The sequence below is a fragment of the Ochotona curzoniae genome, unplaced genomic scaffold (genome assembly GCF_017591425.1).
Source record: "Ochotona curzoniae isolate NIBS_2020 unplaced genomic scaffold, NIBS_Ocur_1.0 scaffold_2453, whole genome shotgun sequence".
NCBI lineage: Eukaryota > Metazoa > Chordata > Mammalia > Lagomorpha > Ochotonidae > Ochotona > Ochotona curzoniae.
In genome coordinates this window covers 7,807,060-7,864,109 of record NW_024467094.1, presented here as the reverse complement: position 1 = coordinate 7,864,109, position 57,050 = coordinate 7,807,060, and the positions used below count along the sequence as shown (strand labels likewise).

General features: G+C 57.1%; 7 protein-coding genes across 11 annotated transcripts; 5 read left to right on the top strand and 2 right to left on the bottom strand.

The window, feature by feature from the left end:
• The first annotated feature begins 2,195 nt into the window (after positions 1–2,195).
• EIF5A (eukaryotic translation initiation factor 5A) lies at positions 2,196–14,939 on the top strand. 3 transcript variants are annotated; one of them, XM_041000729.1, is made up of 6 exons: positions 2,196–2,324; positions 12,581–12,766; positions 13,679–13,783; positions 13,924–14,055; positions 14,147–14,219; positions 14,321–14,939. In XM_041000729.1, exons 1-5 carry the CDS (start codon positions 2,274–2,276, stop codon positions 14,207–14,209), a joined length of 537 nt encoding a protein of 178 aa, XP_040856663.1. In that variant the 5' UTR covers positions 2,196–2,273; the 3' UTR covers positions 14,210–14,219; positions 14,321–14,939. The 3 variants fall into 3 exon arrangements, with proteins under 3 accessions (XP_040856663.1, XP_040856665.1, XP_040856666.1); XM_041000731.1 differs by lacking the exon at positions 2,196–2,324 and adding an exon at positions 10,738–10,893; XM_041000732.1 differs by lacking the exon at positions 2,196–2,324 and adding an exon at positions 11,176–11,261.
• A 211-nt stretch (positions 14,940–15,150) lies between these two features.
• GPS2 (G protein pathway suppressor 2) lies at positions 15,151–17,353 on the bottom strand. Its single transcript, XM_041000728.1, has 10 exons — positions 17,128–17,353; positions 16,784–16,893; positions 16,586–16,698; positions 16,419–16,498; positions 16,258–16,340; positions 15,961–16,114; positions 15,777–15,866; positions 15,613–15,692; positions 15,439–15,534; positions 15,151–15,316 (listed from the first exon to the last, which is right to left on the bottom strand). Exons 1-10 carry the CDS (start codon positions 17,219–17,221, stop codon positions 15,233–15,235), a joined length of 984 nt encoding a protein of 327 aa, XP_040856662.1. The 5' UTR covers positions 17,222–17,353; the 3' UTR covers positions 15,151–15,232.
• Positions 17,354–17,683: 330 nt separating this feature from the next.
• Positions 17,684–29,143, bottom strand: NEURL4 (neuralized E3 ubiquitin protein ligase 4). 3 transcript variants are annotated; one of them, XM_041000817.1, is made up of 29 exons: positions 28,266–29,143; positions 27,220–27,640; positions 26,952–27,017; positions 26,531–26,829; positions 26,294–26,405; positions 26,116–26,204; positions 25,643–25,715; positions 25,258–25,522; positions 24,865–25,046; positions 24,530–24,615; positions 24,247–24,409; positions 23,963–24,161; positions 23,807–23,883; positions 23,623–23,701; positions 23,174–23,349; positions 22,947–23,078; positions 22,450–22,595; positions 22,147–22,371; positions 21,966–22,064; positions 21,710–21,871; positions 21,361–21,525; positions 20,738–20,896; positions 20,297–20,476; positions 20,124–20,211; positions 19,924–20,031; positions 19,658–19,802; positions 19,375–19,487; positions 19,139–19,304; positions 17,684–18,332 (listed from the first exon to the last, which is right to left on the bottom strand). In XM_041000817.1, the coding sequence occupies exons 1-29, from the start codon at positions 28,548–28,550 to the stop codon at positions 18,128–18,130; spliced, it is 4,665 nt and encodes a 1,554-aa protein (XP_040856751.1). In that variant the 5' UTR covers positions 28,551–29,143; the 3' UTR covers positions 17,684–18,127. The 3 variants fall into 3 exon arrangements, with proteins under 3 accessions (XP_040856751.1, XP_040856752.1, XP_040856753.1); XM_041000818.1 differs by having other exon boundaries at positions 23,180–23,349; XM_041000819.1 differs by lacking the exon at positions 26,952–27,017 and having other exon boundaries at positions 23,180–23,349; positions 28,266–28,550.
• A 248-nt stretch (positions 29,144–29,391) lies between these two features.
• LOC121169730 lies at positions 29,392–32,438 on the top strand. Its single transcript, XM_041000386.1, has 9 exons — positions 29,392–29,777; positions 29,974–30,078; positions 30,199–30,267; positions 30,468–30,556; positions 30,651–30,860; positions 31,424–31,579; positions 31,673–31,807; positions 32,039–32,188; positions 32,315–32,438. The coding sequence occupies exons 1-9, from the start codon at positions 29,755–29,757 to the stop codon at positions 32,356–32,358; spliced, it is 981 nt and encodes a 326-aa protein (XP_040856320.1). The 5' UTR covers positions 29,392–29,754; the 3' UTR covers positions 32,359–32,438.
• A 202-nt stretch (positions 32,439–32,640) lies between these two features.
• Positions 32,641–47,597, top strand: ACAP1 (ArfGAP with coiled-coil, ankyrin repeat and PH domains 1). Its single transcript, XM_041000385.1, has 22 exons — positions 32,641–33,086; positions 33,638–33,695; positions 40,635–40,754; positions 40,911–40,964; positions 41,055–41,113; positions 41,351–41,534; positions 41,621–41,665; positions 41,762–41,857; positions 41,938–42,012; positions 42,094–42,203; positions 43,414–43,465; positions 43,560–43,660; positions 44,188–44,311; positions 44,414–44,625; positions 45,091–45,160; positions 45,254–45,348; positions 45,438–45,607; positions 45,998–46,170; positions 46,507–46,616; positions 46,700–46,810; positions 47,118–47,167; positions 47,408–47,597. Exons 1-22 carry the CDS (start codon positions 33,034–33,036, stop codon positions 47,506–47,508), a joined length of 2,223 nt encoding a protein of 740 aa, XP_040856319.1. The 5' UTR covers positions 32,641–33,033; the 3' UTR covers positions 47,509–47,597.
• An 892-nt stretch (positions 47,598–48,489) lies between these two features.
• KCTD11 (potassium channel tetramerization domain containing 11) lies at positions 48,490–50,525 on the top strand. The gene has a single exon (XM_041000786.1). It carries the CDS (start codon positions 48,826–48,828, stop codon positions 49,525–49,527), a length of 702 nt encoding a protein of 233 aa, XP_040856720.1. The 5' UTR covers positions 48,490–48,825; the 3' UTR covers positions 49,528–50,525.
• Positions 50,526–50,906: 381 nt separating this feature from the next.
• Positions 50,907–52,083, top strand: TMEM95 (transmembrane protein 95). The gene is made up of 6 exons (XM_041001733.1): positions 50,907–51,072; positions 51,276–51,332; positions 51,476–51,556; positions 51,668–51,688; positions 51,825–51,905; positions 51,992–52,083. Exons 1-6 carry the CDS (start codon positions 50,907–50,909, stop codon positions 52,081–52,083), a joined length of 498 nt encoding a protein of 165 aa, XP_040857667.1.
• The last annotated feature ends 4,967 nt before the right edge of the window (positions 52,084–57,050 follow it).

The window sequence follows — 57,050 nt, the reverse complement described above, 5'->3', positions numbered from 1 at the left end:
TGGGCTCCGGTTCTAATCCGGACGCCCTGCTTCCCATCCAGCTCCCTGCCTGTGACCTGGGAAAGCAGTGGAGGATGGCCCATAGCCTTGGGACCCTGCACCCATGTGAGAGATCAAAAGAGGCTCCTGGCTTGGGATCGGCTCAGCTTTGGTTTTCAGCCACTGTGGGAGTGAATCAATAGACGGATGATCTTCTTCTCTGTCTCTCCTCCTCCTTGTATATCTGCCTTTCCAATAAATTAAAATAAATCTTTAAAAGGGCAGTGGGGCTGGCATTGTGGCAAATCACATAAGGCTACCGCTGGGTTCCAGGCAGTGTTGTCTGTGGGGTCTCTTAGATACACTCTGAGATGCTCAGCTCTGCCTGGGAGCCAGGGGAGCTGGAAGAAGGGCTGCTGGGACAACTGACCCACAAGTCCTGCCGGTTCTGAGCCATCCATCCCCGCTTCCCTCCACAGGGCAGGCGTGTGAGGCCGGCAGCGCCACCCTAGGCGGGCCCCCCTGTGGAGGTGGGGAGGTGAATTTGGAAGGGTGGGGCACAGGCTTCCCTCCCACGCCAGTCAGCACAAAGTGACACTAGATATGTATGCATTGGGACTTGGAGCTCACCTACAAGGCCTCCCAGCACCGTGGGGGGACCCATTCATTCTACAAGTATTTAGAGCAGGACCCCAGTTTTTTTTAAGATTTACTTTATTTCTTTTAAAGATTTATCTATTTTTATTGGAAAGATAGATGTACAGAGAGGAGGAGAGACAGAGAGGAAGATCTTCCATCTGGTGATTCACTCCCCAAGTGAGTGCAACGGCCGGTGCTGTGCTGATCCGAAGCCAGGAGCCAGGAACTTCTTCTGGGTCTCCCATACAGGTGCAGGGTCCCAAGGCTTTGGGCCGTTCTCGATTGCTTTCCCAGGTCACAGGCAGGGAGCTGGATGGGAAGTGGAGCTGCTGGGATTAGAACTGGTGCCCATATGGGATCCTGGCGCATTCAAGGCGAGGACTTTAGCTGCTAGGCCACGACACTGAGCCCAAGGACCCCCATTCTTTTTTTTTTTTAAAGATTTATTTTTATTATTTTTTCATTGGAAAGGCGGATATACAGAGAGGAGAGACAGAGAGGAAGATCTTCCATCCGATGATTCACTCCCCAAGTGAGCGCAACGGGCCGATACTATGCCGATCCGAAGCCAGGAGCCTCTTCTGGGTCTCCCACGCGGGTGCAGGTTCCCAAAGCTTTGGGCCGTCCTCGACTGCTTTCCCAGGCCACAAGCAGGGAGCTGGAAGGGAAGCGGGGCTGCCGGGATTAGAACCGGCGCCCATATGGGATCCCGGGCGTGCAAGGCGAGGACTTAACCACTTGCGCCACCGCGCCGGGCCCAAGGACCCCCATTCTTAAAAGTGAGCCAGACAGAAGGTATAGCAAGAATGGGACTGTGAGTGAGCAAGTACGTGAAGGGCCCAATGTGTGACCCCCGGGGCTCCCCTGGGTTTGAGGTCGAGTGGGGTCAAATCCTGGTTTGGCCATCCATCTAAGGCCTGGCCTGCCTTTTGCTTCTTTACACAATGCAAATGTCATGTCTCGTAATTTTTTTTTAAAGGTTCATTTATTTGAAAGGCAGAGTTACAGCAAGAAGGGGAGAGACATCATCTTCCATGGATTGGTTCCCTTCCCCAATGGGCACAACAACTGAGGCTGAGCTAGACCGGCCTGCAGCTTCTTCTGGGTCTTCCGCACAGGTTCAGGGGCCCAAGCTTCTAGGCTATTCTCCGTTGCTTCCCCAGGGTCTTTATCTGGGAGCTGGATTGGAAGTGCAACAGCAGGGACTCAAACCTACACCCATTTGGCTTGTCAGTGCTGCAGGCAGTGGCTTTACCTGCTAGGTCACAATGCCGGTCCTCACCTCTATTAAAGCTTCCTCTCTTTCTGTGGTTCTGGACCAGCCAATAGTGGTTGATACTCTCAGCTCATGCTTCTTTATTCCTGTTCCTATATCATCCCCAGGCCCTCCCTTGCCCTGTGGGGGGCTGGTCCTTTCAATTCTGAGTCTCCCTGCTGGGAGATCTGCCAGGCTTTCTGGGCTGGGTGTGGTGCCCTGGGTACTAACAGCCACTCCTCTATAGTTGCCTAGTTGCCTCTTAATCTTCCCTGCGGGGCTGCAGGGTTTGGCAGGGTGCAAACCCCAGTTAAGACCTGAACTTGAATGAATGAGCCAATGAGTAATGGCTTGAGCCCACCGCAGGCCTGTGACAATTGGAGCACAGAGCCTGCTTCTCATGAGACCAGCTTGCTCTCGCCTGTTCCCGACCCTGGGCCTACCTACCTGGGTGAGTATCTAAGGAGCTTTTGTCAGCCTTTCCAGGTTCAACATGGCCTCTGGGAGTGCGGGAGGAACTTTCTGGAAAGGTTTTCTCAGCTGAACTCATTGTTTCACCACCTCCACACAAGGTCAAAATCACAAAAGACTCCCCAGGCGTTGCCTCAGGGTGCCCCTCCTCTTCTCCTAGCAGCCACCCTGCTGGAGCCTGTCGCTCCCTAGCAATGGGCTCCTGGTACCAGGCTGAACACAAACAACAAAATTACATATTTGTTTCATGTTTGACTATTCTCCTTTCTTCCCTGTAGGGCAGATATGAAACTTGCTAAACTCCCCACATTGATGTTACACAGCTGAAGCTTAATAGACTCATTCAGTAGCCCTTGAATGAATGAGCAAGTGAGAAAATTCAACCAAGATGTCTGCTATGGGCCTGGTACGATAGCTCAGTGGCTAAATACTTGCCCTGAATGTACAAGGATCCCATATGGGTGCCGGTTTGTGTCCTGGCTGTTCTACTTCCCATCTAGCTCCCTGCTTGTAGCCTGTGAAAAGCAGGAAAGGCAGATTTCCAGAGAAAGATGTTCCATCTGCCGATTCACTCCCCAGATGACCACATGGCTGGAGCTGAGCCAATCCAAAGCCAAAAGCCAGGAACCAGAAGCTTCCTCCAGGTCTCCCATGCAGGCACCGCGTACCAAGGACTTGGGTTATCCGCCATTGCATTCCTAGGCCATAAGCAGGGAGTTGATGGGAAGTGGAGCAGCCAGGACATGAACCGGCGCCATAAGAATAAAGTCCAACTGGAATACTGGTAGCACAGAGGAGCCTACCCTCCTCTGTAGAAGAGGTATTTGGAAGACAGTATTTGGAAGATTCTTTTATCAACTAGCCTTTTCACAAGTTGTAAATGTATTTTATTTTTTATGAGGTTTACATAGTTGAGAAGGATGTACTCCCATGTGAATCACTGCTTGGGGGGGCTGCTGAGGCATGGGGAAAGTGAGTGAGGAAATTGCTTCCGATTTTTTTCTTCCTGTACTGGGGGTACTGAAGAAAGAGGGGGAGATGGCCAGTCCCTCAACCTAACCACATCAGTACCTGAGGATGTGGAACAGCCACTTAGTGTCATCTGAGGGTCCCCAATGCGGAACATGTTCTGAAGGTACTGCCAAAGTGTTTTTGATGGTGCTGGGATGCTGTTGCTTGCTTCTCCAAGGTTGAGGAAATCCTTCCGCGGTCCATTGGCTGACACAGTCCACCTGAATATCCACTTGCCCAGACACTCACTGTGAAAGCTTGACCAGCAGAGCTGTCCTTGTTCTGCCACCCAAGGTATTCTATGTCTTCCTCAGGCCTCAATGATCTGTCATGTCCCCCTTGTGCACCTGGGCATGCTGTCCACTGCACAGGTTTCAGCAACTGAGGAGGCCCAGTTGTGACAAATGCACTCCATACAGACCACAGATCCTGTGACTTTCCCCCTATGGTTCGAGTTTTTATGTCCAGTAGTCCAGTTTAGGGAGTTCCTAAAGAAACCTCACCAGAAGTGACCCCAGAGCTGACTGCTGAGTGTGCCAGCCAGTGCGGGGTCTAGTTCAGTCTCTCACCCACATCAGATTACACACCAACTGGTGGTTGCAGTTGTCTGGTCAGTTTTATCCCGAGCCTCATCTCTTACGCAAGCTGACAGATTCAGCAGCTAAGTTAATGAACCTCCTTCTCTCTTCTTTCTTTCTTCTTTTCAGATTTTTATTTGAAAGACATGGCTACAGAGAGAAGGAAACAGGGACAGAGGTCTACTGGTTCACTCCCCAAATGGCTGCCTTGGCCAGAGCCAGAGCAATCTGAAGCCAGGAGCCAGGAGCTTCTTCTGGGTCGCCAACGTGGCTGCAGGGGTCCAAGCACTTGGGCCATCCTCTGATGCTTTCCCAGGCACATTAACAGGGAAATGGGTCAGAAGTGGAGCAGCTGGGACTCGAACAAGCATCCATAAGGATGCCAGAGCCTCTGGTGAATGTTTAGCCTGCTATGTTGTGGCACCAGCTCCTTATGTAACCTTTCTATGCAGCACAGAATATACATTCACTCTAGTTTCACATGTATTTTTAATTTGTATGTATTCATTTTTATTTGAAAGTCAGAGAGGGAGAGACAGAGAAAGGAGATATCTTCCATTTTGTGGTTCACTTCCTCAAATGCCTGCAATAGCCAGAGCTATGCTAAACTGAAACCAGGGTCCTGGTGCAGTAGCCTAGCAGCTAAAGTCCTCACCTTGCATGTGCTGGGATCCCTTATGAGCACTGGTTCTAATCCTGGCAGCCCCGCTTCCTATCCAGCTCCCTGCTTGTGGCCTGAGAAAGCAGTGGAGGACGGCCTAAACCCTGCACCCATGTGGGAGACCTGGAAATTTTTATAACATAAGAATTTTGGACAGGATACTCTTAATAGTCTAATAATACTCTTTAAAATGATGATTTGGGGGCCCGGTGCGACGGCGCAAGTGGTTAATCCTCTACCTCCAAGCAAGCATCCCTCTGCGTAATAGTTCGTGTCCTGGCTGCTCTGCTTTTATTCAGCTCCCTGCTTATATACTGGGAAAACAGTAGAGGTTGGCCTAAGTCCTTGGGACCCTGCACCCACGTGCGAGACCCGGAAGAAATTTCTGGCTCCAGATTGATGCAGCACAGACCGTTGTGGTCACTTGGGGTGTGAATCAACAGATGAAAGATCTTCCTCTCTGTCACTCTTCCTCTCTGTATATCTGGTGTGGCAATAAAAATAAATAAATCTTGGACCTGGCGGCATAGCCTAGTGGCTAAAGTCCTAGCCTTGAACGTGCCAGGATCCTATGTGGGCACCAGTTCTAGTCCCGGCAGCTCCACTTCCCATGCAGCTCCCTGCTTGTGGCCTGGGAAAGCAGATAAGGATGGAATCCTGCACCCTGTGGGAGACCTGGAAGAGGTTCCTGGTTCCTGGCTCTAGATCGGCACAGCACCGGCCATTGTGCTCACTTGGGGAGTGAATCATTGGACAGAAGATCTTTCTCTCTGTCTCTCCTCTCTGTCTCCTCTCTGTATACCTGACTTTGTACTGTATATCTGACTTTGTAATGGAAATAAATAAATCTTTAAAAAAATAAATAAATAAAATAATTCTTGGGTCCCGGGGTGGTGGCCTAGTGGCTAAAGTGCTCGCCTTGAATGTGCCGGGATCCCATATGGGCACCAGTTCTAATCCCGGCAGCCCTGCTTCCCATCCAGCTCCCTGCTTGTGGCCTGGGAAAGCAGTCGAGGACAGCCCAAAGTCTTGGGACCCTGCACCCGTGTGGGAGACCCAGAAGAAGCTCCTGGCTCCTGGCTTCAGATCAGCACAGCACCGGCTGTTGCAGTCACTTGAGGAGTGACTTATTGGACGGAAGATCTTCCTTTCTGTCTCTCCTCCTCTTTCTATATCTTGACTTTGTAATAAAATAATTCAATCTTTAATAAATAAATCTTTTGTTAAAAAGCAAATCTTAAACAAAAAAAAAGGCCACCAAAGTAAAAGTAAACTGAACCAGGAAAATGCTTTCTCCGGTGAATCTGGCTGTCCTGTGAACGGTGCCCTGCAGGAGACATGAGGAAGTTGTGAGTGAAATCCATTAAACTTGCCCACACATGCACCTCCTGGAAAGCTGGTGAGAAGCTCCTGAAGGGTTGCTGGACTGAGTTCAAGAGTGTCTGAATTCTACACTCAACAAGTGCAAGTCACCACAGGAAGGCAGATGGACCGTGAACATCAATAGGACAAGTGAGGATCAAGTTAAGTTGTGTGTGAATCCGTTCCTGAGTGAGAAACTTCCACCTGAACAAGAAGAATGCTTAAAATACCTGTTGGAAAAGTAGGACAAGGGCCCAACTTTGTGACTTGACAGGCTAATCCTCCACCTTCAAGGCTAGCATCCCACATGGGCACCAGTTCATGTCCTGACTACTCCATTTTCCATCCAACTCTCTGCAAATGGCCTGGGAAAGCAGTAGAGGATGGCTCAAGTGTCTGGGTCCCTGAATGCAGGCTCCTGGCTCCTGGCTCAGTTTTAGCTGTTGTGGCCATTTGGGGAATGAATCAGCAGATGAAAGATGTCTTTCTCTCTGTCTCCCCTTTTCTCTGTTAATGCACCTTTCCAAAATTTTTATTTTTTTAAGATTTTCTTTTCCAAAGCAAGATTTATTTGAAGAAAAGAGGAAAGTAGCTCCTGTCCTAGTGATAGGAGAGAGTTTCAACAGTGAAAAGACCCATAGTGGCAAGAGGAAGAAAGGAAAACCCCAAGATTTTTTTTTTTAAAGATTTATTTATTCATTGGAAAGCCAGATATACAGAGAGGAGGAGAGACAGAGGGGAAGATCTTCCGTCCAATGATTCACTCCCTAAGTGAGCACAACGGCCGATGCTATGCTAATCTAAAGCCAGGAGCCAGGAACAACTTCTGGGTCTCCCACACGGGTGCAGGGTCCCAAAGCTTTGGGCTGTCTTCAATTGCTTTCCCAGGCCACAAGCAGGGAACTGGATGGGAAGTGGAGCTGCTGGGATTAGAACTGGTGCCCATATGGGATCCCGGCACTTCAAGGCGAGGACTTTAGCCACTAGGCCACGTCGCCAGGCCTAAATTTGTTTATTTTTATTGCAAAGTCAGATATACAGAGAGGAGGAGAGACAGAGAGGAAGAACTTCCATCGGATGATTCACTCCCCGAGCGGCTGCAATGGCCAGAGCTGAGCTGATCCAAAGCCAGGAGCTTCTGGGTCTTCCACGTGGGTGCAGTTTAGAACTGATGCCCATATGGGATCCTGGCATGTGCAACGTGAGGACTTTAGCTAGTAGGCTATTGCACCATAGAAAGTCAGACTTACAGAAAAGTAGATGCAGAGAGAAAGATCTTCTATCTCTGGTTCATTCTCCAGGTAGTGACATTGGACAGAGCTGAGCTGATCTACAGCTAGGAGCCAGAAGCTTCTTCCAGGTCTCTCACGTGGCTGCAGGGTCCCAAGGATTTGGCCCCTCCTCTACTGCTTTCCCAGGCCACAAGCAGGGAGCTGGATGGGAAGTGGAGCTGCCAAAAAACATACTGGCACCATACGGGATGCTGGAGCTGTGAACTCCTCTTTCTCCTTATATTATCTGACAGAAAGAAGGGAAAATAGGCCAGTCAACCATTGCCCTTAGTGGTTTCCATCCACTTATAAATGATTTGACATTACCAGCTGTTTGTCATATCTTTTGTCTTTTGTGAGTCTGGTTAATCTAGAGCAGTTGCATATGCATTCAATCCTAAATTGATATTCATAGTGTACCATGTATTTCCTAGGCATGGTTCTAGGAGGTAGGGACATGACAGTGAGCAAAACAGATGGATTCATTCTAATGGTGAAGACCAGACATTAATAAAATAGTTGTTCTAAGAAATTAATATCAACAGTTGGGAAAAATAGTACAGTGTTTGGTATGAGAACAAATAACTGAGAAACTGACTTAATCTGCCAGGTCAACAAAGGCCTCCCTGGAATGTGCATATGGTGCTGCAATTAAAAAACTCCTGTGGGCCCAACATGATGGCTCAGATTTCTAATCCTCGCCTTAGCAGCACTAGGATCCCATATGGGGGCCAGCTTGTATCACAGCTGCTCCACTTCCTATCCAGCTCCCTGCTTGTGGCCTAAGAAGGCAGTAGAGGACTGCCCAAAGCCTTGGGACCCTGCACCCGTGTGGGAGACCTGGACGCTCCTGGCTCCTGTGTTCAGATTGGCTCAGTTCTGGCCATTGCAGCTGCTTGTGGAGGGTAAAGTAGCAGATAGAAGATCGTTCTCTCTCTCCTCTCTGTTAATCTGCTTTTTCAAAAACAAGACCCCATATTGGCAGCACTCCATATCAGCTGGATTGCATCACAGCTCTGCTTCCAGTCCTAGCTTCCTGTTAATGGGTACCTGGGAGGCAGGAATGAGCGCTCCAAGCATTTGGGTCCATGCCACCCATGGGGGAGATCCAAAGTGGGTTCCAGGCTCTTGGCTCCCGCTTGGCCCAACCCTGGCTGTTGTGGGCATTTGGGCAATGAACCAGCAGATGGGAAGTCTCTCTGCCTTTCAACTCTAATGACAAAAACACAAATGGAAAGAAAAAAAAAAGTCAAGCTTCTCCAGAGATCTAAGTTGAGCTGGAAAAACACAAATTGGGGTTTACAGTTGAGACCTTTCTCAAGTATTGGGACCTAGTATATGCAATGCCAGGCAGATGCTTCCTGAGGCCTGCGCAGTAGCATAGCAAGCTAAACCTGTGCTGTGGTATTGGCATCTTGTTATGAGGATCTGTTCAAATCCCTGCTGTTCCACTTCCTATCCAATTCTCTGCTAATGACCCAGGACGTCAGCGGAGGATGATCTTGCAAGGAAGCATTTCTAGGATGACCCAAGGACTCGCGCTTCTGTGCCCATGTGGGAGACCCAGAAGAGGATCCTGGATCCCAACTTTGGACTGACTCAGCTCTGGCCATTGTGGTCATTTGCGGAGCAAACCAGTAGATGGAGGATAGGTCTCTCTTTCAAGTAAGAAATAGGTAAGCCTAGAAAAAGAGAGACACTCGCTGTATGTTGCCCATCTCATCACTCTGGTACTAGGTGATGTTTTGCCCCCTGGTCTTCCACCAGTATGATCTGCACTTGCAGGCAGGAGCGAAGCTCTGGCCAGTGTGGCCTCTCAACCTTGCTTTGCTGTCATAGAGCTGCTGCTTCAGCCCTGGCTCAGTCGGTACATGTGGTCAGGGCCTCTTCAGGCTCTTCAGGCATGATGTGTACTTTCAGACAAAAATGATGAAACGAAACATGAATAGAATGTACACAGCATAGTGACTTAAAGTTTACAATTCCACAAAGTATAATGTCTAAAGTGTTGGGCAACCATCATGTCATTTTAAGAAATTCCTTTTATAAAAACTTATTTATATTTCAAAGACAGAATGGAAATATCTTTTTTTTTTTTAAAGATTTATTTTTATTGCAAAGTCAGATATACAGAGAGCAGGAGAGATTGAGAGGAAATCTTCCATCCACTAATTCACTCCCCAAGTGGCTGCCACGGCCGGTGCTGCATCAATCTGAAGCCAGGTGCCAGGAACTTCCTCCAGGTCTCCCACACAGGTGCAGGGTCCCAAGGTTTTGGCTGCTGCTTTCCCAGGCCACAAGCAGGGAGCTGGATGTGAAGTTTTGTTGTTGTTGACAACAAAGGAAAGGAGAAGAGGCTCAGAAAATGGAACGGGAGGAACAGGAGGTGACAGCATAATACACTACACCAAGTAGTGACATGAGCATTTTTTTACAGTTGTGTCAGGATTCTTTCTTGGTCCTGGAAAGAACTATGGGAATGAAATTAAGGCAAAGCAAGTGAAGCAACTTTTCAAAAGATACACAAGAACTAGACCCACGGTTTGGGGTTCTAAACAGTGATTTTATCTGCCTCATTTAGCCGAAGTAAACAACGTGGTTGTGAAGTGGTACTGAAATTTTAGGAACCGGAGGGACAAGACAACAAAGTTTCAGAAGCAGTGGCTACAAAAGATTGTAGAGACAACAGTTTCCCAAGGAGCTTGTCAACAGTGTTTTAGGCAACTGCAGTGCTCAGTGGCGGAAAATACAGCATTGGACGTCTTTTTCAGTCGGGATTCAAGTACAGAGCGGCCCCTAAGGTGGCCACGGAGATCACTGCGGCCCGGCACTTGTACAAGATGGTGGCCGGCGCAAGGCCGCTCTGTCTCCGCGTGCGCCAACTCTATGGCAGGGCAGAGGCTGGAGCTGCGGGAAGGGCCGCCGAGGCGGGAGAGCCCAGCCGATAGGGACCTCCCGCGCATGCCTGCAGCTGCGGGGAGGCATTTCTAGACAAGGGGCCCACCCCACAGGGCCAGTTTTCAGAAACGTGGGAGTCCTCCAGTCCAGTGAAAGCCGCGGTGGGGCGTTCCCGAGGACGCATGCGCCCTCGCCAGCCCCGCGGCGCGGTGGTGGCGTGGTCTTTTCAACGCCAGGCGTCCAGGCGACGTCTGAGGTGGAAGGGGCGTCTAGGAGTCGCAGGACGCATGCGTCCTAAGACCGAGGCGTTTCCTTCGGAGGGTGTGGAGCGCAGAGCGCCGTTCTGCGCAGGCGCAGGGGCTGTCCGGTAGGGGGAGAGTGGCTTGTCAAGGGGAGGGAAGAGGAGAAGGGAGAGCATGAAATACCGGTGCGCCTGCGCGTTTCCGACCGGTAGGAAGAGCCCAGGCCTTGCGAGGGGCGGGGTCACGTCTGCGCGTCACGGGATGGGTAGGTGGGAGAGAGGGTGGAGATCGGAGAAGGTCTGTGCGCTTGCGCAGTGCGGGGGTGGAGGGCGGAGGAGCTAGATAGCACGCTTGCGCGGCTGTCACAGGGCTGCTTGGTTGGTCAGTGGGGAGTCGGCGCCTGCGTACTAAGACCCGTGTGCAGCAGCGGCGGCGGCGGTAGAGGCGGCGGCGGCAGCAGCGGGCTCGGAGGCAGCGGTTGGGCTCGCGGCGGGCGGACCGGGTCGAGTCAGTGCGTTCGCGCGAGGTGAGGGCGGGCAGGGCGCGCCTGCGCGGAACCCTGGGCGGCGCTCGGGAGGAGCGATGATGGAACCGCGCGGGGGTCGGGGAGGGGGCCGCGGGAGCGGCGCTCCGCCGCCCGGGTTCCGCCGGGGAACGGCGCGAGGTGCGGGGAGGCGCGGGCACGCGCCCCGGTTGGCGCGCAGGGTGACGGTTGGGGCCGGCCCGGTGACGTTGGAGCGACGCAGGGCGGGGGACGGCGAGCCGCGCGGCCGCCACGCGGGAGAGGCCGCCAGGCGGCCGCGCCGGGGCAAGGGCCGGGGGTCCAGCCGGATCGGCCCGCCGCGACGGGCGGACCTGGGCCGTTGAGGACCGGGCGCCGCGCGGCCACGTGAGGTGGGGGAGGGGGCTATCCGGTGCGGGCGTGCGGAGGGCCCGGCGGCCGCGGGGGGAGGGGAGCGGCGTGGCTCCGGCCGGCGCAGCCTTTGAGCAGGGGCGGCCGCGGCGCCGGAAGTGCCCCCTCGGCAGGCTGCCCTCGGGGTCGGGGGCCGCGTGGTCCAACGTGGGCCGGGGCCTCATGGCAGCGCGGGGACCCCCTCCCCCCAGGTCCCGGCCACCGGAAGCCCCGGGCGGCCACATGGTGGGGAGGGAGTCGGCCTGGAGTCCGAGGAGCTGGCGGAGCCCGGGCCGCGGCCGGCGCTGCGGGCGCACTGCGGGCATATGTTAGCGGCCCGCAGCCCCGTGAGCCTCCTGCTCCAGCCCTCCCGGGCAGCTAGGCGGCCGGCCAGTTGTAAGCGGCGCTCTGCGGAGCTGGGAGGCCGGAGGAACGGGGCAGGGCGAGGGCAGTTGGACGGGATCCCAGCTCGGGCCGGCCTGTGCCGCTGGTGCCTGCACGGCCCGGGCCGGGGTGCTCCCCGCCGGCGTGTGCGCCTTCACCTTGTGGCCGTGGTCCCCGCTGGCTCTGGCGTGGGAGATCCTGGGTTTCAGCCCCCTTAAGTGGCCCGGTCGAGTGTGATCTCCGCTCCTCACTACTCTCCGCTTTTTTACTTTCATTTTATTGCCTCTCACCACCCCCACTCCCCCAAGTTCGTACTGACGGCACTGGCCTGGCCTGAAAAGCCGACGGGCCGAGGCATCCTGGGAGAAATGGGAGGGCTCCAGGTTCCCCTTTGGGGAGATCCGAGTGTGGGGCAGGGGACAACTTTACTCTCTCCCCGCTGACGGCATCTGCAAGTGCACGCGGAGACGGGAATCCCCCCCAGAGGCCTGTGGCTTCCTGCGCGTGTAGGGACTGGGGTGGGGGTGCAACAGAGCCGGGTGGGGCCTCGGCCTTGGGTCTCCGCCCCCCGTTAGCCCCGCCCTCAGCCGGCTCCTGGCTGCTCACCTAATTATAGCCTTGGCCGCGGGTGGGAGGGAGGGCTGGTCGGTTCCAGCAGCAAGTGACACCTGAGGCCTCCGGGGCCCAGGAAGTGGCCCTTCCTGTTGATGGGGTGTCCTGGCCGCCAGGAGTCTTGCTTTGTCCTACCGCTACTTCAGCTCTTCTCTGCAGGGACGGGTCACTATTCCCTCTTGTGGGCACACCCGCTGGCAGTTAGCACAAGAAGTTTGGTTTTATTTAGGTAGGTCGTGAAAGCATTGGAGAGGAACGTAGCAAAGTGTCCAGAGTGGTGGTAAGCACATCTTTACTGACCGACCCCTTCTCTTCCTGGCTCTAGTTGGAATCGAAGCCTCTTAAAATGGCAGATGATTTGGACTTCGAGACAGGAGATGCAGGGGCCTCCGCCACCTTCCCGATGCAGTGCTCAGCATTACGTAAGAATGGTTTTGTGGTGCTCAAAGGCCGGCCATGTAAGATCGTCGAGATGTCTACTTCCAAGACTGGCAAGCATGGCCATGCCAAGGTTAGAATTTTGCCTCTTCTGCCTTCCTCCCACCCCTTCTCCCTGTGCCAGGGGGCTCTGGGCAGCCACCCGCAGTATGTCCTTGCCCTCGACCTTCTTCCTGTTTGTTCAGTGCTTGGCCGCTCTGTTGGCCACCTCTTCATTGCTTGCATCCCTAAGCTCCTGTCAGTCTCTTGTGTTCCTTTATGCTGTGTTGGCAGCCCCTTCCATATTCCTTGCTTTTACTTTCTCATTTCTGAGCTTTCGTAGGTGGTGCTGTCGCCACTTGCCCTGTTTCTGGCCAGCCTTGGGCAGAAGGCAGTGCCTCCAAGGAGAAGGGGCTTTGCTGCCTGGTCCCTGTCCTGTCTTTGTCCCTTTCGGAACTCTGCTGGCCTGACCCACTCTGGCTTCTCTGGTCCTGGCTGTGTGCTAAGTCCCCTTGCTAATGCTTCCCCCTCCGACTGACCCTTCTCGTAAGTTCAGCTGCTCCATCCTTGGGGACTTCCTTGTCCTTATTGACTTGTGCCATTTTTCTATTTTTGACTTGGTGCCTTGATCCTGGGTTATCCCCTAATATCTAGGTGGTTTGCTGTGCTCCTCCAGTTTATTTTTGTTTTACTTTCTTCATTTCCAGCTCCTTTTGTAGGGGTTCAGAAGCTCCTTTTTCAGGCTTGTAATTGGGTTATTTGCACTTCCTTAGACTCTCAGTCTCTTGTTTCATGCTTTTTAGTAACTCAGAACTCCCAGGTGACTGGCTTCTGATCAGCCATGGGGTGTGTGCCCCACTTTGGGAGGGGTCTCAGGTGGATTTTAGAGTCTAGGCTGTTTCCGGAGTTGATGGGCTGAATCTCGTCTCCCCAACCTTTGCCCTGACAATGCATTCTCAGAAGCTAGGGACAAGTTGAGCTTTTTCTCTATGATGTGCACACACAGGTCCACCTGGTTGGTATCGACATCTTTACTGGGAAGAAATACGAAGATATCTGCCCGTCAACTCATAACATGGATGTGCCCAACATCAAAAGGAATGACTTCCAGGTATGCACGTGCTCTGGCAGGGATAGGGGGAGGGTTAGGGGGTGAGATGCAGACTGAGTGGGTAGGGGAGGCGCTGGGTGGTCAGTGGGTCTGTCAGACCCAGTAATTTCCACCTACCTTCTTTGCCTATCTGCCCTCAGCTGATTGGCATCCAGGACGGGTACCTATCGCTGCTCCAGGACAGCGGGGAGGTGCGAGAGGACCTCCGTCTGCCCGAGGGAGACCTTGGGAAGGAGATTGAGCAGAAGTACGACTGTGGAGAAGAGATCCTGGTATGGTGCCCTTGCTGTGCCATGTATGCCCCGCACGCTGCTTGGGCAGCTTTCGTGAGCACAGACTTCTGACCAGCCTCTGTCCCCCCAGATCACAGTGCTGTCGGCCATGACGGAGGAGGCAGCTGTAGCAATCAAGGCCATGGCAAAATAACTGGCCCCAGGTGAGCAAGTGGGCCTCGGGGTTGCTGACTTGCGGGGGGATTGCTTTTCACCCTTCTCCCCTGGTGAGGGTCTCCCCTCTCACACAGTTCTCTCTCCTCAGGGTGGTGGCAGCGGTGGCAGCAGCGATGTGATCCTCAGCCTGCAGAGGCCCCTTCCCCAGCCTGGCCCCACTCTGGCCTGGTCCTTGGCTGGACTCCTACACAATTTATTTGATGTTTTATTTTGGTTTCCCCCACCCCTTCAATCTGTCGGGGAGCCCCTGCCCTTCACCTAGCTCCCTTGGCCAAGAGCTAGTGAGCAGTGGCCTTGGTGAAGCTACCTGCCTCCTCTCCCCTCACACTACAGCCCTGGTGGGGGAGAGGAGGTGGGTGCTGCTCGTGGTTTAGTTTTTTTTTTTTTTTTTAATTCAATCTGGAATCGGAAAGCTGTGGATTCTGGCAAATGGTCCCAGTGCCCTTCCCCGTCTCAGCCCTAGTCTGGTCTGCTCCTCATAGTGCCCCCACCCCAAGTACTTCCCCACCAGACTGGGGGCCAGTCCCCTCCCTTGCCTGGGTCTCTCCCCAAGTCCCTTAAACGGGGGAAGGAAGGGGAGGGGACCTGCCCCCTTGTCGGGCATCTGGGAGGCCCTGCCCCAATGGGCTTCACCCTTTCCCTGCGGGCTCTTCCCCGACACATTTGTTAAAAATCAAACCTGAATAAAACTACAAGTTTAATATGAAGCACCCAACTCAGCTGCTTACTTGACTTGAATGGCTGTCTGACTGGAAGGTGAACAGGACAGCAGAAATAAACTGAACTCTACCACTGGGTTCATTATAAGCCATCTTCACTTGGGACTTTGCTGTGGACCTGCCAACCACCCTTCCCCCAACAAGTAACCTTGACATACTCCACACTGGGTGGGAGGCAACAGAGTAGCAGCAGCAAGGCCCAGTGGCAGGTGGATTTTATTGGCCTAGGACACACAGGAGGGACCCTCACACAGAGTGGGGTTGAAGATGTTATCTGGTGGTCACTTGTGGTAGAATCGTGGGTTCTGGCTGTGCTGGATGAAGGGCAGCCGGGGGCCAGGTTGGCTGGTAGCTGCAAAGCCTGACTGGTGGTAGTGACAAGGAGGGCTTCGTTAGGGTGCATGGCCTCCTTTCCACACCAATGGGCCACCCAGAGGAAGACCAGGAGGGTTACAGGATAGCCATTGGGCCTTGTGGCTGTCCTTACCTTGCCTGCTGTTTGCATCTGCACTGGGAGCTGGGGGGAGGCAAGGAGTCCAGGAGCTGGGTGCAGAGCCTGGGGGTGCATTGGACGCAAGGAGGACTGGGGAACAGAAACAGGCCTGAAGTTAGTGGGTGTCCCTCTTGGCGTGGTCTTGGTCTCCCAGGGCTGTATACTCACGGAGTCAGAGAAGCTGGTTGGCTGGTTGGCATGTTCCATCTGCTTCTGCAAGGATAGGGCACTCGCAGGCTGTAGGAACCCTATGAGGGGGAGATGGGAGACCGGAGTGAAGCGAGTGGGAAGGGAGGCTGGAATGACAGACCTTAGAGGGGTGCTGTGGTCACCTGATTGGGTGGGCTGGAAGTGGCCGTGTACCGCATAGGGCTGTGGCTGTGGCTGAGAGAGGTATTGCACTGCAGGAAATGCTGATGGTGCTGGAAAAAGCAGGGGTCACAGCCATTAGAACTAACCCCCACCCCAATAGCCCCTCTCGGCTTGCAGGAGACCTGCCCTCATCCCAGCACTCACTCCGGAGCTGCTGACCAGGACTGTAGGCTGGCTGGGTGGGTCCGTAATGGGGTGGGGGCTGAGCGGTCCCATAGGCACCACCAGGACTGCCCTGGAACTGCCCGTGCTCTGGGGTTCCTGCAAACGCAGCTGCTGAGCCCACATAGTGCCGGGTCTGCAGAGGAGGATGAGAACTGGTAAACCCTTGAAGGCAGACATTCGGGCTCCAGGACCCCATGGTTCCCATTCACAAAGTCCGCCCGAACCAGGGATGCGTAGCAGCCAAACGGCCCTGACAGCCAACCATGCTCAACTCACAGTCAGCACTTGCGGTCCAAACATCTGTTTGGCTCTGTCAGCTGCCATCAGGGTGCCCGGGCGACTGTGTCCTCCAGGACTCCCTAGAAGGGAAGACTGGCTTTAGGAGGCTGCAGCCTGGGGGAAGGTGGGGCTGCAGCACGTCCTCCCTTAGCCCTCACCCTGCATGCTGAGAAGGTGTGCTCCCGTGTGCACCGTCAGGCTCTGCTGGTACGCGGCCGAGGTCAGAGTGGTCAGGTCACTGATGAGGGAAAAGGTCAAGGTCAGGAACAAGTGCAGCCCGCCCCCCCACCGCCTGGTCACATCTCCACCTGGTCCCCCATCCCACCTCTGCTCCTTCCGCCTCCGCTTCTCTTCCTCATGTAAGACTTTCTTGAGCTGGAGGAAGAGCTGGTGCTTCTCCTCCTGCAGGGCCAGCAGCTTCTCCTGCAGCTTCAGGATCTTGGAAGAGCAGGCGAGGAAGATGAGGGCGCGGGGAGGCAAGGCCGAGGGGGGAGGCGTGGCGGAGCGCGTGGAGACTGCCTACCTGCTCCTTGGTCTCCTCCAGGGACATCCTCTCCTCCATTTCCTTCTTCTTCCTTCTCTCTTGCTCCTCCTTCATCTTCTGTTCCATCATCTTATCCACCTCCTCTTCCTCTGCAGAAATCAGAAAGGAAGGGAGCAGAGAGGCGCCCGGGGTGGTGAGGATATGTGAAGCGTTAGCGAGGGAGAAGGTGAACGTTGGGGACCCCGGCCCCTCACCCTAACAGCCTGGCAGAGGCAGGTGCTCTCCAAGGTGCTTCCCGGAAGCCAGGACCGGGCCTCGGAACCCCGAGCACGGCACCGCACCCGGCCCGGCCTCGGGCGCCAGCCAGCCCCGGCCCGGCTCACCCTGGCGCTTGCGCTCCCGCTCCATCATGATGTGCCGGTGCAGCGCCCTGGCCATGGCGTTGGAGAGCTTGGGGCGCTCCAGCAGCGCCGGCATGGTGTCGGTGGAAAGGCTCGGGCCGCGGGCACAGGGCTGGGGTACAGACACTGCCGGCCTCGGCACGGGGCCTGCGGGGATGCCGGGCGCTCAGCGGGACCGTGGCCCGGTCACGTGCGGCGGGAGCCCCGCGCCCCACAGGCCGGGCGGCAGCCGCCCGCTCGCTCGGCGCTGCGCTCCTGCAGCACCAGGAGCCCCGGGCGCCGGCCCCTCCGCCCCTCCGCCCCTCCGCCCCTCCGCCCCGGGCCCCGCTCCCGCCCCGGCCCCGCAGCCCCGGCCCCTCCCGACCCGCCTTCGCGGCGCTTCCTCCGCCGCTCCGGGTGCACCTTCGCCCTCGCCCCGCGTCACATCCGGCGGCCGCGCCGAATTCTTCCGGGCGAAGGGAAGGCGGAAGTGCTCTGGGACGGGTGCCCGCGACGCCCAAACCTCGGCGGCGGGGGACAGAGAGGCCGAGGCGGGGGCTAGGAGAGGGCGTTTATTGTTGGCTCTTTAGAAATCAGTCGGTAACAACTGTACACCGGGCCTCGCGCCCGCCCGGCCCACGCCCACCCGCTGGCCCCCGGAAAAGCAGCATCGTGTGGACATGGGGGGGAGGAGGTGGGGAGACCCCCGGGGATTCACAGTAACTAGAAACAAAAACGGAAATAAATTAAGTGATACGGGATAGGGGAGTTAACAGGGAGACGAGTTCCCCGGATCAGTGCATGAAGAGGGGTTCCCGGACCCGGGCCCCGAGCTGGACTCCACCGCCGCTCTGAACCCGTCTACACTGCGGGTCCTGCGCACCTGCCAACACTGAGCACCGTGCATGCCGGGAGTCGCTGGAATGAGGTGGAGGCTGTGGCCGCTCGGAGTCCACCAGTGGGCCGAGCCCCGTCTGTGCTTGTGGCGGCTGCGCGTGGCCCCTCATTCCACCCGTACCAGCAGGGCGTAGAGGAGGATGGCCCCCTTCTCCTTAGTGACCCACTCCAGCTCGGCTGTGCCGAAGTGGGGGTCCGGCGGCTCCCGGAGAGCTGCAGACGGGGGGCCTGGAGTGTAGGAGCCAGGGCGCACACACACCTGGAAGGCCACCTGAGCCTGGTGTGTCCTTTGAGATTTGGGGTCCCGGAATCTGTGGGGCAAGGAGCAGAAAGGGGAGAGTGAGGGTGGCCCTGGTAGAGGAACTCTGGCTTCGCTGTTCACAAGGACTCCCACAGCCGCAGGCCTCTCTACCTGAATGGTGCTTCCTCCCCAAGGCAGCAGGGCCAAACCGTCCCGTCCACTGCCAAGCCTGTGCTCACCTCTTCCCTCCCCTTACCACCCTATGTGCCAGGCTGCCCGCACCAGCCAAGGCAGACAGGATTCCCACTGGCTGGTTCCTGCCCTAAATGCCTACAACAGCTGCGGTTGGGTCAGGCCTGAGGCTGGGAGCCGAGGGGAGTCCCAGCAGGTGTGAGACTTGTACCATATGGGGAGGGGAAGGAATCCAGTCACTGGGTTAGCAGGAAGCTGGAGTCAGAAGCCAGAGCCTGAAAGGAACCACATGGAACGCAGGCTCTGATGTGGGACATGCGGAGTGGGAACTGCTAGGCCAGGTGCCCAGCTGCTGACCGTCCTTGTCAATGTGCCCACTCCAACCCACTGCCTCTTCTGTTTGCTTCCATGGTATTTACACATCTCCTTCCAAACCACTGGAGACTTCAGTGGGTAGAAACATTCTAGAGAGAAGACAGGGTCCACAAAACTCAAGCTCCTTCAAAGAGTTCACCGAGGATGCTACGTGGTACCTGTCTCATCCATGAATGAAGAAACAACTGGGTGAAGACTGAGCAATGGACAGAGGGAGAAAAGGGGCAGGCAAGGGGGTGATCCAGGAGGCCCTGGAACATGTTTCATCTGGGCCCCCTGAACCTCTCTGTCCTCACTCTGCATACTCACTGCACTTTGGAGGCCAGGGTCTCGGCCCCAGCATACTGAAGGGATGGGGACAGCAGCACTGGGGGCGGCTGCTCCTCCCGGGGTGGCGCACAGTTTTCACCAGGCTCCTCAAACCCTCCTCCGGGCTCCCCCTTCAAGGGTCGGCAGCTCAGGATGGAGGCGGCACCTACGTGGAGAGCTGGGTCAGGGTGGACCCACATGCATAGGACTCCCTGTCTTTGCCCACCCTATGGTACCTGCTCCCAGCTCCCCACGGTCCAGCACCCTCCGCACAGCTGCCACACTGCTCCCATGGTACGCTATGTGCCACTTCTTAGTTAGCGTTCCGGCCTCCAGGCGGGGATTCACTCTGTGGGGAGGACAGATCCAGCAGACAAGACAAAGGTCACGGCTGTACAAGGTCATCCACAAGACGGGAAGTTCTAGAACTTACTCCATGTACCCTCTAGGGACTCTGGGAGGGCGGGTGAGGGGAGCAGCCCCACAGGGAAAACTACACGGCACTGGCCCCCTGTGTACCTGAGGTTGAACCTGCACCAGCCCAAGGGCAAGGCATACTCCCTCGGGGGCTCCCCTCTGCGCCTGTGGGCCTCGTCTCCTCGAAGCTTCCGGCAGGACTCACAGTAGCACAGGCTACGCTTGGGTGGAGGCATGAAATAGTCCTCTGTGGGGAGGGAGTGGCAGGCTGGGTGCCGGGGCATCCGCCCTCCAGCCGTTCTCCAGGCTCTGGCCATTGCCCTGGCCAGGCTCTGGGCATGCACCAAGTCCCATGGGCAGGGACTCACCGGGAAGCAGCAGCAGCTCTTGGAAGCGGGAGCAAAGGGCGTGGTACTCGCAGCTCTTTAGGGGGTTCGCAGTGGGTGGGGGACCCCAGCACACACTCTCCTTGATCCCTGAGGGAGAGGGGGCAGAGGTCATAGGAGCTGGGGCTGGGGGAGGGGAAGGGAGGGGAGCAGAGGGTCCTGGCCCCTTCCAGTTTGCGCACCATCTACCATGTCAGCTTTCTCCATGTCCCCCTGGGTGCCAGCACTCTTCCCATTGGCAACCCCTGGCTCTGGGCTGACGATTGTCACCTGTAGGGAGTAAGGGCAGTCAACCAAGGTTCTGTCAGCCTGGCAAACCCCTTGCCAAGGATGGTCCAGACTCCCAGGCACTTGCCTGCTCGCATTGCCCGTAAAGGTCCACCAGCGCATGACAAGGCTGGGGTACATCTGGCACCGCCACACCGTGGTCCACCCCGTTGACATGCAGGTGCAGCCCCCCAGAGCTGTCCAGCCGCAGGCCCAGGATAGTGCCTTCAGGACATGTGTCCAGGTTGGGCCCAAACTTCTCACAGATCTGGGAGGAGAGACGCACTGTCTTCCAGAGATCAGACTCCAGCTACCAGCCTCCAGCTGGCCAACCCCATGCGACCTGGGCTGCAGTCCCTGGGCCCTGCTTCCAGCCCTCCCAGCTGCTGGAGTGCTGCTCCCACCTTCTCTTTCCCCAATATCCCTTTCTCCACAGCAAGACACAGGAAGAGACCTGAACACACACCCCTTGCCCAGTTCCTTTGGCCCCACAGTGCTGCCTCCAAGACCTGCCCTTTCTGCTCATCACCTTGAGCCCATTGTGGAAGACGCCACGACCGCGCAGCAGCCAGGCGGCCCGTTTGAGGGCGCAGGCAGACGCAGGGAAGTTGAGCCGCTCAGGGGGGCAGGTGATGACACCCAGGACAAGAGAGGATGTCCATTGCCTGTTCAGGAAGTCTATCCGCACCTGGGAGAAGGGACTGGCTTACACCCCCATTTCCTGGGCCAACGGCCTTCCATCCAGGCAGGGCCTAAGGAGCAGCCTGGCTGCTGCAGACACCTGAAGCCATGCACTGGGGAGTTGGCTTGGCCCTTCACATGGGGTCCTGCTGCTGCCTCTGCATGACTTGCTGCCTGCTCACCCTGGCCACCTTTCAGGAATGAGGCAGAAGGGCCCATCAGCAGAGCCCATGGTTCCCAGAGCCCATGGTTCCCAGAGCCCATGGTCCCTACTCCACAACCCTCCAGCCCCTCCCCTCTGCTTCCCTCATCAGTGTGCAGTGGGGGCTTGGTGGGAACTAACGTACAGCCCCCACTGTGGATATGAAAAGCCCTGGCAGCCTGTCCAAAGGCCTTGCCTTCTACTTTTGCTCTTCCCTGGGGAACAGGCTGGGTACCAGGCTACCCAAGGCCAAAAGGAGCCAGGCCCACCTGGACCAGAAGCTGGGGAACGAGGGGCTGGCTGATAACGACGATGCCCTGATTGTAGCTGGCCACACGTGTGGCCGTCCGATTCCCATTGGATAGGAGGATGTTCTTGCCATGGTTCTCCAGGAACTCGAGTGCTGTGGGCACAACATCCACTTGATCCTGGCCCTAGTGTGGAGGAAGAGGCTAGACTGCATGGGCTGCTAAGGTCACGCCCAACCCAACGTGGGGTCCACTCAGAGCTCTGGCACTGGCCTCTGCCGGGCCGCCAGAGGACCCTCAAAGGCCAGGCACCTGTCAGCCTGCCCGCAGCCCATTTGCACACCCAACAGGCCCCTGCACAGCCTCTTACTCCCGAGCCTCGCTCCTCGCCCTCATCTTCCTCCTCGCCCTCACTGCCAGTGTCCAAGCTAGGGGAAGGAGTTTGGGTGCCTTCTGGCTCCTCCAGCCGAGTGGAACTGACGATGGAGACGCAGCGTACTGGTCCGTAAAGGTCCAACACGGCCCACACGTTCTGGGGGCACACAGGACCCAGAAAGGCAGAGGTCAACGGGAGGTTCCCAACTCAAGAACTCACCCCTAGGACCCACACATGTCCTCTGGTCTACCTTGGCAATACCAGTGGCTGCGGGCCCCAGATCTTCTCCGTCCACCAGGATGTGCATTGTGTCGTCAGCCCCCCGGCGAATGCCCACACGGCTGCCCACCTAGGAGCAATAGCAGACAGGGTTGGTGCTCAGCCCACCATGCCTGAGCCCTCACAGTTCTCGGGGCTGGTGGCTGCCTCACCCCCAGCCTCTCCAGGTTCCGTCCATAGTTCATCCTCTGCAGTTGCCCATCACGCCTCACTTCGCAGCTAGATACCATCCAGGTGGTTTTTGTCCGGAGCTCTGGTAAGGAAGGAGGCAGTCCTGGGCCACCACCTGCTCCGGACCCCATTTCCCCCGGGGCGAGTGTAGTTAGCCCCAGCCGGAGGGACCCTGCCCACTTCTCGTCCAGCTCTTCCACTTTGACCTGTGAGAGGGGAAAACCATCAGCTGGCCCTGCCGGGATGCACCCTGATCCCCTCTCCAGCCCACCTGCACAACCTACCTCAAAGACTTCCTCAGCCCTGAGCTCCTTGGTGCTGAAGACGAGGCCGTGGGCATAGCCAGCCGCACGCACTGCCCTTGTGCCATCCTCTTCCAGGGTGACATTTTTGCCGCAGGTACTATGGAATCGGTGAGCCACACCGGCCACTGTGGAGAAACAGCCCCAGAGGGGGCAGGTTTCACACAAGGCATGGAACAAAGTCTTCAGATGATGAAGGAAGGGGACACGAGGGTCCCTGCTGCCTCTCTTCTCAGAACCCTGACACCTCTCCACCACTCATGCCCACATCGGGCATGCCCAGGTTGTGGGTCAGGGCTCTTTGGGGGCAGGGATGCCACCAGGCTCTGTGTGTAGCAAGCATAAATTCCCTGCATCTTGACAGCTTGCCAGTGGGCGCTGGCCCTCGCCAGGGTAGCCTGCGGCCACCATTTGAACAGTAACCTCCAGATTTAGGACAGGAAAGCCAAGCTGTTCTGCCTCCCTGCCCGCTGTTGTACCTGGGGAGTGCAGGGGGAATGACTTCTCGGTGGCTGTGTTGCTGGTCGTCAGGCTGTTGTCCATGGGGCCGGTGGCGTTGGTGATGGACACTTGGACACACTGGCCGTACAGGTCCACAACGGCATACACCTCTACACGGTGAAGGAAGCAGAAAAGGGAGAGTTCAGACCCCAAGAATTGGGGTGAGCAGCCTGAGGGCGCAGGCCCAAAGTCACAGAGTAGTCACCTTTACCCGGAGGCAAGCCTGAGCAGGCGGCGCCCTGGTCCTGGCCATTGATGAAGTAGTGCAGGTCGCCCTTGGCCGTGCGCATCATGCCAATGCGCGCGCCTGTGCCCAGCGCGTCCAGGTCGCAGCCATAATTGTTGCGCATCGTGTTACCGTCCTGCATGATGGCGGTGCCACTGCGGGGGCGGCAGGGGAATGGTCAGCCTCCTAACTTCACACCCCACACTGGGCCCCCTGCTCAGTTTCTGCTTGTCAGAACCTGGCTGAGGGGACTGGATCTGGGCCTCAAGCCCCATCCTAGGGTGCCCCCTCGGGAAAAGCAGAATCCATCCTAGCAGGAGGAAGGGCTGAGCCCCAGCAGGGCTCATATTACTAAACTCCCCTGGCCCCACCCCTGTTGAGGCCACCACCAGCCAGAGTCCCACCCACTCAGCAGCAGGAAATCCAACCTCAGCATCCATGTGTCATAGTCGATGTCGGTCATGGTGTTGGGGAACTCCAGGTCTTCTGGTCGGATGGCAGTCACTCCTGGGGAGGAGATCAGAACTGTGACGTTCAGGCCCCCCAATACCCCCCAGCACACACATTCATGCATGTGTGTGCACAACATACACACATACATGCATCCCTCACCAGCCTCGATGGAGCCTGACCAGCGGTCCACCATCTTCTGAATCACAATCTCAAAGAGCTCTCCATCCCGCAGGGCCCTGCCAGGGAGTGTGGCCATCAGAGAGGCCCCAGGGAGGCGGAAGCAGGGCTATGGGGAAGCAGAGCCCGGGGACTGACCGGTTGGAAATGACGATGGCATCGTTGAACTCGCTGCGGCAGTTGTGGCGGAGCGCAGTGCGGCCCCCGTTGGTGATGACCGCATTACTGCCATGCAGCTGGTGAAAGCGCAGGTCAGAGCCCCCAGCCCCGGAGGATGGGGAGCTTGGAGACACCTGGTTGTTCCCCTCTGGGAGGGGCTCAGACACTGGAGGTACCTCTGCAAGAGCATATGCCACCCATCAGATCACCAGGCGTCTCTGAGACCTCCCAGGGCCGCCTGGGCCCCCTGCCCCGGCCCTCACCCACGTCATCCACGATGGTGGCTTGGGCCGCCTGGCCATAGAGATCAACAACAGCATAGACCCCAGGAGGCACGTTCCAGGCAGCAGGGCCCTGGGTCATCCCATTGACAAAGAAGTGGAGGGTCCCGTCCTCACGCCGCACCACGCCCACCGTGTCCCCTGCCTTGGAAAAAGGGGGGCTGGAGTGAGGAGTCAGGCAGAGCTCCTGCCTGGCTTGGTCCTGCATCAGCCCCCCGGCCACCTCCCTCACTGCCATGCCCGGCCGGGACCTTCACTTCCCCACCTTGAGGCGGTCCAGGTTGTGCCCATATTCGTCCAGGATAGTTGTCCCATTGTGCATCACACCGTTGCCAGTCATCATCCAGGTCCCTGGGGTGGGGGTGGGGATAAGATGTGGCAGAGGATACGAGAGGAAAGGAACAGCCCCTTTCCCTTGCATGGCAGCCCCTCAGTGAACTCCTCAAGCTCAAAGTCAACTCTGCCTTTCTCCCAACAGCAGCTGTCTTCCCCGGGCAGCACCAACAGCTCAGTCCTGCCCATCTGGCACTGCCCAGACATCTGGGAGAGAATGAGAGCTGGGAGACCCCATCCTAGCCCTTCCCTTTTGGGGCAGCTCACCAGAGCGCAAGTTGGTCATGGTGGAGGGTAACTGGAGGTAGGCAGGGTTGTGTGTGGTGACGCCGATCTCGATGGAGCCAGCCCACTTGTCCACCATCTTGTCAATGCGTACCTGGAACACCTCCCCGTCCCGCAGGGCTCGGCTGCTCAGCACCACGCCGTGGTTAAAGTCATCAGTGGCACTGAGCGAAAGCACATGGAGAGTCGGATCCCAACACTCAAGCCCTGGTTGACCAGCTAAAACCTCCTGATCCCCTTTTCCATCCAAGACTCCCCAGAGCTGACTCTCTCTGCCTCCTACGTCTCAACCACCCCTGCTCCTGCTCCCCACCCGGCTCCCAGCCCACCCATCCCATCACAGCCCCTTCTGCAGGTTTCTCCCACGGGCCGTACTGGGGTCTCAGGGCTGTGCGTCCCTCGTGGGTGATGGCAGCCTTCTGTCCACAGTTGGGGTGGAAGAGCAGGCGCTCGGGTTCTGCCTGGGTTGCAGGGGCGGCTCGCCGGAGGGCGCCCTCAGGGGACAGTGCCCGTAGGATGGCATTGTTGCGGCGCAAACGGTCACTGTGGTTGTTATTGTGGACGATGGTCACCTTCACTGCCATCCCGTACAAGTCCACCACCCCATACACCACTGGAGGTGTTAGGGGGGTGGCCACACCTGTGGTGGTGAAGAATGAGGGTTGGGAGGGCAGGGAGAGTCAGCCGTGGGGTCCCCGACCCCAGGCTTCCTCTCTCATGGAAAGCTCTGGCCACAGCGCCCATGGGAGCACCTCCTCACCCTGGTCAATGCCATTGATGAAGAAGTGCAGGGCAGAGTTGGACTTCCTTGTGAGGCCGATGTGGTCACCTTCCTGCTTGGAGCAGAAAAGCAGCTGAGTCTGGAATTGAATCCCAGTTGGCCACCAACCACTGCACAGGATGGCAGCTGCCAAAGACATCTGTGCTGGTGTCAGATCCTGCTGGAGGACAAGTTCTGGCGCCCTGTCTGCCACATGCGGACATGAACACTCTTGCAAGTCCTGAACATTCCATGCGAGTCGGACATGGAGTGCAACCATGTACAGGGGCCAACTCCTACAAGTCTGCATCCAGAAAGCATTCTGGATGGCTCATAGTAGAGGCTGCTAGGACATCCTCTGGCAGAACAGAAAGGCAATGGCTCTGGGCCCGAGGAGCCCCTTGCCAGGTGGCTGGCCAAAGATGTGGGATGCCTGTGTGCCTTGGAGAGTGCCGGAGGTTCTGCGCTCTCACCTGCAGCTCATCCAGGCTGAACTCACAGTACTCGCGCCGTGTGCCCTTGCCATTGGTCAGGATCCCACAGCCGCTCATCATGATGGTGCCTGGAGGAAGTAGTGCCACCCTGGTTACAACACAGGCTATCCTTAGGGAAGCCCAGGCCTGCGCCTGCAACCCTGCCCAGGGCTGCTACCTGACTGGAGGTTGGTCATGGTGGCTGGGTACTCCAGACTATTGGGGTTGTGCGTGGTCACCCCGATCTCGATGGATCCTGACCACTTGTCGACAAGCTTGTCGATGCGGATCTGGGGCCATGATGAGATGGGTAAAAGGGAGACCAAGGAACATAAACACAGGAGGGCCCTCTTCCAGGCATCCCAGCACCCCGATCAGCAGTTCCAAGAAAGCTAGGCATCATACAGGCACACACCTCAAACATTTCATTGTCCCGCAGTGGTCGGTTGGTCATGACAACGCCATTGTTGAACTCATCCAGGGGCCGCCGCCGCTCTGCCGTCTTGTTGTTGTTGCTGAGTTTGATGAGGGTGCCACATTTCTCGTGGAAGAGCAGGGCGTCATTGGACGTGAGTACAGGTGAGGTGGCAGCAGCGCCGGCTGCCGGTCCATCCCCGGCCGGCGGGGAGCTCAGGCTCACGTTCAGGAGCCCCCCATCGTAGGCAGACAGGATGGTGTTACTCACCACCTCCGACAGCTCCATGCTGGCCAAATCTGCAGCAGCAGGACACACCCTCAGGGCTGCTGCCCTCCTGGCCCTGGACCTCTTCAGGGGCCCCTCCCTGCTCCACCTTGCTGCCCACTCCCCTTCCCAGGACCTCCCCCAACTCCCTCACCATTGTGCGAGTCAAGGCTGTTAGGAAACGTCTCCGGCCGGGCCTGTGCTGGAGATACCATGAAGGCTGGGGACCAGGTAGGATGGGGAGGGGAATAAGCATTCAGTTCCTGCTCCAGGGCCCACAGCACCTGCTAGCCCTGTCAACAGACTTGGGGATTGGGACTGGCCCTGCCCACACCCCGCTTGTCCTGTAACTGCTGGGTACCTCCCTTCCACCCTGTCTCCACGGCCCCATCCCTCTGCCTTAGCCCTGGCTAGGTCCTCACCTTCTTCCCCAGATGTCCCCTGTTCAGCCGATGGCTCGAGTGGAGGGGTGGGCAGGGGCACTGGGGGACAGAAGCCTGGCTCCGGGGGCAGCACGGTGATCTGTGTACACTTGCCATAAAGGTCCACGACAGCCCAGACTCGGGCAGGCAGGCCTGTGGCGGCCACACCACAGTCCCGACCATTCACCCAGAGCCGCAGTTCCCCAGCGGCTGTGCGCTCCACGCCCACACGGTCCCCCTCGCCAAGCTGGTCCAGGTCCTGGCCGTACTCCTCCAGCACTGAGCGTCCGTCCCTCAGCACCGAGCAGCCCGACACCACCCATGATCCCCCCTTTAGTCCCGTGGCGCTGCTTGGAAAGTCCAGTACACTGGGGTCCAGCGCTGTCACCCCAATCTCAATGGAGCCGCTCCAGGAGTTGACCTGTACGTGACAGGGGTGGTGGAGAGAGGCTCAGGGCCAGCCATCACTGAGTCCCCACATCCCTATGAGCCACTGACACTGAAGCTAACCCAGACACTCAAGCCCACCCCCATTTCCTAGACTCTGCCCCGGGTAATTGTTAGAGTCGGGGTGAACTGCAGCACCCAGCACCGCTCTCCCTTTCCCCACGCCCCACCAGGCACCCTGCCTCCTCCAGCTTCCCCAGGAGCCCTGTCCTCCCACACCTGTCACTGCTCCTTCTCACTGGCTTCCCTCTGATCTGTCAAAGTTCCAGCCCCGCCCAGAACCACTCTCTTCCCAAACCCAAGGGCCTGGCCTCACACACACGCCCCTCCCGTGACGCCTTGCTGGCCACCCCTCGGCCCTTCGCTCCCTTCCCAGCCCAAATCTGCATCCTCCAGCTGCAGGAAAGCCGCTCCCCACCCACGTCCCTCCTCTGCTTCTCTTCAGCAGGGCACCCAGCCCCCCTGGCACCTTTCACCCGGGACGCTCCTGCCCACCACCCTGGGCAAGTCTCCGGTTTCCCCTCTCGGGACCCAGCAACGGAGGGCTGCCCAGTCCCGCCCTTCCACCCGCTCCACACGCCCCCCGCCCAGCCCCGCACCTTGCGGTCGATGCGGACGGTGAAGACGCGGCCATCGCGCAGGGGTTCTCGGCTCAACACCAGCCCGTGGTTAAACTCCTGGCCCGGCTGCTGCCGCCGCGCTATTCGCCCACAGGCCGACAGGCTCACCAGGCGCCCCGTGCGCGGGTGCAGCTCCCCGCCGCTGCTCAGACCCGCCCCGCCGGACCCCGGCCCCGGGCCGCTCCCGCCGGGACCCCCACCCCCGCCCGGCCCCGGCCCGGGGCCGCCCCCGGAGCCCCCGCTCCCACCCGACCCCGCCGCCATCGCCGCTGACACCGGGGCCGCGCGACAGCCGCGCTTGGCGGCACCGTGGCAACCGCGGGAGACAGACACCCTGAGGGAATACGACCCGGGGCTGGGGCCAAGAATGCTTTACGGCACAGCCGGGCAGTGAAGCACCTCGGGCTAAGGGAACTGGCGACTGCAACAGCGGACATTGGGTGGGGGGGAACAGAAAGGACAACGGGGTCGGCAGGGGGGAAAGGGGCTGCTTTACGGCAAGGCGTGATGACCGAGCTGCTCGGAACGGAGGGAGGACTCGGGGAGGGCGCTTTTGCGACAGTTAGGGGCCATAGGCTCTTTACGGCCCAGGGGCTTTGCGACAATAGCACTGCCGGCCCCGCCCCCTGAAGGAGGCCATACCTTGGACATCCTGCTTTACGGCAGGGGAGGGACGTTGACCGTTCGCGTTGTTTCCGGTGAGGCGCTGGGAGCCCCTCCGGTCCTGGTGCTGGTGGCGGACTGTGACGTCACAATCCAGACTCCTAGCTCCTCCCCCAGCCAGGCCCGCAAGCGTTTGATTGGCTGATTCGGATGAGGGCGGTGATGGAGACGGGCGGGAACAAGGGACAGAGAGACAAAGAAAGGCTTTGGGTTGGACAAAAAGGGAAATGGCGAGCGGAGGGTACCCAGCCTGAGGCTGCCCGCAACATGGCCCTGGCCCCGCCCCCCACCGCGGCCGCCGGGCCCAGGGGCGGGGCCCACGAGCTCCCCGCCTACTGGGCGGGGCCGGGGCGGGGCCTGCGGTCCGGGAGACGGCGCGGGGCGCGGCGGCTGGCAGTGGCCCCCTGGTGGGGCCATGGAGAAGCTGGGAGCAGGCGGACGCTTCGGCGGGGAGTCTCCGGGCAGGACCATCAGGGCCAGAACAGTCGAGGCAGGCTCTCAGCATCCTCAGCCCCCCGGGACCTTTGTCGTGTACAGTCCCGAGTCAAGGCGGCCCTTGTCGGGGGGAAGGGGCCTCAGTTCTGGGGCCGGTCAGCACCCTGGGAAGGTGCCAGGCCACAGATGTGCCCTCTGTGTGGCGGGGTATCCCGTCCCCCAGCCTGGAACTAGTGCATCCCGCCCGGGGCCCGGGAACCCCGCGGTGCACAGTTCAGAAAGCAGTTCGTGCTCAGGATCGACTTACTTGCACTCTGAAGACTTGAATGTGGACCAACACCGGGGCATTCTGAAAGTCAGCCCCTACTTGATGAGATCTCCCAGTTCAGAGAAGTAAGAAACAGCCCTCCCTCCCCTGCCCACCCACCAAAGTGGGTGCCCATGAGTAGGAGATGAGGTGCCGCACACATCCCAGCTGTGTTAGTACTGCGTATCTCTGGGTCTGACCCCATCTACCCATCTGAGAGGGCTCTGAAGGAAGGCCATTTCTAGAAAATCTCTTCCTCTTTTTCTGTGCCCATCCCCTCAGAAAGGCCCAGCACTGGGATGAAATGAACATCCGGGCCACCTACCACCCTGCTGACAAGGACTATGGCTTCATGAAGGTGGACGAGCCCAGCACTCCCTATCGCAGGTGCTGAGTGCAGCCCAGTCCACTCAGGTCACTCTCTCTGGTGGGGTTGGGGTGTGGGGAGCCTCCAGCTGGTGACCCCCTGGTGCCTCCCTCCCAGTGCTGCTTTCCCCTCTGCTGCAGGGAAGACAGCGATGAGAACCTGGCTGCGGGGTCCTCCCCTAAGGTGACCCCTGATATGCTGGAGCAGAGGTGAGAGTCCTGCCCAAGATCACCACTGAATTGTACTTGTTGATCCCCCAAATTTGGGAAGGTGCTGCTATTCTTGTTGGGCCTGGCCAGCACCGATGAGGTGGTGATAATGGTGAACAATCAGCCAGCACCATCCCCCCAACACACACCGCAGTTATTCTCAGCCTTTGGTGCCCCCAACTACTCTCCTTCCCCTTCAGGTTTGCAACAATGGACAATTTGCTCCCCAAGGTCCTCCAGTATGGTGATAACAGGAGCCCAGGGCCTGCTGATGATGTTTCCAAGCCATGTAAGACAAGGACTGGGACCGGGTGGGAGGGAAGGCACAGGGAGCCTGCTGTCGGAGCCTGCTGGGACAGCCATGCACCCACACGGACCCACAGACTCCAAGGACTTTGCCCAGCAACGCAAGATGCACTACAGTGAAGGCAAGGCTTTAAAGCCTCAGAAAAACCTGCCCTTGGAGGACAACATGGCCGGCCAGGGGCCCAGTGCCAATGTCAGCAGCAGTGGACATCAGGTGACACTGAGCCCAGAGCCCCTACCTTTGCAGAGAAGCGAGGCAGCAGAGCAAGCCAGCATTGGGGTTAAAGGTGAGCAGGAGCCACAAAGGACAAGCTCCAGGGACTCAAGGGCACAGGGCCCATGGCCTGCCCCTCACTTCTCTGCTATAGTCTGTCTGCTCTGGGGACAATTGGCCCAAAACCTTGCTGCCTGCTGGTGAGGAAATGCTGGTAGGTGGCTGACTCCAAGAGGATAGAGAGAGTAGGGTCCTCGCTCAGGATGCCCCCCAGAAATGGCAAGCTGCTGGGGACCTGGAAGACCAAGAAGGCTGGGGTTGGGGTGGGTGGAGATAGAGGGCCTACTGAAGGGAGGGATCAGAGGAGTAAATGGGGCGAGGACCTGGGACTTGGGCTTCTGCCCTCTGCCGGGCCACAATGGACATTTGGAGGCAGGATGCACCTGGGGGGGGGGACAGGGAAACACCGGGGAACAGGGATGCTCCTGGGGTACAGGGACACCCAGAAGACAGGGATGCACCTATGGGACAGGGACACTCCCGGGGACAGGGATGCTCCTGGGAGTCAGGGACGCATCAGGGGGACAGGGACTACCTGTTGGCCACAAGACTCAGGTTGCTTTGGTAATTGCTCAGGCTACTCTACCTGTGGAAATCGGTCAGTCCCAGCTTCGGGTCCTGTGACTATGGAGCAGGGGATGGGTCCAAGACGCAAGGAGTATTTCAGCCAAAGAAGATACTTGAGATCTGACTTCCATCCAGAGCTTGACATGGAAGACGAGCAGCAGGACAGTGAGAATCGGGATGGATCCGTGTTGGGTGTGGGAGGGGTAGGAGCCGGCACCCCCACTGGAGACCCTACCCCACATCTGGTAACGCTTCCAGGCTCAACAGGCATGATCAGGCAGAGGGAGAGCCCCCTAAGCACTGAGGTTCGCCTGCTGGATTCTACAAGCAGTTCCTTAAGTGATCGCCAGCCCGAGGATTCCCTGACCATGATGGTGATATCTTCCCAGTCAGGTGAGGACAGTAGGCCACCATCTCCCAGGTGACACACTCCTGTCTCCCAGCCCCCCATCCCCAATCCTACAATAACAGGTGGTAAGAGCATCCCTAAGCATCCCAGAGGCTAAGACCCACAGTATTCACAGAGGCCCAGAAGAGGTGGGGACCCTCTCCTGCTGGGCCTCCTCTGCAAACTCCACACCTCCAACTCAACTTCTGTGTGCCACTGTACCCACCCCATTCCAGGAATCACCACATCATCCCAGGAGAGAAGGTCACAAGTACCAGACTGGGTTCAATGGCCTGGGGCCCAGGAGCTGAGCCCTCAAAGCCCGGGGAGCTCCAAGAAGGAACGCGGAAGCCACTTGGACCCCTCCAGCCACAGAAGGCATAAATGTAAGCCCAGGCGGAGGCAAAGGGGTGCCTGTACTGGCCGGGGAAACAGAGAGGCAGAGTGGCTGGGTCCTAGAGAATCTGCCTGCTGCAGGCAATCTACCAACCCTGCCTCTTCTCTCTTTCCAGATGAAACTGCACGGATTCATTGGACCCAGAAGGAAGAGATCTGATGGCGGAAAGCATGGCTGTCTGGGGGTGGGGTGCACCCCCTCATCCCGCCCCAGCCCAGGGTAGATAATAAAGAGCAGAGCAGGAGTTGGAGTGCTGTGACTGGGGGTGCCAGGCCAGGCCTGTGCAGCTCCTCTTAGAGAATGGAGGAAGGAAAGGAAAGGGGTGCATGCACACAGGGAAGGTGACCGGGGCAGCCCAGGGTATCAGCTTACGCAACAGCCTGGAGTGTCTGTGACTGAGTGAACCATACATTCTCCAGCATCCTTCCCATCTCCCTGATGAGCAAGCTGCGGGATCCCAGCACCTGCCCAGGGTCACACAGCTTCTCAGTCACAGAGGCCACTGCGGAACCGAAATGAGGCCCCAGGCTCACCGAAGCAGAAAGAGGCCAGGGTGCCAGGAGGAAGGCGACAGCTCATAGTCTCTTGGGGCGGGGCCGCGGCTTCTCTGATCTCGGGCTCCCTCCCCCCTCCTAGGCCCCACCCTAATAGTTCTGCCTGCAAGTGTGGGGAGAGAGCTCCTCCTAGGACACCCCTTTCCCTTGGGCACCTCCAGGCCCCATCAACAGAGGACCCTCTCCTCTTCTGCCTTCGTTGCCCCTCCTGGGGTGGCTAGGGCTTCGGCCAACATCCCTACCTGCCCGTCTCCTGGGCTCCCAGCGTAGCTGAACCAAGATGACGGTCAAGCTGGACTTTGAGGAGTGTCTCAAGGATTCACCTCGCTTCCGGTAAGTGGCTGGAGGTTTGCAGGGGCCCAAGAAAGGGCAAGTCCAACACCCACCCACCCTCTATACCTCGCGACATACGTGACTTTCCTTGGGTCAGATCTCCCAACATGGTGCAGGCCTCCAAGGCACAAGAGAGCCATGGGCCCAAATGGATTGAAGCTACGGCTATCCGATGGTCTCTACCCCTGGTCAGCCCTCTCTAGCTTCTCCAGCCTTTCTCTTCAGCTCCCCTCCAAGCTGGCATCCCCTCCTCCCTCCCACCAGGACCCCTGCCCCTCCCCCAGCACCTGCTCTGGGGCGGTTAGCAACTTCCTGTCCTGGCCACATCCACCTTCCTTCTACCCTTCCTGCTGTGCACCCCCCCCCTTACTCCCTACAGTTGCTCCTAAACTTGGCAGACTAGAGGGGCAGGGTAAGGGGCTCCCAGCCCAGCAGTTTTCTCAGTCTGTACCCACCACCCCACGCCCCACACACTAATCATGTTGTGACAAACAGATGGCCCTGCTCCAGATCTTAATTCTGTGTCTGTGACCCCATCCCTCCTCTCCCAGGGCCTCCATTGAGCTGGTGGAAGCAGAGGTGTCGGAGCTGGAGACCCGCCTGGAAAAGGTGACTGACCTGGCCTGGAGGGGTGGGGGGGGGGCTGGGGGGGAGCGGAGAGCCAAGTAGTAGAAGAGGGCAGGGGAAAAGCTGGGGAGCTGAGCAGCAGTTCAGAGTATTAAATGCCGAATGTGCCGGGTAGATAAGAAGCAGAGAGGTGCCCAGGATCCTACGAAAGCAAGGCTCCCTGGGGTCATGTTCAGCTCCTGAGCCTGCCTGCCATATTGGGCAGGGCCCCTCCATAGAGCCTGGGCACTAGGACAGGAGGGCCTTCACTCACCACCCCACTCTGCTATTGTTTAGTAATTATTAAACACAGTGCAGCATATCAGCACATATAAACACTGAACTCTGGTCAAGTCAGCCAACTAGCATTTCCACCACAGTATCTCTTCTCTTTGTTGAGTGCCCACCACTGCCTCTCTTCTCCGTGCAATGTAGGATGCGTGACCGTGAGCTGTGCTTGCCCCGCTGTGCTGCAGAACCCCAGCACCGATACCTTCTGTCTGTGTTTATACACCTGTCATCCTCCCTGCCTCCCAGCCGCTCTTTATTTGGGGCCAGTGCCATGGCTCAATAGGTGACCTCCACCCTGTAGTGGCAGCAGCCTATATGGGTGCCAGTTCATGTCCCGGCTGCTCTACTTCCCCTCCAGCTCCCTGTTTGTGGCCTGGAAAAGCAGTAGAGGATAGCCCAAAGGCTTGGGACCCTGCACCCCTGTGGGAGACCCTAAAAAAGCTCCTGGCTCTTGGCTTCGGTCAGCTCAGCTCTGGCCATTGTAGCTATTTAGGGAGTGAACCAGTAGATGGAAGACCTTTCTCTTTGTGTCTGCTCTCTATGAACCTGCTTTTCAAGTAAAATAAATCTTTAGAAAATGTATTTGAAGGGGCTCAGCACAATGGCTGCCTTGCAAGTGCCAGAATCCCATATGGGTGCCAGTTCATGTCTCGGCTGCTCCACTTTCCCACCAGCTCCCTGCTTGCGGCCTGGGAGCAGGACAGAATAGCCCAAAGCTTTAAGACCCTGAACCTGCATGGGAGACATGGAAGAAGCTCCTGGCTTCAGATTGGCTCAGCTCCAGCCATTGTGGCTACTTGGAGAGTGAACTGGCACGTGAAAGATCTTTCTGTTTCTCCTCTGTAAATCTGCCTTTCCAATAAAACTATAATATGTATACACACACACACACATATATGTAGTATATATATTCATATGTAGTATATAGTATATATATTTAATGGCGCTGACACAGTGGTATAACAGGCTCATCCTCTACCTGCAGTGCTGGCATCTCCTATGAGCACTGGTTTGTGTCCTGGCAGCTCCACTCTTATCTACCTGTCTGCTTATGTCCGGGGAAGGCAGGAGAGAATGACCCAGAGTCTTGGGCCCCTACACACATAAGAGAAACCCAGAAAGAAGCTTCAGCTGTTGCAATCATTGGGGAGTGAACCAGTAGATGGAAGACCTTTTTCTCTTTTACTCTTGGTCTCTTGTCTTTCTGCTTTTCAAATAAATATATTTGTTAAAAGATTTTTTTATTTGAAAGGCAGATTAATTTATTTTTAAAAGATTTATTTATTTTTATTGGAAAGTCAGGTATCCAGAGAGGAGGAGAGAGGAAGATCTTCCATCTGCTGATTTATTGCCCAAGTGGCTGCAACAGCTGGAGCCAAGTCAATTAGAAACCGTGAGCGAGGAGCTTATGCTGGGTTTCCCACACAGGTGCAGGGTCCCATGGCTTTGAGCAATCCTCTACTGCTCTCCCAGCCCACAAGCAGGGAGCTGGATGGGAAGCAGGGCCTCTGGGAACGAACAGGTGTCCATATTGGATCCTGGCGCGTACAATGTGAAGATTTTAGCTGCTAGGCTACTGTGCTAGGCCCTGAAAGGCAGATTTTACAGCGAGAAAAAGAAAAAGGCATAGAGAAAGGTCTTCCGTCTGCTGGTCACAAATGCCTATAACAGCTGGAGCTTGGCCAGGTTTAAGCCAAGAGCCTGGAGCTCCATCTGGATCATGCATGGGTGGGAGGAACCGAACTAGCTACTTGAGTCATCATCTGCTGTTTCCCATTAGCAGGGACCTCGGTTCAAAGTGGAGGAGCTGGGACTTGAACTGGGCACTGATGTGGGATGGGTGTTCTAGGCAGTGGCTTAACCACTGTGATAACTCCCAGCAGCTTTCTCCCCCCACCAGCTTTTTTTTTTTTTTTTGGTATGTTTTTCACCTACTACAACGTAAGTGGCAGAAGGACCTCTTCTAGGTTGCTTAGAATTATTTTTTAATTTATTTATTTGAAAGGCAAACTCACAGGACCCGGCACGATAGTGTAGTGGTTAAAGTCTTGCCTGGGGCCTGGCACGATGGTGCAAGTGGTTAAGGTCCTCGCCTTGCACGCCCAGGATCCCATATGGGCGCCGGTTCTAATCCCGGCAGCCCCGCTTCCCTTCCAGCTCCCTGCCTGTGGCCTGGGAAAGCAGTCAAGGACGCCCAAAGCTTTGGGACCCTGCACCCGCGCGGGAGACCTGGAAGGGGCTCCTGGCTTCGGATTGGCTCAGCTCCAGCCATTGCGGCCGCCCTGGGGAGTGAATAAAATAAATCCTTTTTTAAAATAATGTTTAGGGCCCGGCGCGGTGGCGCAAGTGGTTAAAGGTCCTCGCCTTGCACGCCCGGGATCCCATATGGGCGCCGGTTCTAATCCCGGCAGCCCCGCTTCCCTTCCAGCTTCCTGCCTGTGGCCTGGGAAAGCAGTCGAGGACGGCCCAAAGCTTTGGGACCCTGTACCCGCGTGGGAGACCCAGAAGAGGCTCCTGGCTTCGGATCGGCATAGTATCGGCCCGTTGCGCTCACTTGGGGAGTGAATCATCGGATGGAAGATCTTCCTCTCTGTCTCTCCTCTCTGTATATCCGCCTTTCCAATGAAAAAATAATAAAAATAAAAATCTTTAAAATAATGTTTAGTTTTCTTTTCCTTTTTTTTTTTAAGATTTATTTTATTTTTATTGGAAAGGCGGATATACAGAGAGGAGAGACAGAGAGGAAGATCTTCCGTCCGATGATTCACTCCCCAAGTGAGTGCAACAGCCGATGCTATGCTGATCCGAAGCCAGGAGCCTCTTCTGGGTCTCCCACGCGGGTACAGGGTCCCAAAGCTTTGTCGACTGCTTTCCCAGGCCACAGGCAGGGAGCTAGATGGGAAGCGGGGCTGTCGGGATTAGAACCGGTGCCCGTATGGGATCCCGGGCTTGCAAGGCGAGGACCTTAGCCACTTGTGCCACCGTGCTGGGCCCAAAAATAAAATAAATATTAAAAAAAAAAAAAGTCTTGCCTTGAACATGCCAGGATCCCATATGGGTGACGGTTCTAATCCCAGTGGCCCCACTTCCCATCCAGCTCCTGGCATGTGCCCTGAGAATGCAGTTGAGGATGGCCCAAAGCCTTGGGACCCTGCACCCAAGTGGGAGACCCGGAAGAAGCTCTTGGCTCCTGGCTTTGCATCGGCTCAGCTCCAGCTGTTGTGGCTGCTTGGGGAGTAAATCAACAGATGGAAGATCTTCCTCTCTATCTCCCCTCTCTGTGTATCTGACTTTCCAACATAAAATAAATAAATCTTAAAAGAAAAAAAGGAAATTTATAGAGAGCTCTTACATTTGCTGGTTCAGTTCTCAAATGGCTGCAACAGCTGGAACGGGGCCAGTCCAAAGCCAGAAGCCAAAAGCCTCTTCCAGGTATCCCATGCAGCTGCAGGATTCATTCCAAGGCTGTGGGTCATCCTCCATTGCTTTTTCCAGGCCACAAGCAGAGAGCCAGATGAGAAGTGGAGCAGCCAGGACAATAATCCGCCACCCACATGGGATCCTGGAGCTTGCAGGGGGAGGATTAGCCAAATGAATCATAGTGTGGGACCCTGTGTCTGATTTTAGTAATTTGAGTACCTTATAGACTTGGCAGGAATAAGGAGAGAGATTCTGTGTGCCTCTCACCCAGCTCCTCCAGTGGAGACATCTTTGCATAATTCCAGGGCTTCACCCAAGGCAGGAAATTAGTATTTGCACAGAACGCTGCACAGTAAAGTACACATACTCTGTGTATTTGGTTAATGCTGTTTTTCTTCTCTGTATGGATTTTTTTTTAAGATTTATTTTTATTAGATTTACAGAGAAGGAGAAACAGAAAGATCTTCCATTTGCTGGTTTACTCCCAAGTGGCTACAATGGCTAGAGCTGAGCCAATCCAAAGCCAGGAACCAGGAGCTTCTCCTGGGTCTCCTTTATAAGTCCCATGGCTTTGAGCTATCCTCTATTGCTTTTCCAGGCCACAAGCAGGGAGTTGTATGGGAAGTGGAGTAGCCGGGATACAAACTGGCATCCATATGGGATTCCAATGCATGCAAGGCGAGGACTTTAGCCACTAGGCTACCAAGCTGGACCCCTTTGTATGGAATTCTATGGTGCTTTCCCACATGTGTGACCATTACTACTACAAGTACAAAATTCCTATCAGCACAGAGGGACTCAACCACGCCTCCCCCTTCTGTAGTCCACGGTGACCACCAATTGCTTCCCAATAGCTTTGTAATTTCTAGAATGTAGAAATTGAATCATGTTGTATGAGACCTCTAAAATATTTTCTAAAAAAATGTTATTTTACTTAGAAAATAAGAATTACACAGAGGGAGGGAGAGATAGATCTTCCATCTGCTGATTCACTTCCTTAATGGCTGCAACAGCCAGGGCTGAGCCAGTCTGAACCTGGGAGCCAGGAGCTTCTTCTGGGTCTCCCAGATGAGCGTAAGGGCCCAAGGACTTGGACCATCTTCTGTCGCTTTCCTAAGTCATTAACAGGGAGCTGGATTGGAAGTGGAGGCCCGTGTGAACTGCTGGCATTGGCAGACAGATTAGCCTATTAAACCACTGTACTGGCCCTTGTATGTGGCCTTCCAAAAAGGCTGTTTATTCAGTTATCTTTTTATTTATTTTCACTCTGTTTGAAAGACAGAGAAACACAGCTAAAGATCTTTCATCTATGGGTTCACTTCCCCAAATGGCCATAGCAGCCAGCTCGGCCAGGCTGAAGTCAGGACTCCTTCTACAGGTGGCAGGGACCCAAGGGCTTGAATCACTGTCTGCTGCCTTCTGGGGGGCACCTTTACAGGAAGCTGGATCAGAGGGAAAGGAGACAGGACTCGAACCAGGCACTCCTAAATGTGTTATGTGACACAGCTGGTGAGGCCACCACTTGTAATGCCAAGTGAGTCCCAGGTGGGCCCCTGCCACCCACGGGGAGACCTGGATGGAGTTCCAGGTCTGTGACTTCAGCCTGACCCAGCCCCAGCTGTGGAGGCCATTTGGGGTGTGAACGTCCTCTCTGTTTTCCCAACCGCCCTGTCTCTGTCACTCTGCCTCTCAAATAAAGAATCTTTTTAAAAGGATTGGCCGTGGGCCAATGCAGTAGGCTAGTGACTAAAGTCCTCAATTTACACGTGCTGGGATCAAACATGGGCGCCAGTTTGTGTCCTGGCAGTCCCATTCCCAGCTAGCTCGCTGCTTGTAGCCTGGGAAAGCAGTCAAGGACAGTGCAAAGTCTCAGGAACCTGCACTTGTGTGGGAGACCTAGAAGAAGCTCCTGGCTCCTGGCTTTGGATCAGCTCAGTTCTGACCATTGCAGCCACCTGGTGTATGAGCCAGCGGACGGAAATCTTTCTCTCTGATTTTCCAATAAAAATAAATAAACCTTCAAAAAAAAAAAAAAAAGAAAGAATTGGCTGCCCCTACACCTGAGAACAATGCTTCTGAAGCTTTTCTGTGTCATTTAATGTGTCCGTAGTTTGTTCCGTTGTCTGGGTGAGTACTGCTCCACCATGTGGGAGCACTGCCTGAGGAAACTTCCTGGCTTGCGTACAGCAGGACCTGGGTTGATGAGGAACAAGAGCTCTGGCTCTACACAGTGTGTGTTGGGTATGCCTTACCACTGACTGGAAGCTTGCATCTCGCTCAGCGTCCTGACAGAGCCTCCTTCGCTAGAAGGCTGTGGTTCCTGGAAGTTTCCATAAGCCCCAAAACACACCTGTAGGCTTAGCAGCAGCGCAGGGAGGCTGTCATAGCCCAGGCTTGCTGAGCTCCTGCCCTCTCCCTGCTGAGACCAGGACCTCCACGGATGGTTGCTGTGTCTGGTGAGACGTGCCTGCAGGGGCACTGTGTCACAGCCCTGCAGGTCACGAGGTCTAGGGGCCTAGAAGCTGCATCCTGGCTCAGCCACCTGCTTCTCCTAGCCTTGTGTGTCCCCGCCCCCCAGTTTATCAGATCTCTCTGTCCATTGAAGAGACCACACAGGATGGACTCCAGGCGCACACCCTGGCCTCCTGCCTTGACCCTGATGCTGGGGCTTAGAGGTCCAGTGAGTACAAGGGAAGGTTTTCTGAACACACACCGGATGGCCCCTTTTGCCCTTTTTTTTTTTTTAATTTTTCTGCTGGCCAACATTATTTTATTTGACATTTATTTATCATGCTCATGTTAACTCATGCATACCTAATGTACCTTAATTTGACACACACAAAAAAATTTGTGACCCTACTCAGTAAAGCTGAGGAAGACATGGAACATCCATCACACAGAGATTTCCAGATGCTATGTGTAGCCAGACAAGAGCAGGTGGTGCATGGGCCACTCTGGGTCTTGGCAGGCAGCCAGGCCAGGGCGAGACACAGGAAGGACTTCTGAGATTGAGTTGACAGTGGTCTTGGAGACAAGATGGGAGCAGTGGGCAACAGGGGCCAAGTGGCAGAGATGGGAACAGATGAGGTATGGGTGAGGAGTGGAGACAGTTGGGTCCTGCTGGAAGTGAGGCAGGCAAGGTCGGGAAGGAGGGGTGGGACCCTGGGCAAGGGAAGACCACGGGTGTCACTGCTGACATCACACCTGCTGCTTGGCCTTGTTCTCTCCCAGCTCCTCAAGCTGGGCACTGGGCTCCTGGAGAGTGGGCGCCAATACCTTGCTTCCAGTCGGGCCTTCATTGCTGGCATTTGTGACTTGGCCCGCCTGGGCCCACCGGAGCCCATGATGGCGGTATGTGGAAGGGCTGTTCCCAGGGAGGAGAAGGGGAGGCTAGGGACTGGGATGAGTAGCCACCACCCAGTCTGACCACCCTGTAGGAAGGGATTCTGGAATGCAGGGATTTTCCACCCCATACCTGGTACTTTCTACATCTCTCCTCTTGCCCAGGAGTGCCTGGACAAATTCACCGTGAGCCTGAGCCACAAACTGGACAGCCACGCAGTGAGTAGGGGAAGGAAGGAGCTATACAGAGGTCAGGGCCAAGCTGTGTGTGTGGTCCTCACCTTCACCTGAAAATTCTGCCTTCCCTAGGAGCTTCTGGATGCCACTCAGCACACGCTACAGCAGCAAATCCAGACCCTGGTCAAGGAGTGAGAGGGGAGGGGGCTTATTTCCCTCCAGCCCTCTTGCTGTCACCAGCAGGCCTCCCTGAATGAGAGTTGTGGCATGGGGATGGGGTCGGGGAGTGTCCTACGGCCCTGTTCTCCTTCCAGGGAGCCCCTTCCATGTCCCACCAGACAGAGCAGGCTCATCCTGGGCATTCCTGGCTAGGGCGGGTAGCAGGTAGGCACCTCTGTGATCCCAGGTGTTTCCCCCACCACCCTCAGAGGTCTTCGTGGTTTCCGGGAGGCTAGGCGAGACTTTTGGCGAGGGGCTGAGAGCCTGGAGGCAGCCCTGACCCACAACGCGGAGGTGCCCAGGCGCCGGGCCCAGGAGGCTGAAGAGGCGGGGGCGGCTCTGAGAACTGCTCGAGCTGGGTACCAGGGACGGGCATTGGATTATGCTCTGCAGGTGCTTGCCCCAACCTGTCATCCCAGGCTAGGGGGTGGGGAGTGCCTTGATTTCAAGACTGAATTGAGGTCTTTTGGGGCCCTCAGATCAATGTGATCGAAGACAAAAGGAAGTTTGACATCATGGAATTTGTGAGTTGTGGTAGTGGCCATGGCAAGGTGGACAGAGAGGGCAAGGTGGACAGAGGGAGGGAGGGGAGCCTTTTCCCTGCCCGCCTTGTCCTGCAGGTGCTGCGTTTGGTGGAAGCCCAGGCCACCCATTTCCAGCAGGGCCATGAGGAGCTGAGCCGGCTGGCGCAGTATCGCAAGGAACTGGGTGCTCAGGTGGGACCCAGCGGGGCAGGAAGGTGGTAGAGGGAGGTTGGAGCACACATAGGTGTCTGAGACACCCCCTCTGTGCTCAGTTGCACCAGCTGGTCTTGAATTCAGCACGAGAGCGGAGGGACATGGAACAGCGGCATGTGCTGTTGAAACAGAAGGTGAGAGCGTGGGAAGTCCAGAGCCCTGCTGGCTTTGTCCATGGCCCACTCCGGTTATCTCTCACCTCTGCGTCTCCGCAGGAACTGGGTGGGGAGGAGCCAGAGCCGACCCTGAAGCAGGGGCCTGGTGGCTTGGTCATGGAAGGACATCTCTTCAAACGTGCCAGCAATGCGTTCAAGACCTGGAGCAGGTGAGGGGCCGCTGCGGTCGGGTGCACCCAGGCGACAGTTCGCTCAGCGAGGCAGAGCAGACCAAAGGCCCTCAGTTAGGGCAGACAGGAAACCTGGTGCCGAGGCCGGCTGTGTGTAATGTATGAAGAGCAAGCAAGGGGCTGGCAAAGCTGGGTAATGGTGCGTCGTGGGAGGCTGGCTTTGAGCAAAGGCTCAAAGGTAATTGGAGAATGTTCTAGGCTGAAGAGAGTGCCAGCACAACTTGGATAGAGGGAAGGAGGAAGAAACTGAGCTGTTGGGGATGTGCATCGTTGTAGAACCTTGTTGGCTTTTGTAGGGACCTGGGGTCCAGTCTGAGGGGCATGGGGAACCCCTGGGGTTTGTGGTTGAGTGCTGACACATTCTGACTTGATTCCTTCCCATCCCATGACCATAGCTAACCCCTATGGAATCTTGGGGCAGTGAAACCCCTCCAAACTGCGGCCACTGTTCTGATCAGGCTGTGGATCTCCACAGGCCACCTCAGAGCACACGTCCAGCTCCCTGGGCATCCCTTGGCCCAGCGAGCTGGATGCCGAAATTCACCTGGCAGCCAACTAGCTCTGCTGTTGCCTTGCCCCCTGGCCATATAAGGGAGAAAATGGCAGCAATAGACTCCTTCGTTTTAAAGATTTATTTATTTGAAAGGCAGAGTTACAGAGAGGGAGACAGAGAGAGAGTTCTCCCATTTGCTGATTCGTTCCCCAAATGGCTGCAATTGCTGGGGCTAGGCCAGACGGAAGCCAGAACCTGGAGTTTCTTCCAGGTCTCCCACGCATGTTTCAGGGGCCTAAACACTGGGGCCGTCTTTAGCTGCTTTTTCCAGGCTCTTAGCAGGGAGCTGAATGGGAAGCCGAGCAGCTGGAGCACAGAGCCCATATGGGATGCTGTGTCGCAGGTGGAGGCTTAACTCTCAGGACCACAGCAGTCCTCCCCCACCAACAGATTCCTTCAGTTACAAAAGGCATTTTACTGCCATCTGCTGGAGAATTGTCCTCTTAAATAAAGCAGCTGAATCCCACTCTGCACAGCCATCTCCCCTTCTCGGGAATGTCTCCTGGGACGGTCAGCCCAGATCTCTCCTCTGCAAATCTCTTAGGGGGCAAAGGGCCCAGCCCTTCCTCCTCTTCCCCTCACCCCCGTCCCCATCCCGAGGCTTCTGGGTTCACAACCTGTTTCTGTTCCCTACAGACGCTGGTTCACCATTCAGAGCAACCAGCTGGTTTACCAGAAGAAGTATAAGGTGGGTAGACCCAGTTACCGGCTGACTGCCACTCTGGGAAGCCCAGCCCTTGCACATGGCTGGACACCTGTCCCTGGTCACCTGCTCCTGCCAGGACCCAGTGACTGTGGTGGTGGATGACCTCCGACTCTGCACCGTGAAGCTCTGCCCAGACTCTGAGAGGCGGTTTTGCTTTGAAGTGGTATCCACTAGCAAGTGAGTGTCGGCCCATGGTGTCCCATGAAGTCGAAATATTTACCATCCAGCAAGGCACAACTGGTCACAGTGGTGCTTCCCCCCCCACACACACAGCTTCCATCCTTCAGCCCTCAGTGGCTGCCCAGGAGACCCTGGGGAAGGGATAGGGGAGAGGAGAGGGTATGGAGGAGGACAGTACTTCTCCGTTTACTCTGAGGCTCTGCCTTGATAAACCCAGCATCAGGTGAAAATGCCTGAAGCCAGAAATACATTCAGTACGCTGGACTGGGGCATCACAGCTTGGCCTACATCTAGGTGCTATCTCCTACCTCCAAGTAAGCTGAAAGTGAGCAGGGCAGAGTGTCTCCTGTAATTGATTGAATACCGTGCTGAAGGCCAAACCCCGCATTGCTGGATGGGTGTGCCACTGCACCATAGAAAAGCTCACGTTCAGAAGTCCTGGTGTAGTGAGGTGGGGGCAGGGGGTGTCTGCATTTCACTTGGCCAGCCTTCCCTCTGTCTCCCACTTACCCTCTCCCCCTCAGGTCCTGCCTCCTCCAGGCTGACTCGGAGCGCCTGCTGCAGTTGTGGGTCAGCGCCGTGCAGAGCAGCATCGCCTCCGCCTTCAGCCAGGCTCGCTTGGAAGACAGCCCCAGGGGGCAAGGCCAGGTAACCTCCTGTGCGGAAGGCAGAGCCGGCTCACCCCGGGAACTAGGGCCACCCCTTCACCCTGCCTGTGTGAGTTTTCTTTTTGTCCGCCCCCCACACTAGGGTTCAGGATACCTGGCCATGGGCTCTGCTGCCACCCTGGGCTCTGGTGGAACAGCCAGAGGAAGGGAGCCTGGAGGAGTAGGGCAGGTGGCAGCCCAGGTGCAGAGTGTGGATGGCAACGCCCAGTGCTGTGACTGCCGGGAACCGGCTCCTGAGTGGGCCAGCATCAACCTTGGCGTCACCCTCTGTATCCAGTGCTCTGGCATCCACAGGTTACTGCCCTGGGCCCCACGTGGGAGGGCCAGAGGGAGACCCCAGGTGGCCCAGTGCCTCAGTGTCCTGGTGTGGCCAGAGGCAGGAGACACTCAGAGGAGCTGATTGGCTTGGTTGGAAGCATTGGGGTGGGGGTAGGGGAGCTGAGGAGATGGAGGTGGTGTGGCCCTGAGGCCCTGGCCATCCTGGTTGGTAGTCTCTATCCTGGTTGGTGGTCTCTATCCTGGTTGGTGGTCTCTATCCTGGTTGGTGGTCTGCTGAAAGGAGGTAGGTAGGACAGAGTGTCCTGAGGGAAGAGGATAGTTTAGGGCCTTAATATTGAGACACAGGAAAGAAGGGGAAGGAGGTTGGGGACCAGGCATAAGTGGGTGGAGGTGCCAGGGCCACAGCATCCCTGCGTGGCCCCCAGGCAGCCCTTGCCTCTGAGCCAGGAGAGCCTGACGCTGTCCCTTCTTGCCCCCCAGGAGCCTTGGGGTTCATTTCTCCAAAGTCCGGTCTCTGACTCTGGATTCCTGGGAACCGGAACTGGTGAAGGTAGCCTGGGCTAATGCAAGGGTGGAAGTGGGGTGGCCCCCCCTCTCCTGGAATACTGAACCCCTAGCCCCTCTCTGCCTCGGCCGCCTGCAGCTCATGTGTGAGCTGGGAAACGTGGTCATCAACCAGATCTATGAGGCCCGTGTGGAGGCCATGGCCGTGAAGAAGCCAGGGCCCAGCTGCTCCCGGTGAGGAGGGGCTCACCTCCACAGTGGGAGAGGAGGGAGAACATGGGATGGGAATGAACACCCTGCCCCATCCTCTCCTCCCCCGCCAGGCAGGAGAAGGAAGCCTGGATTCACGCCAAATATGTGGAAAAGAAGTTCCTGACCAAGCTTCCTGAGATCCGAGGACGAAGAATCAGCCGGGGAACCCCCAGGGGACATCCTCCTGTACCCCCAAAGCCTCTCATCAGGCCCCAGTCAGGGAGTTTCAGATCCAAGCCAGGTATATAGGGCTGGCCAGGCAAGCATTGAGCACCTGCTGTGTGCTCTGCATGGTGCCAGGACCTCTGTGTGTGTGGTGGGGGACACCAGACTGTGGTTTCAGGGGTCACAGTGGGGAGGGGCATTGAGAATGGGATGGAGTGTGGAGCATGAGCAAGCCTGGGATGGGAGTGTGGCTGGTTGTCTCACCTGTGACACCCAACCAGCCAGGGCCTGGGCCAGGACGCACTGAGTCATGCTGACCGTGCACCAAGCCACGCGCGCACTTTGGCACGCCCACACCCAGACCCTTCCATCGCCCTCCACAATCCTGCCCCTCCCGTCACAGCGCAGAGGGAGAACCTGTGGAGAGGGTCCTCTCTCGAGACTCAGAACTCACTCCCCCTTACAGAGCCCCCCTCTGATGACCTGGGAAGCCTACACCCAGGTGCCTTGCTGTTCCGAGCCGCCGGCCACCCTCCATCCCTTCCCACCATGGCCGATGCCCTTGCCCATGGAGCGGACGTCAACTGGGTCAACGGGGGGCACGAGAATGCTACACCCCTGATCCAGGCCACAGCTGCTGTAAGAGCCATGCAGAACCCCCCAGGCACCCTTAGGCTCCTCTGACTACTACTCCCATCCCTCCTGCCCCACCCCTGGCCTGCAGGGCCAGATCAGCAAGACGGAATTGAGAGTGTGTGATTCGGAGGCAGAGCCTGAGCTGGTGTCCAGGCCGGACAAGTTACTAACCTCTGTGTGCTCTGGATTTGACAACTGAGTTTAAGTCAAGTCTGACACGTAGTTGCTTACCACACCCCACCATCTCACCCTGAATCGACCCCACCCCCTGAAATATCTCGGAATCTACCCCTAACACAAACACACCCATTAACCTGTCCTGTCCACTTCTTGATCCAGAATTCACTGCTGGCCTGCGAGTTCCTGCTGCAGAACGGGGCCAGTGTGAACCAAGCAGACAGTGCAGGCCGGGGCCCCCTCCACCACGCTACCATACTTGGCCACACCGGGTAGGGATGGCAGCCCCTGGGAGAGGGAGGCTCCTCAGCCAAGCTGGCCCAAGTGCCTCCTCTGAACATGGCTATTGCCTTAGGCTCGCCTGCCTGTTCCTGAAACGGGGGGCCGATCTGGGGGCCCGGGACTTGGAAGGCAAAGACCCACTGACCATCGCCATGGAAACAGCCAACGCTGACATCGTCACCCTGTGAGAGCGTCTGAGGGGCAGGGCTAGTGTTTGGCCTACCTTAGCCTACTTACTGGGGTGGGGCCGGCGCAGGTGGGACCAGAGCCTGGAAGGATGCTCTATGGTAGCATGGGGAGTGGACCAGGAACGGGGACCAGCAGGATCTGAGGAAGCTCATTCTAGCAGCTGACATCCAGGGAGCCACATTTGGGCAGACATCTCTGATGCTCTAGGAATGCCACATAACGCCAACTCCAAGGATGGGTAGCTAGGGTGGGGGTGGGGGGCTGAAGGAAAGCTCTTCATTCCTGAATTCCCTCTCCTTCAGGCTAAGGTTGGCAAAGATGAGAGAGGCCGAAGCTGCCCAGGGCCAGGCAGGTAAAGTTATCCACTCGGCCCAGGCCCCACGCCCCTCCCTGGTGACTGCCTGCATTGGTGGATCCTGACACTTGGTTCCAACACACATCTGTATTGGCCCAGTTCCCCAACCCCTCCCCAGCACGAGGGAGTATGAGCTTCCCCTACCCTCTCCTGAAGAGCAGGTTTGGACCAGCCCAGTGCCAGCTGCCCCGCAGGCAGAGCCGCGTGGCCTCCCCAGCCTCTCTCCATCCCTTCCAGGAGATGAGACCTATCTCGACATCTTCCGTGACTTCTCTCTCATGGCGTCAGATGACCCGGAGAAGCTGAGCCGGCGGAGTCATGACCTCCACACGCTCTGATCCCCTGCCCTACCCCCGCCCAAGGCCTCCAGGGCCCCTTTCCCCACCCCCAGCTGCCGGCCCCTGCCCCATTAAAGCATCGGTTCTTGGCGCTGCCTTGGGAGTGAGCTTATTGGGTGCCACCCGCGGGCCCGGGAGGGGGTTGGGGCCACTGCGGGCGGGGATGGGGTGAGGCCCTGGAGCTCAGGCCACGCTGTGGCCGACCGGTCCGGCCTTGCTTTACGGGGTGCAAGGAGCAGGCATCCCCGGAATCCGGCGGCTCAGCACCCGCCCCCGCGGGCATTCCCTCCGGGGCCGGTTGGCGGCCTGGCGGGCGGGATCGAAGGGCCGGGATGGAAGGCCCCGGCCGCCCCAGGCCGCAGACGTGAGGTCGGGCACACCTGGCGGGGCCGCATCCGGGCCGACGCGCCTGAGTCACCCGGCTCGGGCCGCCGGCCGGTCCAGCCCGTCCGCCCCGTCGCTCCGGTCGCCGGCTTCTCGCGGCTCCCGCCTCCAGCCCGGTGGGGACGGGCACGGGGGCGGGAGGCGGGGCGCCGGGGCGGGGCCGGGCCTTAAAGAGCCCTGGGCCGCTGCCCTTAGGCCACTTCCTGGGGGCGGAGAGGACCTCGGCCGCAGAGAGAGAGGCCAGCGGCACCGAATGCGGAGCCTCTGCCTGCTTCCAGAAGCTCCTTGGGACACTCCCAGCTCAGACGGAGCCTCGTTGCCCGCTTACCTCCAAACCCATACATCCGCTCTGGTCCGCTCCTCTGCCTCCATCCCCTGGGACCCGTGCCCGGAGCCAAGCCAGGCCTCCAACCGGCCCTGCCTGGACTCAACTACCGCGACATCGATCTGCCCAGGAACTCGGAAGCTGAGCCCTTCCAAGAGTTGGCCCAAGCTCACCACTGTCACCTGCTGATTGGATTCTGCAAAGCCACTGTTGGAAGATCTCGGAGGAATCGCCTGTCACCGCCAGGAAAGCTGCCTCCCCCTCCCTGACTGCGCTCTTCTCATCCCTTCTCTCCGTCTTTCCAGAACTTTTGTGCTGGAAGACAGCCCTCCACCCCCACCAGGGAAGTAGGGGTGAGCCCCACACTTCACCACCTTGTACCCGCGTCTGCATCTCCAGCCAGTTCTGACGGTCATCACCCAATTTTCTACACGCACACCCCCAAAAGTTCTTCCTTCCCTTCTCCTTCTGGTATCTTCTGTACCCCCAAAATTTCCCCTCCTCCCGTACCCTCCCCGGCCCCCTCCTTTGGGGGCCCAGTGACCCTGAATGTGGGGGGTACACTGTACTCCACCACTTTGGAGACCCTCACCCGCTTCCCAGACTCCATGCTGGGGGCCATGTTCAGGGCGGACACTCCTCTGCCGGCCAGCCTCAGCCCCCAAGGAGGGGGCCAGTACTTCATCGATAGGGATGGCAAGGCCTTCCGCCACATCCTCAATTTCCTGCGCCTGGGCCGCCTGGACCTACCCCGTGGCTATGGAGAAACTGCACTTCTCAAAGCTGAAGCCGACTTCTACCAGATCCGGCCCCTCCTGGATGCCCTGCGGGAGCTAGAGACTTCTCGGGGGACCCCGGCCCCCACAGCCGCCCTGCTGCATGCCGACGTGGACGGCAGCCCCCGCCTGGTGCACTTCTCTGCCCGCAGGGGTCCGCACCACTACGAGCTGAGCTCTGTGCAGGTGGATACCTTCCGGGCCAACCTCTTCTGCACCGACCCTGAGTGTCTGGGCGCCCTACGGGCCCGATTTGGAGTAGCTGAGGCGGACAGGGCAGGGGAGGGAGGCCCACATTTCCACCTGGAATGGGCCCCTCGCCCGGCAGAGCTCCCCGAAGCTGAGTATGGAAGACTGGGGCTGCAGCCACTGTGGACCGGGGGACCAGGGAACCCGCGGGAGGTGGTGGGCGCGTCGAGCTTCCTGGAAGAGGTGTTGCGGGTGGCCCTGGAGCACGGCTTCCGGCTGGACTCTGTCTTCCCTGACCCCGAAGACCTGCTCAATTCCCGCTCTCTGCGATTCATCCGGCACTGAAGACGGTAGCCCTGAACTCTGCGGGAAGGGACAGAAACAGGCGGCCATGGAAAGGAAAAGGCCCCCCTCCTCCTCTGGAGCCGTGAGGTGGTTCTGCTGTACCTGCTTGGAGCGGGGATGTGGGCGGGAGCCTGCTGAGCACTCAGGAGGAGCACTAGGGTATGGACCAGTGGTGCTGACCCTGGGCGGGGCAGGAATGTTTCCTCGGGCTGCTTCTGGCCCGAAGGCTGGGCACCTTCAGCATCTCCCATGGGTCTGGGCAAAAGGAGACAGCCTCTCTGTGCCCAGGCAGCTCCTGGAGGAACTCAACTTGGGTTGGAAGGTCTGAACATTCTGGAATACTGGGAAGGCAGGCTCTCTGCTGTATCCCAATTCAGCCTACAGAAGGAGGTAGAAGGGCCACACTCCACTCTAGGCTGGCTTAGAGGGGCTAGGAGAATCCCCATTAGCAATGGGGTTGGAGCCCCCACCACCACCTGGGCCCTGAAGGGCCCTGAAGTTCTTGCTTCCAAGATCCCATAATGATGATAGAGCCGGCTGACTGGGATACGGGGAGGGGAAGAAGACGTGGTCCTGCTCTGCCTTCCGGTGAGCGTGCGTGCGAGCGTGCATGTCAGCCAGCGCACTGTCTAGACGTGTGGGTCCCCGCAGCCAACTCCAGGCTCCATGATAGGCAGCCTGTGGTCTTACAAGCCCAGGCCCGCTGGGGCCGCCTCACCACTGCCAGATGCAGGTGTGTCTGTAAGCAGCTTCCTGGGTTAATCACAGGGCGTGTGTTTGTGTTTGTGTGTGTGTGTTGACGCGCTTGCCTCCTCAGGTCAGCAGGAGGGGCCTGCTGGGGTCTGAGTCACTCAGAGCTTCCTGGTGAGAGCTGCCGGAAGTCTCTGGGCTCCCCCCTGGCCTCCCAGGCCTGTGTGGGATTCAGTAAGGCAACCCATGGAGTGTTGCTCGGAGATGCTGGGGAAGGCCTGGGGCTGGCTAGGGCAAGGAGGGAGTTAGGGCAGGGGGTTGGATATGGGATTTGGGGGTCCCAGTGGATGAGTGGAGTACACACACAAAACTCCACTGGAGAAGCCACTCATTATTTATCACTGCTCTTGACTGACAAGAAAAAAAAAAACTAATAAAATTGCGTTTGGAAGCACACACTTATGAGGACTGTTGACGGCCAGGTTAAAATACTGGCTCTCTCACTTCTTCCAGACTCCATTTCCTTGTGCCCCAGTGATGAGCACTCACACGGTTCTGGAACATTCTAGAACTCACAAGTGTTCTGGAACACTCCAGAGGTCCCCAAGCAAAGGGCTGGAAGCAGGAGGAGGTTCAGTACGCCCAGGGTGGTGCCTGCTCCCCATCTCCCCCCATCCCCAGCAGGCCTCATGTGGAAACTGGCACTGGCTGGGGTACTCCTGGCAGCCACAAAGGCCTGTATCTTCTGCCGTCTCCCGGACAGAGACTTGTCAGGCCGACTGGCTCGGCTCCTCAGCCAGATGGAGCCCCAGTGGAAGGAGTGGGCCTCCCCAGACTTCTCAGCTTTTGCCCTGGGTGAGACCAGAGCTGAGGGCCAGCCACCATCACTCCACCTCCCAAGGGGGTGAGGGTGGCAGGTGGCTTCCTGGCTGTGTCGCCCATCCCATGTCCTTGGGCTCCTTGGTGTACCCCCAGCTTCTCCCCCTGGGAGAGTGGGGGCGGGGAAGTCTCTGGGCTGGTGGTGAGAGCCTCGCTAGCCTTGGGCTCTGCCTCTGCAGATGAGGTAACCATGAACAAGGTCACAGAGAAGACTCACAGGGTCCTGAGGGTCATCGGTGAGGCCAAGGGGAAGACAGGCAGGACAGAGGGACTTAGGACACCAAAGAGGGGGGATGGCAGCAGGGATGAAGATGGAGGGAGGGTGGTAGAGTCATGGAGGAGGGGTCCAGGGCGATTTCTCGCTTCTCTGCTTCCCCAGAGATCAAAAGGTCTCTTTCTCTCCTCCCGCCTTACTGGCAATGGCTGCAGAAGACTCAAATCCCTCAATACATCTGGGAAGGTACAGGTGCCCTGCTGGCTGAGGGGCAGGGGAGGGATGGCCAGGCTCTTAAGGACAGAGGCATGGTGGCCCAGCGGCTCATGCACCGCACCCCTGCCGGTCTCGTTTCAGCCCTCTGTGCTCCGGTCTGCCGTAAGTGGCGGGGGGGACGGGCCGTCGGGGCTGCAGACCCGGCCTGGCGGCCCGGCCGGGCATTGGGGCGGCGGGAAGGGGCGCGTCCCGGGCTTCCCCGCCATCGGCCCAGTGCCGCTCCAGCTGTCGCCTGCAGGGGGCAGCACAATCCTGTACAACTGCTCCACCTGCAAGGCTGCCGAGGTGCCCTGCTGGCCCCGCCATCGCTGCTACCCAGGTCCTGCCTACTCCCTCCACCCCTCCCAGCGATCCCACCCTGCCCACGTCCCCCAGATCACTGACTGACACCCGGGACCCCTCCAGGAAGTCATGATCTTTGGGAAGCCAGGATCCTGCTCCTGTCCATCTCTGGAGCTGCCTTGTTGATTGGTATTGTCATCCTGCAGGTGGAGTAAGTTGTGATGTCAGCATCTGGCAGAGGGGCGGCCTCCCTAGGGCCTCCCATTGCCCACCCTCCCTCACAGCCCCTTCCTCTCACCACCCCTCTGCCATCCTCTGCCTGCCCGCAGGTCCCGCCAGCTCCAAGCCGCGGGTGCCTGGTGAGACATATATCCTACCCCCAACCAAGAGGCAAGTACCCACAGCTTCCACATTTCCAGGAGGGGGGTCCCGCAAGCTCCCCCTCCCCCACCAAGTCCCAGTTTTCAGAGACCCTAAAATCGAGATGTACCCAGTACCCTAGTGTCAGATGGCCGCCAGGCACCCAGGCAATCATAGCTGGAAAGGCCTTCCCCTCTGGCCCTCTACCAATCCCACAGAGCAATCAGCCCTGCCAGGAAATTATCTACAGAAGGAAAGAATCCCCTCCCCTCCACCCCCACCACCTTCCCACCCTCATCCCCGCCCCCTTCTTTGTTCTTGGAAAGTGGGGGCCACTGCCCCAGAAGCTTCTCTGTCCTTCCTGCCCCCCCTACCCCATGACTGATTGGGAATCCCGGAATTGGAGACTTCTGGAGAACTCCGTCCCTCCCTCTGGAGTGAGACCACATCAGGCAGAGCCGCTGGCACAGGCTGTCCGCATTGTGTGAGCAGCAGCTCTGAGAAGCCAGGAGCCAACTCAACTCGTTGCTCAGTGGCCTCCACTTGCCTTGGCTCTCTCAAGGATCTGTCTGCGCCTTGGGGAGGGAGGATGGAGGATGGAGGAGCCTCCAGGTCCCCCTCCCCCATCCTCAACAAGGGCAGTGAGTCGGCAGTGTCCAGAGAGAAAGTGCTTTGACTGTTTTGCTGGGGGCAGGGAGGGCTGGGCCACTGACATTTGACGGTCAGAGATCTAGGACATTTCCTCGCTGCAAAGAAGTCTCCCCATGCAAGGTACTGAAGGCCTGGGGTGGAGAAGCTGGGGCCTTGGCTCCTTTGCCTGTCGGGAGGTGCTGGCTGGGGATGGGAGGTGACCTATGGCAAGTGGGGTCTGTTACCAGTGACAAGCCACTGTCACAGGTGACAGTTGTCACCTAGGGGCCCCTGGTTTTCAAAGCAGGGTCAAGGTTCCCATCCAGCTGCACCCTGGAGGCCTTGAGGGCGCAGAAGGGAGAAATTGCCGTGGGCCCTCCTCCATGACTCTACCAAAGGTGTCCACATTGGGTTGAGTGATGGCACAGCACAAGGGGCAGTGGTCAGCATGGCCTGAAGATGGAGGGGCATGAGAGCCTCTATGTGGGGTGGGTGTGGCGGTACCAGCGTCAAGCTGCTACATGCAAGGCATATGTCAAGTCTGGAGCACCGAGTCCGGCACCTTAGGAGGCAGCAGAAGATGTGCTTGGGTCCCCAGCACCCACGAAGAAGACCAGGATGGAGGCCCTGGCTCCTGACTTCAGGCTGGCCCAACGTGTTCTTGTCATTTGAAGAGTAAATCAGCAGATAGGAAGATTCCTCTCTGCCTTTTATGGATGAAAATAAATAAATATTTATAAAGGAACCAGTGTAGTAGGGACACTCCTACTCTGGGTTGGGGACTCATGAGAGGACTGTTTTGTTACAACTTCCAGTTCAATCCCTTTGTTTAATGCTTAAAAAACAAATTTAGGCTACCACACTAGGCCCAGTGTGGTAGCCTAGTGGCTAAAGTCCTCGCCTTGCTTGCACCCTGATCCCATATGGATGCTGGTTTCTGTCCTGGCGGCCCTGCTTCCCATCCAGCTCCCTGCTTGTGTCCTGGGAAAGCAGAGGATGTCCCAAAGCCTTGGGACCCTGCACCTACATGAAAGACCCAAAAGAAGCTCTTGGCTTGTAGCTTCAGATCGGCTCAGTTCTGGGAATTGCAGCCACTTGGAGAGTGAACCAGCAGACAAAAAATCTTTCTCTCTGTATCTCTGTAAATCTGCCTTTCCAATTAAAATAAATCTTTTTTTTAAAAGATTTATTTTTATTATTTTTTATTTGAAAGGTGGATATGCAGAGAGGAGAGACAGAGAGGAAGATCTTCCGTCCGATGATTCACTCCCCAAGTGAGTGCAATGGCCGATGCTATGCCGATCCAAAGCCAGGAGCCTCTTCTGGGTCTCCCACGTGGGTACAGGGTCCCAAAGCTTTGGGCTGTCCTCGACTGCTTTCCCAGGCCACAGGCAGGGAGCTGGAAGGGAAGCGGGGCTGCCGGGATAGAACCAGCGCCCATATGGGATCCCGGGCGTGCAAGGCAAGGACCTTAACCTCTTGCGCCACCGCACCGGGCCCTATAATAAATCTTTTAAAAATAATTAAATCTTTAAAAATTTTTATTTGAAAGTTACAGTTATACAAAGAAGAGGGAAAGATAGAAGCAGAGACAAGTCCAGATTTTTGTTCAGGCTGCTCTGCTTCTGATCCAGCTCCCTGCTAAGGAGCCTGGGAAGACAGCAGAGGATGGCTCAAGTCCTTGGGCCCTTACCTCCCATTGGGGGACCAGGATGAAATTTGTAGCTCCTGGCTTTGGCCTGACTCACAGCCCTGGCTGATGCAGTCATGTGAGAAGTAATTTAGAGGCCAGCACAGTGGCTCAGTTGGCTAATCCTTTACCTACAAGTGCTGACATCCCATACTGGTGCCAGCTTGTGTCCTGTCTGCACCACTTCCTATCTAACTGCTTTTGCATGGCCTGGGAAAGCAGCAGAGGGTGACCCAAGTGTTTGGGATCCTGTACCCACGTGGGAGACCTGGAAGAAGCTCCTGGTTCCTGGCTTCAGATTGGCATAGCTCCAGCCATTGTGGTCACTTGGGGAGTGAATCATCGGATGAAAGATTTTCCTCTCTGTTTCTCTTCTCTGTATACCTGACTTTGCAAAAAAATAAATAATTAAAAAAAAAGATTTATTTAAAAAATTTTACTTGAGTTAGAGAGCAAAAGAGCTTCAGTCTGCTGGTTCACTCCCCAAATGACCACAATGACTGGAACTGAGCCAACTGGAAGGCAGGAACCGGGAGCCTCCTCCAGGTCTTCCACGAGGGTGCAGGGACCCAAGGGTTTGGGCCATCCTCTGCTGCTTTCCCAAGCACACTGACAGGGAACTGGCTTAGAAGTGGTGCAGCTGGGACTGGAAACGGTGCCAGCGCCACAGGTGGAAGACTAGCTTGATATGCCACTGCATAGTGTGAGTCCTCCTCTCTTGCTTAGAGGCCTTCCCAGCTCCTCCCTCCTTTGAGGGCCTGGACCCAGCTCTGCTGACCCCGACTTCTAGCCTGTGCTGCCCCTGCTTCTCTGTGACCTGGGTCAGAGCTGTCCATACCTGGAACTGCCTCGACTCTCCAGCTGACTGGCGTCCCTGGTGCACCGGTCCTGACTCATCTTCCTCCCTGGTCCCTGCCCACTGCCCTGGGCAGCTGCAACACCTGCCAGGCCACACACACACACACACACCCTCTGCCTCCTCCACACGCCCCAGGCCCACTTCAGAGTCATCAGTGTGTGCTCTACCTGTTGCTGTTCTGTTTCCTGGGACCTGGTGCCCGTGTACCTGGAATTCCATCTCTCAGCGCTGCCCACTCAGCCCCGCCCCAACAGCGGCACTGAATCACGGGGAGTTACTCAAATACTTGGTGTTTCCCTGCCTTTGTCCGGGCTTGGTCCTAGGCCTCCACACTCCTCCCCCTGGCTTTGAACAATTCCTTTTGCAGGCCTGGGGGCGGGGAAGTTCATCCCAGACATCCCACCGCACTCTTGTGGCACCTGCTACATCAGGCCTTACCCATCTTCCCTTTAGACCAGGGATGGGAGACCTAGCCCATGGGCCACGTGAAGCATTGGGTTTAGTTCGGCCAGGGTAGCCTTAGGTAGGACTAGGTATCCAGTGGATCTAGAGCAGGCCCATTTAACTTATTTTATTTTATTTTTAAATTGGAAAGTCAAATATACAGAGAGGAGAGACAGAGAGAGGAAAATCTTCCGTCCAATGGCTCACTCCCAGTGGCTGCAACAGCCAGAGCTGAGCCGATCCAAAGCCAGGAGCCAGGAATTTCTTCTGGGTCTCCCAGGCGGGTACAGGGTCCCAAGGTTTTGGGCTGTCCTCATCTGCTTTCCCAGGTCAAAAGTGGGGAGCTGGAAAGGAAGTGGAGTAGCTGGGACACGAACTGGCATTCATATAGAATCCCAACATGTGCAAGGCAAGGACTTTAGCCACTGGGCTACCGCACCCGGCATGAGCAGGCTTGTTTTGCAGTTGATGATTTTGACAATGGTCGGTCCCCTGGCCTGCTGGACTAGGCACTGCCCTGTTAAGTCACTCACTGCCCCCCAGGTTGTTCTCTTCTCTCACAGCACCTGGGACAACACACAGAACAGAAAGTGGCCCTGACAGCTCTCACACCTTCTCAAGCCCTGGGACACACAGCCAGCTGGCGAGCGCTGCACGGTCCGCAGTTCTCCGTGCTGCTGCCTGACTGCCTTTTCCAGCACTGGAGAATGGCTTGGCAGGACAAGGCTGGGTTCTCTTTTTCTTAATTCTTTTTTCCTTCCTTCCTTCCTTCCTTCCTTCCTTCCTTCCTTCCTTCCTTCCTTCCTTCCTTCCTTCCTTTCTTCCTTCCTTCCCTTCTCTTTCTCTCTTTGTCTTTCAATTTATTTGAGGAACCAGTACCGTGACTCAACTGGCTAATCCTCTACCTGCAAGTGCCAACATCCCATTTGGGCACCAGTTCATGTCCTGGCTGCTCCATTTCCCATCCAGCTCCCTGCTTGTGGCCTGGGAAAGCAGTCGAGGATGGCCCAAAATCTTGGGACCTGCATATGTCAGGCCTACTTCCCACTGTGAGAAGACAGACCACGTGTCACGAGCTAAGGATGGAATCTTGTGCCTGCCTAATGGAACTTCCCAAAACCCCAAAACTACATACTCTGGGGAGCTTCCAGTTTGCCAAGAAAGTGCTGAGACACAGCCTTTAGCTGGCAAGGTCTGCG

Excerpts from the sequence above, each read along its gene's own strand:
- EIF5A (XM_041000729.1), top strand. The coding sequence starts at position 2,274 with ATGAGACCAGCTTGCTCTCGCCTGTTCCCGACCCTGGGCCTACCTACC. Across the intron at positions 2,325-12,580 it reads CCCTGGGCCTACCTACCTGG|TTGGAATCGAAGCCTCTTAA; the intron begins GTGAGTATCTAA and ends TCCTGGCTCTAG. Across the intron at positions 12,767-13,678 it reads GCAAGCATGGCCATGCCAAG|GTCCACCTGGTTGGTATCGA; the intron begins GTTAGAATTTTG and ends GTGCACACACAG.
- NEURL4 (XM_041000817.1), bottom strand. The coding sequence starts at position 28,550 with ATGGCGGCGGGGTCGGGTGGGAGCGGGGGCTCCGGGGGCGGCCCCGGG. Across the intron at positions 23,350-23,622 it reads TATGACACATGGATGCTGAG|TGGCACCGCCATCATGCAGG; the intron begins GTTGGATTTCCT and ends CCGCCCCCGCAG. Across the intron at positions 22,372-22,449 it reads GGGCTGAGGAAGTCTTTGAG|GTCAAAGTGGAAGAGCTGGA; the intron begins GTAGGTTGTGCA and ends CCCCTCTCACAG.
- LOC121169730 (XM_041000386.1), top strand. The coding sequence starts at position 29,755 with ATGAGATCTCCCAGTTCAGAGAA. Across the intron at positions 29,778-29,973 it reads AGATCTCCCAGTTCAGAGAA|AAAGGCCCAGCACTGGGATG; the intron begins GTAAGAAACAGC and ends CCATCCCCTCAG. Across the intron at positions 32,189-32,314 it reads CAGCCACAGAAGGCATAAAT|ATGAAACTGCACGGATTCAT; the intron begins GTAAGCCCAGGC and ends CTCTCTTTCCAG.
- TMEM95 (XM_041001733.1), top strand. The coding sequence starts at position 50,907 with ATGTGGAAACTGGCACTGGCTGGGGTACTCCTGGCAGCCACAAAGGCC. Across the intron at positions 51,689-51,824 it reads CCTCTGTGCTCCGGTCTGCC|GGGGCAGCACAATCCTGTAC; the intron begins GTAAGTGGCGGG and ends TGTCGCCTGCAG. Across the intron at positions 51,906-51,991 it reads CCGCCATCGCTGCTACCCAG|GAAGTCATGATCTTTGGGAA; the intron begins GTCCTGCCTACT and ends GGACCCCTCCAG.
- ACAP1 (XM_041000385.1), top strand. The coding sequence starts at position 33,034 with ATGACGGTCAAGCTGGACTTTGAGGAGTGTCTCAAGGATTCACCTCGC. Across the intron at positions 33,696-40,634 it reads TGGAGACCCGCCTGGAAAAG|CTCCTCAAGCTGGGCACTGG; the intron begins GTGACTGACCTG and ends GTTCTCTCCCAG. Across the intron at positions 41,535-41,620 it reads CATTGGATTATGCTCTGCAG|ATCAATGTGATCGAAGACAA; the intron begins GTGCTTGCCCCA and ends TGGGGCCCTCAG.
- KCTD11 (XM_041000786.1), top strand. The coding sequence starts at position 48,826 with ATGCTGGGGGCCATGTTCAGGGCGGACACTCCTCTGCCGGCCAGCCTC.
- GPS2 (XM_041000728.1), bottom strand. The coding sequence starts at position 17,221 with ATGCCGGCGCTGCTGGAGCGCCCCAAGCTCTCCAACGCCATGGCCAGG. Across the intron at positions 15,535-15,612 it reads CAACCAGCTTCTCTGACTCC|TCCTCCTTGCGTCCAATGCA; the intron begins GTGAGTATACAG and ends TCTGTTCCCCAG. Across the intron at positions 15,317-15,438 it reads AGATGCAAACAGCAGGCAAG|TCAGGCTTTGCAGCTACCAG; the intron begins GTAAGGACAGCC and ends CACTACCACCAG.